The sequence below is a fragment of the Acomys russatus genome, chromosome 3 (assembly GCF_903995435.1).
Source record: "Acomys russatus chromosome 3, mAcoRus1.1, whole genome shotgun sequence".
NCBI classification, from domain to species: domain Eukaryota; kingdom Metazoa; phylum Chordata; class Mammalia; order Rodentia; family Muridae; genus Acomys; species Acomys russatus.
Genome location: NC_067139.1, coordinates 29,815,603 through 29,876,550, shown reverse-complemented (window position 1 = coordinate 29,876,550; position 60,948 = coordinate 29,815,603). Strand labels below are relative to the sequence as shown.

At 39.2% G+C, this 60,948-nt stretch overlaps 2 protein-coding genes across 3 annotated transcripts in view; one reads left to right on the top strand and one right to left on the bottom strand.

The window, feature by feature from the left end:
• The first annotated feature begins 564 nt into the window (after nucleotides 1–564).
• Nup153 (nucleoporin 153) lies at nucleotides 565–51,398 on the top strand. Its single transcript, XM_051170824.1, has 22 exons — nucleotides 565–1,057; nucleotides 11,834–12,059; nucleotides 14,142–14,390; nucleotides 15,590–15,729; nucleotides 15,807–15,935; nucleotides 18,532–18,648; nucleotides 18,751–18,795; nucleotides 18,884–18,937; nucleotides 21,739–21,888; nucleotides 25,269–25,312; nucleotides 25,689–25,815; nucleotides 28,670–28,807; nucleotides 29,298–29,396; nucleotides 30,916–30,994; nucleotides 34,017–34,139; nucleotides 36,010–36,615; nucleotides 40,892–41,083; nucleotides 42,174–43,037; nucleotides 45,442–45,798; nucleotides 46,445–46,717; nucleotides 49,822–49,990; nucleotides 50,278–51,398. The coding sequence occupies exons 1-22, from the start codon at nucleotides 947–949 to the stop codon at nucleotides 50,360–50,362; spliced, it is 4,377 nt and encodes a 1,458-aa protein (XP_051026781.1). The 5' UTR covers nucleotides 565–946; the 3' UTR covers nucleotides 50,363–51,398.
• A 3,946-nt stretch (nucleotides 51,399–55,344) lies between these two features.
• Fam8a1 (family with sequence similarity 8 member A1) overlaps nucleotides 55,345–60,948 on the bottom strand; it is an 8,226-nt gene continuing 2,622 nt past the window's right edge. The window contains exons 3-5 of one of the 2 annotated variants that reach the window (XM_051170807.1): nucleotides 59,131–59,254; nucleotides 58,012–58,151; nucleotides 55,345–56,482 (exon numbers count right to left, since the gene is read on the bottom strand). In XM_051170807.1, coding sequence (XP_051026764.1) covers nucleotides 56,338–56,482; nucleotides 58,012–58,151; nucleotides 59,131–59,254 — 409 coding nt within the window. In that variant the 3' untranslated portion in view covers nucleotides 55,345–56,337. The remainder of the gene's footprint in view (nucleotides 56,483–58,011; nucleotides 58,152–59,130; nucleotides 59,255–60,948) is intronic. The other variant, XM_051170812.1, reaches the window with a different exon arrangement.

Genomic DNA, 60,948 nt, shown 5'->3' with positions numbered 1-60,948 from the left:
TTTTAGGCCTAAGGATCACGGTCACTGTTAATTGAAACGCAGGTTTTCTTTCTTTCCTTTTCTATTTCGATACGTTATCATTCTTTGATGTTACTGTTTACTTCCATTCCGTTTATAATTGCTGAATGGAAGATTACTGTTTTCATGTCGAGTGCCATTCTGATTCTAAACAAGCAGCCAACTGCAGCCAAAGGACCCGGGCTTTGTGCCTCTGCAGGGTTCCGCGGGGTGTCCTTCCGCGACTGCCTTCCTTTCCGAGAATCCTCGTTCTTGCTCGAAAAACTATATTTCCCAGAGGCCTCTGCGGCCGAGAGCGCGGGCTCGACCAACCCTTCCTTCCTTTGCCCAGCCCCCACCCCCCACACATCGTCGCAGCGTGATGATGCAGACGCGTCGGGCGCCGAGGAGTGACGGCGGCCTGGCTCGCTACCGCGGCGGCGGCCTCAACAGCGGTAATAGGCGCAAGAGCGACGGCGGCGGCGGCGGCGACGACGACTGCAGGGACGACGACGGCGCCGGCGGCAGCGGCGGGGCGGGCGCAGCGCGCACAGGGGAGGGGTTGGCGGGCGGCGCCGGCGGCCTGGACTGCGGCAGCGACGGCCAGGGCGGCTGTAGACGAACCTCCAGCAGCGGGCGGTCGAGCTAGGCCTCAGCGGCGCCCGGAGCTGCTCGCGCCGGCCTCGGCGGGAGATCTCCATAGAGACGGTGACAAACACAGACGCGGGGGGTCCGCACGCGGCCGTCGGTCCTCAGGCAGCTCGCGGCCCTCAGCCGCCGCCACCGCCTTCCTCGCCGCCGGCGTGCGCGCACTCTCAGTTCCCGCTCGCTCCCTCGCGGTTCTCGCTGTGTCTGTGTGTCGCCTAGGGCCGGGCGGGGGAGGCCCTCAGGCCGCCGCCTCTGCCTCTCCCGCCCGGGAGCGGGAGTAGGAGGCCGCCCAGGCTCCGCCATGGCCTCAGGAGCCGGAGGCATGGGAGGGGGCGGCGGCGGCAAGATCCGGACGCGTCGTTGCCACCAGGGACCGGTGAAGCCTTACCAGCAGGGGCGACCCCAGCACCAGGTACGAGTCCCGTTCGCCGGGGCGGCTCGGCGGCTCCGGGCGGCCGCAGTGGGGGCGGGGGTGGGGGTAGTGCGCGGTCCCGGCGCCCCACGTGGAGGGGGACCGGAGGGCCTAAGGCAGGCCCGGGGTGGCGACGGGAAGTGGGCAGAGCCGAGCCGAGCCGGGCCTGGCGGCGCACACGTGGGGTGCGGGCGGCCTCTCTCAGCCCTCCCGCCCAGGGGCTTTCCCCCGGCGGGCGTAGGGCGGGAAAAGAAATTCCAGGCTTGGGATACTAGGGTTTCTTTTTTTGGCGGGTTTTGGCGTATCGATAGTATTACTCATGACCTCGCGAGGGAACAAGGGAAAGATGTGGCAACAGGCCCATCCGCCAGCAGGCTTTATTTATTTTTCTTGTCTGGTGTTTCCCGGGTTCAGGGTGCGTGGGGAGGGTAATCTGCCACCGCGGCTCAGAGGCACTTGGGGAGGGGGGCGCTGTTACCCGGATCGTAGAATAATTCAGTCTTAGCCCTAGTTAAGTCATTAGTGGTAGTCGCGTCCCCTCGTCTACCTGCTTGGTCTTTCCAGATGTAATCACAACTGGTTTAGCTTTTCTTTCCTTTACCTCTTAACCGAGTTAGGGCCACTGTGGCACTGAGGCATTTTGAAAGTCCCTCGCCGCTTCTTACGTCTGGTCTCTGCCGCGCAATCCTTCCTCTCTCTTCTCCTCCCCGCTCCGTGTTATGAAGGCCAGAACCAGCCATTCTCTTCAGTTGACCAGTTCTCTGGCTCTGATCTCATACACCAAATATTTTTAATACTGGGCGTTTTCTAGAAGTTTACGGTATTTCGGGCACACCAGGAGTGTTGGTAGCCTTCCAACAGTGAAGGCCACCGTATGCCGTCGTGGGTGTTTATGATTATAAAAAAGTTGACTCCTGTTGTAAATGAATGGTATGTTTGGTTTTGAGAAAAATTTCAGTTCTTAAACATTGCTTGTGAGAATTAAAATGTTAACCCACTATAAGAAAGCCACTTTAGAAGTATCTCGGTGGAGGGAAGTAGGAAGTGCATTTTAAGTTTATTGAAGAAGGGCTAATAAATACCTTGTAGCATACTGTTAAATGTAGACTTTTTGTTTTATCCTAGCTAGTGCTAAAATTGAATACTTAGGTTTTGTTTGTAATGTTAAATTGTATCAGTTTAAAAAGTAAAGATAGGGAAAGTTTTGAATAGTAGAAGCTGCGGTTTATGTTCTACGAAGGTATTTGCCCTTGCTTGGAAAGCTTGGCATTATTAACATTTTCCCTAGATATGTAGAGAATGCTGAGGAGCAGGGGTATTCGCAGGCAGATTCCAAGATTAAAACCGAGTCAGGCATAATGGCGAATGCCTTTAATTCCAGAGACTGGCTGATCACTGTGAGTTCGAGGCCAGCCTGGTTTACAAAGAGGACCCAGGACAGCCAGGACTACAAGAGAAACCCTGTCTCGGAAAAAAAAAAAAAGAAAAAAAAGAAAAAAAGATTAAACTCCCGGCACAGGCCTGGCCACCTTACTTCAGGGGACATTAAGACAAGGTTACTGCTTTCCTAAGAGTAACAAATCACCTTCGAATGCTTGTTAAAGGAAAAGGAAAAATTTTGAGCAGAGAAATGGATGGCTTGGATAGGAGCTAATATATCCTAAGGGACAGTTCTGATCGCAGTTTATTGTGAAATGTATTTAGATAAAAATTCTGTTTGGGAGAGAAGATGCTTAACTAAAACTCAAGTTGTTTTGGAGCTGATCCAGATTTCAAGGTGTATGGTTTTAGAGCTCAGTAGTTAAAACATCTCAAATGCTAGATTCTTGTGTCAACTATTTAATTTAAAATGGGAATATATCTTAACTTTGAATTGGAATTAGATAACCATTTCTTTCTTGGTTAGCAGATTTAATATTGGCAGAATCAACCAAAGAAAAGTATTCAGAGTTAAATAAAAGAATACATCTCAGTTTTTGTTTGTCTTAAAGTAACTAGTTTTACCTGGAACTTAGTGCACTTCATTGTCATCTACTAGCTAGCTAGCAGAGCTTGTCAGCTGGATGTTTTGCAGCAGCTGCTGAGTCATTCTGGATATAGCAAGGAGCTTCATGACATGGCATGTTTAATACTAATGTTTGATAAGTGCCCAGGGCTCGGGGCACAATGAAGCCTTTGGTTGTATAGCAGAAGATTAGAATAAGAGTAAGCAGGCTGGTACTATTTGTTGGATGCAGGGCAGCAAATGTCAGGCCAAAGAGCTAGTGCTGCCACCCAGTTCCTGTGATCTCTGTATTGCATTCAGTTGACTTCTAGTTTTCTGTTTTGACTTCCGGTTTGGCTCTTCTGGAAAATGTCTAAACTTCAGTATTCTACTTTTAACTTACCTTTTTAAAAAATGACACCTTGTTTGAAGTTGTAGAGCTAGATAAAGGGAGTAACTTAAATGTAGACTTCGCTGAATGTAGGGGCACACACCTGTAATCCCAGCTGTTAAGAGGCTAAGGCCAGGGGATTTGAAATTTGAAGCCTGCATGGACTTCATAGTGACTCCAAGCTAGTCCTGGATTTTAGAGTGAGGCTGTCTCAAAGGAAGTGTAGAAGCAAATGAGCTTGCCCTTTCTTTCTTTCTTTTCTTTTTTTTTTTTTTTTGGCTTTTTCAAGACAGGATTTCTCTCTGTAGCCTTGGCTGTCCTGGACTCACTTTGTAGACCAAGCTGGCCTCCAACTCACAGCAATCCACCTCCCGTCTCCCTCCCAAGTGCTGGGATTAAAGGCATGCACCACCATGACTGGCGAGCTTACCTTTTCACCTATTCCATTAATGAGCTACTTTTTAGCTTTTGTTGAGATAGGCTCTGGCTGGCCTTACCTGAGACCTTCCTGCCTGAGTCTCCAGGCACGTTAGGTAATGCGGTTAGTTCTTGTCTTCTCCCCTTTCCTAGTCCCACTGTGTGCAGCAACCTGGGGAAGTTGAGCTCTTGTTTTTCCTAATAATGGCCACCACAGAACACTTGAACTGACAAGTAAAACTCACTTCTGGGAGAGCCTATTGCCTCTCCTGGTGTCACAGACTGGCTTACTTTGAGGCCCCCATTTTTTGGGGGGGAGTGCTACAAGGTTTTTTGGAGCTTGGAGCTGAGGGAATCCACCTTCCATCCTTACAGAAACAGGATTGCTGATAGCCCGACCTTCCTGGTTTAAGTCAGTGACCACATTCAACTGCAAAAAGGTGGGGAAGGGGTGCAGTTCCCCCTTCATCAGTAGTTTAGATCAAGGGCTGGTAAACCCTTTTAATAAAGAAACAAAACTATTTTGAGCTTCTGGCTAGCAGAGTTTTTTTTTTTTTTTTTTTTTTTTTGTTTGTTTGTTTTAACCTTAATGGTTCTTTGGCAAATGTAAAAAGCATTTTTAGCTTATAAAAGCAGGCCAAAGGATAAGTTGGCCCATAGCCACCCAAATTTGTAGAACAGAACACCCCCCTCCTTTTTTTTTTGTTTTTTCAAGACAAGGTAGCCTTGTTGGTTCTGGGCTCGCTTTGTAGACCAGGCTAGTCTTGAACTCACAGAGATCTGCTTGGCTCAGCATCCCCAAGTGCTGGGATAACAAGGTGCACTACTGTGCCTGGATTTTTGTTTTTTGTTTTTTGTTTTTGACACAAAAGTATGTCCTGCCTAACATTTGATGGCTGAGTATTCTTAGCTCTGAAGAAGTAATGTTTCTCACTTTTTTGGCTTTTTTTTTCCCATTTAAAATTTTTATTTAGTTTTATTTCATGTGCATTGATGTGAGGGTATCAGATCCCCTGGAACTGGAATTACAGAAGTGAGCCTGCCATGTGGGTGATGGAGATTGAACCAGGGTCCTCTGGAAGAACTGCCAGTGTTCTTAACCCTTGAGTTATCTCTTCAGCCCCAGGTTTTTAATATGACAACAAAAAGGCTCCAATTACAGCTCCATTTCCTGGAAAGTCCTAATGATATAAGTGTCTAGCTTGAAGTATGAAGCTTTTGGTCCGATGCCACTAAAGACAGTCATCTTATTAGGTACAAGATATTGGGAACATTGCAATAATTCTATATTTTCAACTTTGTTTTCTGATACAGAGCCTCCTGTAATATATCTCTAGCTAGGCTGGAACTTGCTAAGTAGCTCAGACTGGCCTTGAACTGATTCTCCTGCCTGTGCTCAAAAAACAAAGTGCATTTACAATCTTTGTCAGAGACAATTTATTATCATAGAAAGGGCAGTAGATTGCCCTTCTCCTCTATAAATATTTTTATTTGATTGTGCTAATCTTTCTCATAGCATGGTTGAGAAATTCTTAGTCTCAGTATTAAAATATGTGATGAGATGGCTCTTAAGAGAGTTTAACTGCTATGGGCTTTTAATGGGTTATGCTTTTCCTTGTTTCATTTTAATGTTTTTTTATTTTTATTTTAGTTTTTGTTTGTTTTTTGAGACAGGGTTTCTCCCAGACTTACTTTGTAGGCCAGGCTGGGCTTGAACTCACAGATGCACGCGAGCACCATGCCTGGTTACTTTAGTTTTTTCAAAAGGCTTGCTTTTACTTTTATTTGTATATATCAGTTGGTGTGCGGGTGCTGGTACCTGTGGAGGCCATAGTTGTGATTTCCCTGACAGAGTGCTGGAAACTGAACTTGAGACCTGAATAAACAGCAAGTACTCCTACCCACGGAAACAGCTCTCCAGCCCCCTTATTTTTTTGAGTCAGGATCTTTCTGTAGCTTAGGCTGGCTTGAACTCACTATTCCAAGCTGGTCTTGATCTTTAGCTCTTTCTGCCTCAGCTTCCCAAGTGCTGGAATTAAAAGCATATTTATGCCAAGACAGCATTTTAAGTTTTGAAGGGGGTGAAAATAAGCTACTTGTGGGCATTTAAAATTTTTTTTTTCTCTCAAGATAGGGTTTCTCTGTGTAGCACTTGGCTGTCCTGGAACTCACTCTGTAGACCAGCTGACCTCTAACTCAGATCTGCCTGCCTCTGCCTCCCAAATGCTGGGATGTGTGCCACCGCTGCTGGGCGGGTATTTATTTATTTAGCCAGAGAGATACTTTTAATTTAAGTGACTGGAGAACTTGAACTGGGTAGATAGGATAAGCTTAACTGTTTATAAAATATGAAAAGTGTCTGATACTTGCAGATTAGGTTCAGATGAACAAAATTAGATTAAGTATAAATGTCTTTAGAATACTTAGTTTCTTCGCGCATGGAAATAACCCAGTATTGATGTTATGATGAAGCAGCTTTAAAAAGACTTTGAAAAAACTTTGAGGAAAAGAGTCTGGTGACTATACAGATACTAAGTAAGAGGATGAAGGATCCAAGGAAGAAGACTCAGGGGTCCAAAGGATGTATTAATGTAATGTAGGTATCCTAAGGAACAGGTAGACATCAAAACGGTGGAGTATTTTGGAAGAGTAAGGCTTGATGGGACCACATGGCTTTCTATGCCTGCTCTTGCTCTAAACAATGACAGGGAGACCTTATATTTATTTAGGAACACTACAGCTGGGCAGATACTCAGCTATTCTAACCCCCAACAGTCGTCCTGCCTTGTGGCCTGTTTTTATCTGTCATCTTAGTCTAGTTCTGGCACCTGCTTTCTCATCTATGTCCCAGTGGCAACTCCCTTTTTCTGTGGTTCCCACCTGAACACCCCGCCCCCATTTCCTCAGAATTCCTGCCATAACTCTTCAGCCAGGGTATTGTCCATTCAGTTCTTTATTTGACCAATTAGAAAGTGATGGAGAACAATGCTTACAAAATACTAAGACAGGATTTGTCATAATAATGACAATACCAAAGTCTGGACTGTAATCAGCATTCGAATAATACAAGGATAATCTTTACATGGTGCACAAAAACATCACTCCAAGAGCCTGGTAGACATAAAACTGTTGTCTGGATTAAGTTTGTTGTCATAGTCAGAGAGCCAGTGAAGTTACTTATGAAAGATTGTAGGATTGAGTGCTGCTTAAGGATAATGTGAAGGGAGTTGAATGACTTAAATAAATAGAATGGAGTAGAGAAAATACTGATCTGGAGGAGAGAGCTTTGTGTGTGAAGAAGGAGAAATGTGCAGGACTGAGGAGTTTGTCAAATTGGGAAAGTTGTCTTCTGGTGAAAAGGAAGTTTCTAATTATCAACGAAGGCTAAGTGAATTTGGAATAACCAGTTCTTCTGTCATGAATGAGGGTTAAATAGAATTTGAAACACTATGTTCACCAGTGCTGTGATTTGTATATGGCGCTGAACTCTTATTTTTATTATCGTTTGAAAAAAATAAAAATTAAAAAAAACTATAGTTCTTGAGGCAAGAAAATGTAGTGGATTTATAGTTCAAATTTGAGAATTTTCTCTTTTCATCTTCAGTTTAACTTTATTATTATTATTTTTTAAAAAAGATTTATTTTATGTCTATGAGTACACTGTCGTCATGCACACCAGAAGAGGGCACCAGATCTCATTGTAGATGGTTGGGAGCCACCATGTGGTTGCTGGGAATTGAACTCATAACCTCTGGAAGAGCAGCAAGTGCTCTTAACCGCTGAGCCATCTCTCCAGCCCCTAACTTCATTATTTTTAACTACTTAGTATAGACCCTGCTGTAGTGCTACAGATAAAATCACAATGCTATTTTTAATGTCCCATATGAATTTTGCTTGGGGGGGCTTTTGCTTTTCACTGTAGAGGGTGGTTCTGTTTACTCTGCTATAAGATGGGTTTTCATGTCTTTTTGAGGGGAAGAGATCAATGAAGCAGTAGAAGTTGTTAAAATCGGTAGATCTTGAAGTCTTAAATCCAGTAAATACTATGTTTTATTTGGTTTTGGTTTATCGGGACAGGGTTTCTCTGTGTAAATAACCCTGGCTGTTCTGGAGTCACCTTGTCGAACAGGCTGGCCTTGAACTCACAGAGATCCATGAGCCTCTGCCTCCTGAGTGCTGGGATTATAGACGTGCCACCCACCGTACTTGGCTTACTGTGCTTTATTTTTTGAAACTTACTTTATTTTATGTGTATGGGTGGTGATTTGTTTTAGTTTTAGAGGGGTGGTTGTCTAGTTTTGTCTTGTTTTTGAATTAAAATTTAAAGCATTCCCACATTGTAGCCTTCTTTCTTGAGAAACTTTCTCAGTGAGAACATGAGACGTTTTCTCTTTCCTAGCTCCCTTTTCTAAAAAATGATTTATTTATTTTTATTGTATACACACTGATGTTTTGCTGCTTGTGTGTGTGCATATTAGATCCCCTGAAACTGGAGTCACAGACAGCTAGGAGCTGTCACGTGGGTGCTGGGAACGGAACCTGCATCCTTTGGAAAAGCAGCCAGTGTTCTGGAGTACTAGCTGTGCCAACTCTCCAGGCCCCATCCCCACCCCTTTCTCCCATGGTCTTAAGTAGCTTAGGCTAACCTCTCATTCCTGATCTTCATTCTGCATGTGTGTCTGTGTGTGCTGCTCTTGAAGGACATCACTTGACATACATAGAAGCAAGTGATTGCTCTAGGTTGGAAGTTTCAGAGAAGTTCTGAAGGAAAACTTTCATTCTTGTTTAGTGTAGAAGTTGATTTTGTAAAGTAGGATTTAAGAATTTACACGAACCCTTTTGCATCGCCTTTGTTTGGTAATTTTTTAATTTTCATTTTTTGTTTTGTTTTGTAATTTTAAAGCTTTTTTAAATTTAAAATTCTAAAGCATCCCCACACAATCGCCTTTTCTTCCCTCCATGATAGGATTACAGGTGTGTACCACCATGTCCAGCTTGTAAAGCATTCTTCCATTAAGTTTGATCCATTTCTGTGAAGACCCGAAGAGCTCTTATTGGCATGGAATCTTCCGCCATAAGAACATTTTTTTCTCTCTTCTGGTTCCTTTTCCCCCTCTCTGACTCCTTGAGGGTCTCATGGAACCTAAGCTGGAGTCTAATTCTTGAAGGTTTTCTTTGGGCGGGGGTGGGGGGTTGAAGACAGACCAGAGATCCACCTGCCTCCAGTGCAGGGATTAAAGGCGTGTACCACCATGCCTGGCAACTTAATTCCTGATCATTATTCTCAATTTTTCATTAGTGGCTGACAACTGATGTTTAGGTTTTTGAAATATACATTTTGAGATGTGATTTTATTGGCATAGTATAGGGGGGCTTTTTCTTGAAATGTATCTTAATTTCCTGTGATATGTATCTGATTTCCTAATCTCTTCAACTAGAGTGGTTATCAAGCTTGATTATTTATCCATCATTTGGGAGGGCTTAAGCCAGCCCTGACCTAAGAGTTCACGCTTTAGTAGCATTGAGGCTGTTGCTCATCTTGTAGCTAAAGGCTGTAGTAAGAGCATGTTAGATAATGGTCACTTTCTCTTCATGACTTGCAGTCATTTAACCTAAGAGTTATGTTTGGTCACTGAAACTTTAGGGTGTTAGTTTTAATGGCTTCAGGTCAGTTTGTGTTGCACCTTTCTTTTTCATTCTTTGAGCTATTTATTGTGCGTCCCATTGGGCTGAGGGCTAGATAAGCTGGTTAATTTTACTTGAGAAAATGAAAATCGCAAGTACAGTTGTTGTATACAACTGACTACTGTATCTCTTTGACTTTCAGGTTTTTTGTTTGTTTGTTTGTTTTTGAGAAAGGGTTTCTAGGGATAGCCTTGGCTGTCCTGGATCTTACTTTGTAGGCCAGGCTGACCGCAAATTCAGAGATCCGCCTCTCTGCCTTCCCAGTGCTGGGGTTAAGTGTGTGAGTCCAGTTGGGTCAGTTTGTTTTCTGATCTTCAAGGTACTTAATGCTACTGTTTGTGATTTGGCTAAATATAATGCTGTTTCTAAGGTGTTCTATAATTGTTTTGATATTCCAAGTAGCTAAAGGAATTCCACAAAAGACTTACTTACATACATCTATCTATCTACCTACCTATCTATCTATCTATCTATCTATCTATCTATTTTCAAGGTAGGGTTTCTCTGTGTAACAGCACTGGCTGTCCTGGACTCAATTTGTTGATCCACCTGCCTCTGCCTCCCAGTGCTGGGATTAAAGGTATACGCCACCATGCTCCTCCAGAAAAATCTTTTATCTTTTCGCTTATCAGTATTTTTCAAGCCTAGTTGTCTGGATTTGCTTCCAAAGTAGAATTACATATTATGTCTTGCCTTAATTTCTTCCTTCCTTCCTGCTGTTTTTTTTTTTTTTTTTTTTTTTTTTCCTTCTCCAAGACAGGGTTTGTCCATGTGTTAGCTTTGGCTGTCCTGGACTCACTTTATAGACCAGGCTGGCCTTGAACTCACAGTGACCCGCTTGCCTCTGCCTCCCGAGTTCTAGGACTAAAGGCATGGCCACCATGCCCGGTAACTTAATTTCTCTTTGTATCTGTTGGGTCCCTTTTTCCTTTCTGTGATTCTCTGAAACCCAATTAATGCTGTTTTATGAGTGAAATTTATGCCTGAAATTGAGTACCTTGTCCCAGCTTGCTTGTGCTAGGTTTTTCCTTATTAGTAAAATTATCAGCACATGTTTCTGTGATACCTTGAGACATACTTTCATGTTATTTCTTTTGACTTTCATAGTCATTTCAGTAGGCAGTTGCAGGAAGGGATGTTCTTGGGGTAAATCAAAGGAAAGGGAGGTGGGTATTCAAGTTCTGCTATAGGTTCCAGATGCCATGGCTCATGCTATTACTCTGATCTGAATGCACGTCATACTTGTATCTTGGTCGTGCTACTTAATGGCATTGCATAGTCTTTCTTCATTTATACCTTGGTTTCCTTATGGAACTGGAGACTTGAGTCTTGCTCTTATTATCAAACACTGTGCCATCGTGCCTTATTCTCACTACATAAAGTGATTTTGAGTATTAAATTGAGCAGTATGTGGAAATTTCTTAGAAGAGTGCCTGGATTCCACTGTAGCTGCAGAATGTCAGCTTCAGTATTACACCACATTGTGTTTTCTTTTAGAATTTGCCATGATAAAGCTAATTTCTCAGAGTTTTAAAAGGAAAGATTTCATAATATAAACATTTTACCACCAAAAAGAGGTCTTAGGCTATTTCTTGAGTTTGACTATGTTGGACTAGTTCTTATTTCCTATTTGATGAGGGATTTCCCTTACATTCTCATTCCCTCCCTCCCTCCCTCCCCCTCCCTCCCTCCCTCCCCCTCCCTCCCTCCCTTGCGCGCGCTCTCTCTCTCTCTCTCTCTCTCTCTCTCTCTCTCTCTCTCGCTCTCTCTCTCGCTCTCTCGCTCTCTCTGGGGTGGAGGTTGAGACAGGGTTTCTCTGTGTAGTCTTGGCTGTCCTGGAACTAGCTCTGTAACTCACAGAGATGGGTCTGCCTCTGCTAGGATTAAAGGCATATGCCACCACCACTGGCTACTCTATTTGTTTAATTATTATTATTTTTTAACTTTTGTAATGCTGAAGAATCTAAACCTAGGGCCTCAAGCATGAGAGGCAAACATTCCACCAGGTGAACTATATCACTAGGTGATTTGCCTTTCTTAAAGAATGCGATACGTTAATTGTTGAAGTGGTTTATATTGTGGCTTTTAATGTTCAAAGATATAGAAGGATGAAAACATTTACTGTCTATTACTAGATTTTGGTTAGTTGGTGGTTCATTAAAAACAGTATTATGTCATAACATGAACTGAATCTTAGTAAGTTTTGTTGGAAATACTGTTGTTTTCTTGGCCTGACTTTCTGTAAGTACTTACAAAGATAAAGGTTATAAAATAGTCCTATGTATGTTTTCTCCAACAGGGCATTCTTAGCAGGGTTACAGAATCTGTTAAGAATATTGTGCCAGGGTGGCTACAAAGATACTTCAACAAGAGCGAAAATACCTGTAGCTGTTCAGCAGATGCAGATGAAGTTCCACATTGGCCAGAAAATAGAGAAGATGAGCGGGTGATTTATGCTGATGAGGAGAACACAAACATTGATGATGGCAGAATCACCCCTGAGCCGGCAGGCAGTAACACAGAAGGTAAATAGAGTGTGGGTATTTGGTTGCAAATTATAGACTTAAATAGGTTTATGTTACTTGGTTATGGTAGTATCTAATTGACTGGTGTATAAATCCTGTATGGAACATATGGAATTGGTTCATTGAGTATGTTTTATTAGTAGTCTTTTTAAAAATTACTATTTTGTGTGTATGTGCACATGGGATAGCATGCCACGGTGTTTGAGGTGGAGATGAAAGGATAATTGTTTGGGGGAGTCCTGTTTTTCTTTTTCTCCTTTGATATGAGTTCCCAGGCATTGAACTCAAGCCACTAGGCTTGTGTAGCAGTCCCCTTTACCTGCTGATTCACCTTGCCAACCTGTGTCAGTCTTCTTTGTTCATTAAAGAAGGTTGATAAGGCAGTGAAAGCTGCAATCATTGATAATCAGACTTTCAGCTTGGAGTTTTATAACCTCAGTGCTGGTTATGTGGCTTTTGGCAAGATGGTGTGTGTATACACACCTTTGAGACAAGGTTTCTCTGTTTAGCCCTGGCTGTCCTGGAATTCACTCTGTAGACCAGACTGGCCTTGAACACAGAGATCTGCCTGCCTTTGCCCCTCAAGTGTAGGGATTAAAGGCATGGGCAACCACTGCTGACTGAAAGTTTTTTTTTTTTTTTTTTTTTTTTTTTAATGCTACAAAAATGTTTATCTTTTTGTGCATGTTCCATTATTTTGGGCGAGGGTTGAGGTGTAGGCAATGAGGAAGGTTCATTGTTGATGAAATCTAGGTCCTGTGCAAGGGTGCTACTGTAGCCAGACTTTTTGGCTACTTTATTGGGTTTTTCTTACCTCCCTACACCATTCCTATTCCTTCCAACCCCTCAAAACTAGGTAGGAGAGAAAGTATAGAGTGGAAAGGGAGTGTTGATATTGTTAGACGACTTTCTGATGATTAGGGCCTTTGAGTTCCTTGAGGCAACTCTGATCTTTGTAGTCAGGATATGTCCAACCAGCAACAGCAATCCAGCAAACAGCAACCACACTGCCTCTTGCAGGTCTGACATTCATTATAAACCCTTTGAAGAGACCCCAGAATTCCAAACAAACTATCCTCAGCTGGCAAAACCATGCCCCTGCCAGAGCACGAGACAAATCAAAGTTGGCTACTGTGGACAGTCTGAAGCAGCCCCATATCTCACACCTGGGATCCCCCCTCCCCCCAAGACAGGGTCTCTCTGTGTATTTCTGGCTGTCCTGGACTGGCTTTGTAGTCTTGGCTGTCCTGGACTCACTTTGTAGACCAGGCTGGCCTTGAACTCACAGGGATCCACCTGCCTCTGCCTCCTGAGTGCTGGGATTAAAGGTGTGCACTACCACTGCCCGGCCTTTAAGAACCTATCTTAAGACATAATAAATACTATCCTTTTTTTTTTTTTTTTTTTTTTTTTTGAGACAGGATTTCTCTGTGTAGCCTTGGCTGTCCTGAACTAGTAGACCAGGCTGGCCTCGAACTCACAGATATCCGCTGCCTCTGCCTCCTGAGTGCTGGGATTAAAAGCAAGCGCCACCACCTCCGCCGATAAATACTATCCTTAAACAGTAAAGCTGAACCGGGCTTGGTGGCACATGCCTTTAATCCCAGCATTTGGGAGGCAGAGGCAAGTGGATCACTGTGAGTTTGAGGTTAGCCTGGTCGAGTCCAGGACAGCCAAGGCTACACAGAGAAACCCTGTCTCAAAACAAAACAACCAAAAACAAAAGCAAAAAAAAACCAAAAAACAAAAAACCCAAAAAACAAACAAAAAATATAAAAACATTAAAGCTGAATACTTCACTCTTGTATCCTAACTGCTGTAACCTAGCTGGAGTAAAGATTAAGCCAATCTATTGTGTTATCTCCACTTGAAAAAAATACAAAGTTGTGAATAGGTTTAGCTAGTTGGGGGAAAAAAAAATAGTTGTGTTTTGAGTGATAAAAAGTCTATCAGTAAGAAAGAATGTTACTTGTTTTGTAGTCCAAGCTGGCATTAAATGTACAAATGTGATAAAGACTGCTGCATTGTGCTAGTGAGTTGCCTTTTCTTGGTTTTATTTGTAATGTTAACTATTCTTTTAAGAACCTTCAACGACCAGTACTGCTTCAAATTACCCAGATGTCTTAACAAGGCCTTCTCTTCATCGGAGCCATCTGGATTTCTCTGTGCTGCAATCCCCTTCATTGCACTGTCAGCCATCCACATCTGCTGCATTCCCCATCGGCAGTTCTGGATTTTCTCTCGTAAAGGAAATTAAAGATTCTACCTCTCAGCATGATGATGATAACATCTCAACTACCAGTGGTTTTTCTTCAAGAGCTTCTGATAAAGGTATTCTTTTTGTTTGTTTTTGAGACAAGGTTTCTCAGTGTAGCCTTGGCTGTCCTAGACTCACTTTGTAGACCAGGCTGGCCTTGAACTCATAGAGATCTGCCTGCTTCTACCTCCCAGAGTGCTGAGATTACTGGTGTGGGCTCTTGTTACTAGATAGATAGTAAGTAGTTCTGGCAGTGGGAATGAATAAGTCCTCCCATCCCCCCTAGGGTTTCTCTGTGTAATAGCACTGGCTGTCCTGGAACTTGCTCTGTGGTCCAGGCTGGTCTTAAACTCATGGAGATTCACCTGCCTCTGCCTCCCAAGTGCTGAGATTAAAGGTGTGCACTACCACCACCCAGCTATAAAAAAACATTTTTTGGGGGGGGGGATTTATTTTTGAGAAAAGGTCTTACTCTTTAACCATGGCTGACCTAGAACTTGCTATGTATATGTAGACTAAGCTGTCCTTGAACTGATATATATCCACCTGCATCTGCCTGTCAAATGCTAAGATTAAAGGAGTACATACTTATCCTAGCTTAGGCATTTTGTTTGTTTTTTGTTTTAAGATTTATTTTTTATTTACGTCTATATGTTTGCCTACAAGAGCTTTTGTGTACCATGTGTGCAGGTGTCCAAAAAAGCTAGAGGAACGCATTGGATTTCCTGGTACTGGAATTCCAGATGGTTGTGGGTGGGTGCTGGGAACTAAATCCAGGTCCTCTGCAGGAGTAGTAAATGTTTTTAGTTCCTGAGCCATCTTCAGTGCTTCTTTAATATTGTTTTTTGCATGTTTGCTTGTCTTTATTTTTTTAGTGACAGGTTGTGTGTCTGTCTGTGTAGCCAACACTGTCTGGAATTCATTCTGTAGACCCAGCTGGCCTCAGACTCTGTTGAGACCCACCTGCCTCAGCCTTCCAAGTGCTAGGATTAAAGACGTGTGCCACCACCACCTGGCCTTTTAAGGTTTTTTTTTTTGTTGTTGTTGTTGTTATGGTTTTTCCAGACAGGGTTTCTCTGTAGTATTCACTGTCCTGGACTCATGTAGACCAGGCTGGCCTTGAACTCACACAGTTCTTGCCTCTGGCATTAAAAGTGTGTGCCACCATGCTCAGCTCTAATTTTAGTTTTAATTTTAATTTTTATTTATAAAATTTAGGGCTTAAGTTCTTAAAACTGGTACTATTACTACAAATTACAAATTTTTGTTTTAGATATAGCTGTTTCAAAGAACACTTCCCTGCCACCTCTGTGGTCCCCGGAAGCAGAACGTTCTCATTCGCTCTCCCAGCACACTGCCACCAGCTCCAAAAAACCAGCGTTCAACTTGTCTGCCTTTGGAACACTTTCCACCGTGAGTACTAATTATATTTGATATAATCACAAAATTTTAAGTATTTTTGCTTATAATTTGTCACTGTTTCTGTGCAGTCACTTGGGAATTCTTCAATCCTTAAAACAAGTCAACTTGGAGATTCTCCTTTCTATCCTGGCAAAACAACGTATGGTGGGGCAGCTGCTGCTGCAAGACAGAGTAAAGTACGAAATACACCTTACCAGGTCAGTTTGAATAGGAGGACTGCTCATAAATTCCCATTGCTAGATACTGACTACTTACTGAATCATACCGAATTTATAGAACTGTCAGACTTTTAAGAACAGTATGAAAACCTTTTAGTCACAGTGAACATGTTGAGTATTAGATTTGTGTGTTTTAAATAGTATAATTTTACTTTTAAAAAACGAGGTAAAAATTATGCATAGTAAATTTGCCTTAATTTTAGCATATTTGAATTGTGGTAAAACTATTAATCACTATTGCTATACAAATGTTGAAAAAACATTTTCATCACAACAAAACATTTCCACCATAAACAGCAATTCTCTGTGAGCCACTTAACCTGTTTATATTGAGGGCTTTTTAATAATGATGATAAATTTAGTCATAACAATGTGCAGCCTTTTGAATTGGACTGACCATATTTGCATCAGTCTTAGTTCCTTTTTTCTTTCTGGTATTAAGCTATAGTTTATTATTGAAAGGATACTGGGTTATTTTCAATTTGAACATCATTTTCATCTCTCAGACATATAATCAGGAGTTAGATTGCTCATCACACGGCTAAGTATATAATAAACAAGACAGGTGTTTCTGCAGTCAGTACCAGCTGGCTACATGTAATATTAATGCTAATACAGGTGTACTTGTTCGGTGTTTTTGTTTCATCCTTCAGATTGTCTGGTTTTATTTTAGCCATTCTGTCAAGAATACATAGAGTGATAATTTCAACTTGTGAGTTTTAACTGGCTTGTTCTTAATGACTAATGGTGTTGAATGCCTTTTTATGCATTTATGTTTTAGAAGTATTTTTTTTTTTATTTTTATAAATCTTGTTCAATATAAAATTGGGTTATATTCTTGATGAGTTTTGAGGGCTTTTTTTTTTCTTCTCCTTTTTCTTTTTTTTTTTTGTGCGAACTAGTTACTTTTTAAATGAGATGTGTTTTTTACAGGTGACAACTAGTTAGCATATTTTATATTTCTTCTATTTTATGTTTTTGGCATCTTATAAGACATCCTTTTTTAACCCAATGTCACAGTAGTTATATAAATTTTATTATTTTCTGTCATTTATTTTGTGTTAGTATGAGGTGTATGTCCACATTGACCTATTTTACATTTAAGCATTTATTTTAAGAACCATTTGTTGAAGACTATTGTTTCTCCACTGTGTTAATTGCATGGGGGCTATTTCATGACTTTTTTTTCCTGCATATCCCGTTGTCTGTCCTTATGCTGGTACTTCCCTCATGCTAGCTTTTGACTTACAGTAAGTCTTGAAATTGGTAATGCCATTCTCCTAATTTGCTTTGTTACAACTCTTTCTCAGGTCCTTTTGGTCCTTGAACTGAGGATTGTGAACATGTTAGGCACTTATTCTGTAGTTTTTTTTTTTAATATTTTTTTTATTCAGTACAAATTGAGAACATGTTGATTTTTGCAGTGCAGTGGCTATCTGGATTTTGATTGTTATTACATTTAGTCTACAGAACAAATTGAGGAAAATTTATATGACAAAATAAATCTTTCAATCTAATAATATGGTATATCTCTTTATTTATTTGGATGATTTTAAGAATTCTTTTATGGCTGCATTGTAGCTATGTGGACCTTGAACATGTTTTGTTAGATTTATTTCTTGTGGCTGGATATTGCTCAAGAATAGATGGAATTATTTGTGTAGATATGTAACTCAGTTGACATATCTCCCAGCCAAGAAACGTGGTTAGTTGTATCAAACATGTAAGAAAGAAATGAGTACCAATTTCACAGTTTCATGTTGTAGAAGAGGAGAGAACTTTCTATAAAATATTTATGAGAAGCTGGGCATGGCGGTGCACAACTGTAATCACAGCACTTGGGAAGCAGAGGCAGGCAGATTTCTGTTAGTTCAAGGCTAGCCTGGTCTATAAAGCCAGTCCAATACAGCCAAGGCTACATAGAGAAACCCTGTCCTGAAAACAAACAAAAAGCAAAACAAATATTTATGAGACCAGCAGAGATGTTGCAAGAAAGCCCCAGGCCAACATTTCTCATTAATAGTAGGCGTCTTTTCACCAGATATATATGTAAGTTAATCCAAATCCTTTCTTATGGTCAGTATTTGAAAATGAATGTAATCTGTCTTTTTCAGAACAGATAGAAAAACCACAAAAACATTTGACAAAACTTCTTCATACTTGATAAGAATTTTCATCTACTAGATAACCTCACCTGATATCACACATCTGTATAATCTGTATAAATTTTCAAGCAGCATCTGACTTTCTGTTGAAAGGCTGAATGATGTCTGTCTGAGATTAGGAAAAGAATATGGTTACCTCACAGTTGTTACTGTTTCGTTCTGGTCATGGTGTATATTCACAGCAATACAACTCCAAGACAGGTGCATTTTGTTTTTTCACTTCTGATTATTAAAAGTAATTCCAGAATTAGATTTTAATAATCACGTAGCCTATGTCCTCTCAGATAAGCCGCTGTAAATATATCTTATTTTATTTTTGGGTATGTTTTGTTTGTTTTACATACCTTTTGTTTGAAATGTGTATCCTGGACTATATGTTACAGCAAGTAACACAGACTTTTATTTTCTAGGCACCAGTTAGAAGACAGATGAAAGCTAAGCAGCTCAGTGCACAGTCTTATGGCGTGACCAGTTCAACAGCACGGCGGATATTGCAGTCATTAGAGAAGATGTCAAGTCCTCTTGCGGTAAAAGTTTGAAATCATAGTGAAATGTAGTAATACAGCAGAATTTGAATTTAGTGAAGTCTTAATTTTCATTAACATTTTTTGTTATTGTAATGTTAACAGGATGCGAAAAGAATTCCATCTGCGGTTTCTTCTACTCTGAATTCTGTACGTTAACTTTTAAATCTTACATGATATGATAGTTGTTTTTCTGTTTCCTACCTATTCTAACACCATTTCTTTTTTCTTTTTCTAGCCTCTTGATAGGAGTGGGATAGATAGCACAGCTTTTCAGGCCAAAAAAGAAAAGGTAAGCTATATAGAGCGTCTTTGTTACTAGTTAGTTAGCAGCGTTGTTGTATTTACAGTTAATGAGTACATAGATTGGCAGTCAACAGGGAATATGCTTGAAAAAGGAGCTATTTTTACCTCTGGCATTGCAGCTTTTCTGACAGCCTTGGGATGAGCAGCATAGGAAGCACATTCAGTATTTTGTGCTTGTTTTTCTGTCATGACCATTTTTATGGCTTACTTTTAACTATAGGTAAATAAAGCTAGGAGTGAAACAGTCTCAATTTTAGTCATTAGAAGTGCAGCATGCAGCAAACTCATTAAAATAGTAATTTTATCCAGCATATCAAATCTTGTGTATAATAGTTTTGTTTTTATTTATTTAATTTATTGGTTTTTTTTTCTTCCCCCCGCCCCCCTTTTCTTTTTCAAGGCAGAGTTTCTTTATATAGCCCTGACTTTCCTGGAACTAGTTCTGTAGAGCAGGCTAGCCCTGAACACAGAGCTGTCTCTGCCTCTGCCTCCCAAGTGCTGGGATTAAAGGCGTCATTGCCACCACTGCCTGGCCTGAGCTCCTTTTTTGATAACTATTTCATCAGCTGAAATACTAGTTGAGGATATGGGAGCTAATAAAATATACAATGTAAAAAGTCTTGATACCTTCTATTTTAATTTCTGTGGACTAACTAGGTTTTGAGATTATTGTAATGAGGCAGAGTAGTGCATGGTAATGGTGTTGAAGATATGTCCCCTGTGTTGTTTATGGTTATTTTTGTTCCAGGGAAAACAGATTCCTGCATCCTTACTTACAAAAGAATTTATTTTAACATGAAGCTTTCTAAAAGTAATTACTGAAATTATAATTATGTGAATTACTTGAAGAGATTAAATTAAATGTTGCTACATCATTAAATTCTTAGTAAATGTGCAGAGAAGAAAGCTAAAGTTTTTTTTTTCCTTCCAAGTTTGAGTTTCTAGGGTTACTAAGATATTTGTAGTTAGGTAAGAATACTCCACTATGAACCACTGTCATGGTGTTAATTTAAAATGTTAACTTTTGGGTCTGGAAAGATGGCTCAGCGAAAGAACCTGGGTCCAACTCCCAGCAACCACGTGGCAGCTCACAACTATCTGTAGCTCCAAGATCGATACCCTCACACACACATGCAGGCAAAGCACCAGTGCACGCTAAAAATAAATAAATAAATAAATAGATGTTAATTGTATAATTAAAGTACTTTAAATAGTTTAATATAGTTTAAAAATTTAGGATTTGCTGGAAATTAAAAAGCTAGAGTACAGTATTATTCATGTGTCACATGTAACCGATGTCCTCATTGAGTTAAGGAGAGAACTATAGGAGCTCTACAGAAAGCTTTGATGTGGAGACCAGCAATGTTGGCATCTGTAGCTGACTGAATGGACTGTTAATCGTATGACAGTTTATGGACATAGAGGATGTTCGTGACTTTATAATAATCTCATACCAGCAAGATTTTGACAAACTTTCAGTGTAGCAAAGGACTAGTAGCAAAACACCTGGGTACTTAGACCCTGAAACCAGTCCATGTCTCAGTCTAGAAGTCTTTATATACGGCCATCTCACCTTGATTCCACAGTATAAGGCCTTTGTTTTCATTTGTTTTTAAAAGAATGGTAAACCACTCTGGAGAATAATTGGTATATATATTTAGGAATTTGAAAAAAAAAGTTTTTCGAGACAGGGTTCTCTGTGTAGCCTTGCCTGTCCTGGACTCACTTTGTAGACCAGGCTAGCCTCCAACTCACAGAGACTTGCCTGCCTCTGCCTACCCTAGTGCTGGGATTACAGCGTGCATCACTGTACCTGGCTTTAAATTTTAATAAATGGTTTTATTTGCATCTATTTTTCTGCATGTATTTGTGTGTTCCATGTACATGCCTAGTACCCTTGGAGGCCAGAAGAGGGCCTCAGATCCCTGGGAACTGAAGGCATACCCAGCTGCCACGTACGTGCTGGGTACTGAACGTAGTCTTCTGCAGAGAAGCAAGTACTTTTAACCACTTGTCATTTCTCTAGCCCTTATTAAAAAAATCTTAGTTCTTTTTATTTTTATATTTTAAAAAAAGATTATTATATATACAGTATATTGCTTCTATGTACACCTGCACTCCAGCAGAGAGTACCAGATCTCATTATAAATGGTTGTGAGTTACCATGTGGTTCCTGGGAATTGAACTCATGGCCTTTGGAAGAACAGACAGTGCTCTTAACCTCTCAGCCATCTCTCTAGTGTTCCCCCTGCATCCCCCCCCTTTTTTTTTTCTGAGACAGGAGACAGGCTTCTCTGTGTAGCCTTATCTGTCCTGGACTCATACTGTTGACCAGGCTGACCTTGAATTCACAGAGATCCACCTGCCTCTGTCTCCCAAGGGCTGAGATTAGTGGCGTGTGCCACCACACCCAGCTACCATCTTAGTTCTCGATGAAAAAAAAAAAAAGAACAGTGGCTTGGGAAGATGGAGAAAAATAAGTTTTAACCATATTCAAATTCATGTTGTTTAAAGTTGTAATTGTTTAGTTGTCTTGAATATTGTATAATCTCATGTTGTATAGGAATACATGTTCTTGTGTGGTATGGAATCTGAGGTAACATGTCAGCTTATTTGTCTGCAGAATAGTTTAGAATTAGATTAAATATCTTTGGTTTGTCAGTTTTTTTATTTATTTGCATTTGCCTATTTCTCTAGGAAATGGTCTTTAGGTCACATTAGCTATATAACTTTCAGATATGCCACTGATAAATAAAAATGTGTTTCTGATTTCTGTTTTCTTACAAGGTGGACTCTCAGTATCCTCCCCCTGTTCAGAGACTTATGACCCCAAAGCCAGTTTCCATAGCAACAAATAGAACTGTCTATTTTAAACCATCTCTGATCCCATCTGGTGACTTAAGGAAGACTAATCAAAGGATAGATAAAAAGAACAGTGTGAGTTTGTTTGTTTATTCTGCTTCCTTAAAACAGTGTCTTGCTATGTAGCTATGGCTAGTCTGGAACTCAGTAGATAACTGGTCTGTCCTCATATTCATGTCAGTTATATTGTTTCTGCCTTTCAAGTGCTGGATTATAGGTATGCACTCACCACCAGATCTGTCTGAATGTATTTATTTTTACCAGTTTATTTTCTTCTTGAACCAGACTTTGAATATTGGCTGGAGTGAGTAAAGAAAAAGAAAAAAGTAAAACAGAGGACCTCTGCTGGTGTAGTCTAGTAATTGCATGATGTGTGATGCCTGTGAACTAGTGAAGAATTAGAGTTGGTATGCCTTTAAAATAGCCTTTACCTTGATCAAGCCCTAAATTTGTGTGAGTGGATTTTATATGTTCATTGCCTAGATAAATTTTGTTAGATTTACTTATCTATGAGTCTTATTTGTGTGGCTGAATTCTAAAAGGTTTCAAATGTTATATTGTTTTAGTGAAGTAATTTTTTTCTTTATTAACTCATCTTTTATTTATTTATTTATTTTTTTAAAGTTTTAGACTAGCCTCATGTTCCCTGGCACTGGGTAGATATTAACTCTCTGAACTATTCTTATCACTTCCCAGCCCCCATCCCAGGAGCCATATGCTTTAATCATTCTATCTGGCGCGCCCCCCCCCCTTTTTTTTTTTTTTTGCTAAATCAGGGCCGCTTTCCTCCATCCACGCTGATCTAGTCATGTGCTTCTCTCCACACTGACCCATCGTCTATTAACTCATATTAAAAAGAAAATATTTAATTTTTTTGAGACAAGGTTTCACTGTGTAGCCTTGACTGTCTTGGACTCGCTTTGTGGACTAGGCTCACCTGCCTTTGCCTCCTGAGTGCTGGGATTACAGGCATACGCTACCACGCCAGCTTTTTAAAAATATTTTTTTATCTGATTTTCTAAACTAGGATCCAAACAAAGTTCAGATACTGTTTTTCATATTTTGCCCTAGGCCACATAAAAGTTTATATTTTGAGATTTTTATATGCCGTAACATTAACTATTTGATGTTTATCTCTTAGTGGTTTTAACATCCACATGGTGTTGAGCCATTACTATGTTCAAGTTTAGAACATTTTCATCACCATTTTGCTGCTAAAGTTTTTTTGAACGATTTATTTATATATGTATAGTGTTTTTAACCTGCATGTACACTTGAATGCCAGAAGAGGGCACCAGATCTCATTATAGATCTCATTATAGATTATAGATGATTGTGAGCTGCCATGCGGTTGCTGGGAACTGAACTCAGCACCTTTGGAAGAACAGCCAATGCTCTTAACCTTTGAACCATCTCTTCAGGCCCTTTCATAAAGTTTTTAACACCTGACTTTGTTCTCAGGGCTCATATGTAATTGTACCAGATAAGAATATTTTATTGTTTTTAAAGGCAGAACATTATTTTATAAAATGGATTTATGAAACTTTGTTTATCCATTACTTAGTTGGGGGATATTTGGGTTATTTTCGCTGTCTAATGTGTAATGCTGCTCTAGACATTTATGTAGGCTTACTTTTATTGGTGTGAGTTTTCATTTTTCTTAGGTCTTTGTTTAAGAGTGAAATTAGTAGGCATGTTTATATTTGAAGAATCAAGGCCAGTTGTCATATAAAATGTCTCATATTCTGAATTTATCTTGTGTCATTTTAAAGTGAGTTTATGTATCATTTTACTGTTTGTGCTTATACTTGTTTTCAATCTCAAAATAGCTCAGTTTCTTGAAAATCTTTTCATTTGGTAGACTACTGTAGTGACTATTCGTGTAGCCTATCTTAGTTTATTAATCATTAATGTTTTGTCATATTAGGATTTGTTTTTTGAACCTTCAGGTTTTCAAGACTAAAATACTTGGTGGTTATTATTATTTGTACTTAATTAAGCCTAGGTGCTTAGGCTTGTGAGGCAAGTGCTCTACCATAGAACTGTGTCTTAGCTTGTAAGAAAAAGTATCAGTATTTTACTATATTTGCTTTCCCCACTTCTGTTTATTCTCCAAATTAGGGCTCCCTCTGTGTAATATATAATAATGTTCAAACCCAAGAACGGAATGTTGGTGCAACCCACATCTACAGATTTTATTTAAATGTCACAAAAAGCACAAAACAGAGATGTCCCAAGATTGTGACTTATAATTGTTGTCATATGTTGTTGTCTCTGTAAACAGAATATTTTTGAAAAGCATAAGTCAGTTGCTGTGTAAAATGTTCAGCAGTATGAGATAGTCCCAGGTAGTTCTAGGTTCTAGTTTTTTGTTTTTGTTAATTACTGTGGAGGAGGACTGAGCTCTTCTAAGTGCTTAGGTATAACCTATGATCTTTGTTGTTTTGTTTTGAAGACAGGGCTTTTCTGTATAGCCCTGTCTGTAAGCCCTAAGCTCACTCTGTAGACTAGGCTAGTACACAGAGATCTGTCTGCCTCTGCTGGCACTAAAGGTGCTGCGCACTGCCTAGCTGTCTCATCATTTTGAACATTCATTTTTTTATATTGCAAAGTAATTTAGATTCTTGTACATATCTGGGTCCTGTCCCATCCTGTTCACCTCCTCACTCCCCCGTAATTGGCCATTTCTACAGGATGCCTTAGTTGTTTTTAGTTGGAGTACTTCACATTTCAGATTTTTGTCTTTGTAAAATTGCCTATCATTTAGTGTCGCAAAAAGGGAAGTTATCCCTCAAAAGTCAATGTTTTGGTAAATATATGATTAGTGACATTTTTTATATATGCTTATATTACAGTGCACAATACAGTTGTAACTCTTTGTTAGTATTCAAAAGCAATGTTTAAATTACATATTCCAGGGTTCATTAAGAAAAGTCAAATTTCTAATTTTCAATATTAAAATTTATAGGTAAAATGCTGTTATTAAGAGAATTTTGAATCTGGGCATGGTGGCGCATGCCTTAAATCCCAGCAGAGGCAGGCAGATCTCTGTGTAGACTAGCCTAGTCAACAGAGTGAGCCTAGGGCAGAGGCAGGCGGGATCTCTGTGAGTTCGAGGTCAGCCTCATCAACACAGTGAGTCCAGGATTGCCAAGGCTGCACAGAGAAAAGAACTTGAGCTATGGATGTAACTTTCAGTGGTAGAATTACTTGCCTTGCATGTATGTATTAAGGCTGAATTAATCCCAGCCAAAAAAGAAGAAGAAAAAAAATCTAAGTTAGACATGCTCATTCCTGTAATCCCAGCACTTGGTGCGTGGAGACAACAGGATCTGGAATTCAAGTCCAGTTTCAGCTACATACTGAGTTTGAGGCACACCTTTATTACTACCTACTCCCACAAATGCTTGTTTTTTTTTTTTTTAAAGTGAAATCCTTATACTTTTTTCTTCCAGACTGTAAATGAAAGAATCTCAAGACAAAATAAAGAGCCAGAAAGGTAATGCCATTTCATATCCTGCAACTGGATTTCTTTATATTTAATTTGTAAGGTTCATATTTATAATAGCATTGAAGATGGTGAAAATTAAAAAGTATATTTAGGGAGGACAGTGAGATGGCTTGAAAACCTGTGTTTAATTCTTAGAACCCACATAATGGAAGGAGAGAGTTGACTTCAAGAACTGTCCCATTAACCTTCACAAAGCTGTCTATGTTATGATCATATATGCTCACATGTTGTGTGCAGACATACACATAATATTAAAAGCGTATTTGGCTTCCCATTGATTGTCTTTTAGATGCTCTTGTGTTTGAATATTCATTTAGCAATTTCTGGGACAAAATAATAATATCAATTTTTTTTTATTTGCTAGTGGCTTTTCATACCCCAATTTCAGCACTCCTGCAGCCAATGGTTTATCTTCTGGAGTAGGTAGTGGAGGTGGCAAGATGAGAAGAGAGAGGACACGCTTTGTTGCTTCTAAACCCCCAGAGGAGGAGGTAGGCTCATATTTTATAGAACTTTGAAATGGTAGTGGTGAAGCGAGACCTACAGGAATGGGGCTTGAGTGATAATTTTCACTTGGAGTGAATTGACAACCGTTAAAACCATCTTTTAGACTGTGTGGGTCCAAAACCTAACCTAGAAGCCTCAACTTTATGACTTGTATAAAATAACTGTAAAAAAAACTCAAAAAAATGTGTGGTATTCTTAATTGAATTTATTTGATTTTTCTGGTTACTGCTTTAGGTTTTTGCTTGGTTTTCAAATGTACATATGATTAACACTGTGCATTTGTGTTAGCCTTCCCCCTTTCTCTTGTTCATCCCCCTTCTCTCTGTGTGTGTATGGAACAATGGGTTTTAAATTTCTCTGCTATTTATTTATCCTTTGTGCAGATTTACTACAATTAATCCATTCTCTCATCAGGGTACATTTGGGCTGATTCCCAGTATGTGCTAAGGTGAATATTTATATATTTCTCCTTTGCCATGTGCAGTTTGGTCTGGAGGATATTTAGCTAGGAATGGGATTGTTGGACTTCAGGGGTTGACACATCTTTCAATGTGTTTAACTGCTGTTTATTTCTCTTCATAACCCTTCACCTGATCAGAGGTGGATCTTTATTTTTTTTCTTTCTTAGCACTTGGTTTTGTTTTGGCCTGTTGCCAGTGTAATAGCTATAAAATATGTTATTGAGGTTTTACTTTGTGTTTTCTTGTTTACTGGGAAGGAGGAGACTTTTGTATGTGTTTTGTGACCATTTAGGTTTTCTTTTGTTCATTATTTTCCTGTGAGATTGATTAGGATGAGTTCTTGGACTGGTGAGGTTGCTCAGTGGTTGGAAGTGCCTGCTGCTAAACCTGGTGACCTGAGTTCCACCCCTGGGACTGACTTACATACATCGTAGAAGAAAAAAAATCTGACTTTTGTGGGTTGTCGTTTAACTACCACATGTACTCTATGGCACTTGTGTTTGTGCACATGTGTGGGGACGTACATAATTAAAATTAATTTTAAAAACTAATCGTTAGGTATTGCTTGAATATAGACATATTTAAATTAAAGATTGCTTAAGTTGATTGTCTAGAGTTTGCTCATTATTTAACTTGTTTCTAGGTTGGAACCGCTCTTGTTTCAGTCTTTTAAAAAGTAATTTCAACCAAACTAAATCATTTAAGGCCCTTACCACCCTCTAAAATGTTCAACATACTTGCTCATTTAAGCTTTGGAACATAGGGCTTTAAAATTGTTTACATGTGTGGGTGTTTTGACTGCATGTTCAGTCCTTGCACATGTGCATGCAGTGCCCATGGAGGCCAGAAGAGGGCATCAGACTCCTTGGAACTGGAGCCATGGATAGATGTGAGCCAGCTTCTGGGTGTTGGGAATTGAACCTAGGCCCCCTGGAACAGCAGCCAGTGCTCTTAACAACTGGGCCATCTCTCAAACCCCCACGGATATAATGCTTTGACTTACTTGTTTCTAATTAAAGTTTCTCAGTATGGTTATTCGCCCAGTAGTATTCTAGGAATATATTTTAAAGCTTAAAATATATATTTCATTATTGGTAAAAAAATTTTTTTTCTGGTATATGTGACTGTGGGCACATGTGTGCTAGGATACATGTGTGGAGGTCATGGGACAACCTCAGACATTGATCTTGACTTTCACTGTTTGAGGCAGGATCTGTTTATTGTTCACAGTTGTGCATGCCAGGTTAGCTGGCTGGCAAAGCTGTGGAAATTTACCTCTCTGCCTTCTGTTTTATCATGGGAGCAGTGGGATTACAGGTGTTCACCTGCCTCTGACTTTATCAATTCAAGTCCTCACACTGGTCAAAAAAGTGCTTTTTCCCCACTGAATTACCTCCCCAGCTGAGTTTATGTTTGGTTTGAAGTTGTATTTAGCATCTGTTGGTATTTGTAGATTGTTGTGAGAGTGATAGTTTTTTCACCCTAATTTTTTTTTTCTTTGTTAGTTTTGTAGTTATGCCTCTTGAGCACAAGAATGAAAACTTTGGCAGTTTTGCTTCTGTCATATATCTTGCCCTGACGGGAGCTTCAATTATGCTAAGGGCTTTGTCTCATTTGCTGGTCTAGAGGCTATTTGCTTGTCACTGGAGTGTTGTAAAAGGGCAATGTGTCCCTGGCTGCTTGAATGAAAACTTGAGCTCTGAATGCCCTTTGATCGAAGGATATGTATAATTTGTAGCTTTTATGTCATACTGATTTGTTTCTTTTTTTAAAATTTTTTTTATTAATTTATTCTTGTTACATCTCAGTGGTTATCCCATCCCTTCTGATTTGTTTCTTAAAAAAGATTTTATATGTTTGTGTGTGAGGTGTGTTTCAGTGGTTGTACTCCCTGGACCATGTATGGCTTAGTTTCATAGTGTAACTATAAATTTGATACAGAGGAAGACATTTATCATCATTTTAAAAATATGATGATGATGATGGTGTGTGTGTATATATGCACATGCACGCACACATGTGCACCCATCATGGTGCATGTGTAGAATTTAGAGGACCAGTTTTAGGAGACAGTTCTCCTCTTCCACTTTGAATTCTAGGGATAGAACTCAGGTTGTCAAACTTCCATAGTAAGCGGTTTTACCTATTCAGCTCCCTTTTCATTTTTATAAGATTGAAATTTTGTGCTGAAATTAAGTGGCACAACTGGGAATTTAAGCCTGCAGGTTTTTAATTTCAAGAGCTCGTGTTAACTTTGCATGGGGCCTCCTTTCTTACTGTTTAAGTTGATCATATAACTGCATCAGCTCTCCTTGAAAATAGTAGATAAAAGCCTGACATGAAAGATGACATCATTACAAAATATGCTGTGTTTTAGGAAGTGGAAGCGCCGGTGTTACCGCAAATCTCTCTACCAATAAGCAATTCCGCACTGCCTACCTTCAGTTTTAGTTCTTCAGTGATCTCAGCTTCCTCTCCAACACCAGTCAGCCCCTCTCAGCCATTACCAAACAAGGTATAGAACCACTATATAAGTGAGGCGATTTCTGTTCTTACTCTTTTTAATTCAGGTTTTTTAAGTGTCTTTTTTAGTATAAAAATTAATTCAAAGTAAGAAGAGAAAAATGGGAAATATATTGGGGATTTGGTGCTAGGAATTGATTCTCTAGGCCCTTTTCATGTTGGGGAAGTAACCCCCGCTGAAATATAAGTGATGTTTTATTATTTAAAAAAATTTTAAATATATACAGCACAAGTATTCAAATCTCATATAACCTGCACTAGACCAAAGTAAGAAAGTTGTTCACCAAACAGTATTTCCAGTTCAGGAAAAAATAGTCTCTAGTCAGTGTTTTGTTTTAAGAAGTCAAAGTGGTTTTTAGATTTAAATGGATGGGAAAAGAGTGCTTTTGTTTCTTTGAAATAATCTTCTTAGAGTCTATTTTTTCATTGATTCTTCTAAATAGCTTCTTTTGTGTCATTTCTCAATATTCTGGAAAACACAGGTACAGATGAGTTCTCTGGGCAGCACGGGCAGTCCTGTGTTCACATTCTCATCTCCCATTGTAAAGTCTACGCAGGCAGATGTGCTACCTCCAGCATCTGTAAGTACCAAACAAGGACAGTTCATGGTTGATTTCATAGCCAGTGTAGTTTTCAAAAAAACCAAACCTAGGATTTCATTGGTAGTAAAACACTTCCTCCAAGTTAAAAAAAAAAAATTAGTGTATAAGAAACAAATGTTGATATGTTTGTGCGCATCTTTTTCTGCGTCATTTGGGCAGTTAAAAATGAAGATACTTTGATTTCATTAGTACTTGTCCAGTTATCTCCTAAGAAGGACCTTCACTTGTGCCTATTTATATTCTAGAAATTTAATATGTCCATCTGTCTGTCTGTCGGTCTGTCTGGTCTAGTCTATATTCAGGGTTCCCTCATAACTTTAGACTGTTCTATGTCTGTAGATTAGATGAAAAGACCGTGGCAGCTATATCTACAATATCTTTAATCACTTTTAATCTTGAATAGATTTGTTTGGGGAATTATTATACAATATGTATTTGTTTCCTTGTAATTTGGAAAATGTTTGGGTAAGAACAATACACATTTAATGTTCATGTTGTCTAAAACTTCCATTACATGTGTCTTCCTCCCCTCTACCCCCCAAGACAGAGTTTCTCTGTGTATCCTTGGCTGTCTGCCTGCCTCCCCAGTGCTGGGATTAAGGCATGCACCACCATACCTTGCTTATATGTGTCATCTTTATATGTAGATTTTAGTTTTGTTTTTTTTTGTTTTTTTGTTTTTTTTGTTTGTTTGTTTTGAGACAAGGTCTTTCTGGCTGGCCTGGAGTGTATTATGTAGGCTAGGCTAGCCTTGAACTCACAGAGACCCACCTACCTTTGCTTCTGGAGTGCTGGGGTTGGGCCACAGCTGGCTTTTTTTTTTTTTTTTTTTAAACCTCTGAAGTCTATTTCTTGTCCCCCAAACCTCAGGTTAATAAGATGGTGTTCAGAAGTTCAAAAGCTGGGTATTAGAGTCTTGTGAATATTTTATGTAATGCTTTGAAAGAAAAATGTATAAAGAATTAAACATGCTGCCAAACTTACATGCCATGCTGTTTTCCATTCATTTTGTAGTTTTTCAAGATAGAATCTGGCTAAGTTGCCTAGGCTGATTTCTTTTTTCTTTTTCTATTATCCGCCCCCCCCCCCCCATGGCCCCCCCCCCCCCCCCCCCAGGATTTCTCTGGGTAGCCTTGGCTGTCCTGGACTTTTTATAGACTAGGTTGGCCTCAACTCACAGCGATCCACCACCTACCTCTGTGTCCTGAGTGCTGGGATTAAAGGCGTGTGCCACCACCGCCTTGATTTTAGGCTGATTTCAAATTGGGTTCTAGTATTCCTTTCTTCCTAAGCCTCCCTGATGCTTGGAGTAGAGCTGTGCATCAAGGTACTAGGTACTTTGTTAAAGAATTCTAAATTTAGGAATTGCAAAACATGAGAAGCTATCCTATTTATAGTTGGTGATATTTAGTATACCTTTTGATTTAATGTAGAACTAAGTTCTGTTCCTTATTTCCCAATATTCTGACACCTGAAAAATACTTTTTTTTCATTATAGATTGGATTTACATTTAGTGTGCCTGTTGCAAAAACAGAACTTTCTGGCTCTAATAGCTCTTCAGTTTTAAGTAGTTCGGGTAAGTGAAAAACAGTGTTTCACAATCTTCATAAAACAAAAACTAAACCCTTGTATGTTAGAATAGCACTTCAAATTCTCCTTTTATAAAGTGCTTTCACTTGAAGGAAAATGAGCTCTGAAAAGTTAGCAAAAGCTACTCTTCCAGCAGTATGTGTGTGTGTGTGTTTAAATTAATTATAGTGAGATACATTTAACTCTTAACAGTTTGGTTTAGAGTGAGCTAGCCATAATAGTGTATCCATTCGCTTAGTCAGAATAAGGTCTTAAGTTTTTTTGTCATTTACATCTTATTACAACTGAAGATTGTCTACATTATAGTTGTGGGTCTGATCTTTATGGTTACTTTGCATTTTAGAAACATTTGTATTTAAGTATTATGATGCCTTCAGCAGATTAACTGATGCATACTTTCTGAACAGAAGAAACACTGAATCATTGAGTGAATAAAATTAGATCATTAAAACAGGCTTTTCGGATGGTGGTGGTTTTGGTGTTTGGGAAATCAAGTTGAGCTTCCCACCTCAAGAATTTTGAGCAAGGATATTTTACACAAGAAGAAAGGGCAAACAGGGTACAGGGACAGGAGCAGAAGCACATCAGGCTGAGGCTTGTACATACTTTGACATAAAGCTGGAGAAGTAGCATTAAGTTCCATTCTTCCATACTGAAAAATTGCCTTAACTGATGAAGCACGCCCTCCCCCCAGTATTGGTTCTTGTTCATGCTAGGTACTCTACCCCTTGCATCTCAGCCCTAGGTTTTATTTTGATACTTTGTTTCAGGGGAAGGGGGCTGTTTGTTTTATTTTGCAACATGGTCTACATACATCCCTAGCTGTTCAGGAACTGTGTAGACGAGGCTGACTTCCAACTCAAAGAGATCCTCCTGCCTCTGCCTCCTGAGTGCTGGGATTAAAGGTCAGCATCACACAGCCACTGACTTTTACATGAAGAGTGAGTGAAGTAGTGAGTATGGGGTGATAGTGGGTACTGAGGAAGAGGGCATGTAATGTTGTAAGTAGAGGTGGGTTGGGGCTTCTTATCCTGTCCTACAGTGGTTTTTCAAATACTACTAAACGAGCTAAAAACTAAATCCTTATTTGTTTGGTTTTGGTGTGTTTTAAATATATATTCATCCAAAAAGAAAAAGTAGTTAGGACATAGAAACTAAAGCAGTCTATGGATTTTCTAGTGACTTAATAAGACTCATAGACCATGGAAAGGGTCTAGAAAAAGTTCCTCCCTCCCCCTTTTCATTTGGATGAAACAGATCTGTATCATAGAAAGTAGCAAGCAATTTCAGTTGCAATTCTTATTACCATTACTTAGTTACATTGAATGTTATTATGGACTTGAGGAAAAACCTTGAACAATCACAAGACTAGTTTCAATGAAAGATATTATTAATCCTTTTGGGGGCTTGAGAGATGCTCAGTGGCTAAGGGCACTGTCTGCTCTTCCAGGGTCAATTCCTAGCAACAACACGGTGGCTCACAAGCATCTAGAATGAGATCTAATGCCCTCTTCTGGTGTGCAGGCATACACGCAGGCAGAGTACTGTATTCATAATAAATAAATAAATCTTAAAAAAAAAAAAAAAATCTTTCTGAATGTTCTAATAGTGGTAGCTGACTAGCATTTTATTTGTGTCTTGAAACCTGGATTTTTAGTCGAATAGGGATACATTAATGAGTGGATTCTATAGAGGTGTATGTTACTGCAACATCGCCATTTCTCATAACCTTGTATCATTGGAAGAAACTGATAGAAAATATAGAGATGAGTCAGGAAATGCTGGTGCATGCCATCACCCAGGAGCAGAGATGGTTGAGAGTTTGAAACCAGCCTGGGCTGCATAGCAAGTTCCCATTTCAAGCAGAGCAACCAAAGAACGTGTAGAGAGCATGGTTAATTACTTAGTGACAAGATAATTTTTTCATTAATTCCCATTTCTGTCACATTGAATACATTTTATGTTGTCCTTAAAATTTTGCTGAGGGTAGTGACCCATGGAAGCACTGGGGAGACTGAGGCAGGAGACGTAGAATTTCAAGGCCTGACATATCACTGTGTTAAAGGGAGCTTTGGCTACATGTATCTCATGCCCCTGCCTAAATTTTTCTAATTAAAAAGCAAAATTAGGTGATTGGAGAGTGGCCCAGTAGCTGAGAGCACTGGCTACTCTTTACAGAGTACCTCGGTCCCAGCAATTACATGGCTGTTTACAAACACCTGTAATTTTAGTGCCAGGGAAATCTGACTTCCCTTTTTTGGCCCCTTTGGGTACCAGACATGTGCATAGTACATATGTACATACATGCGTGCATGGGTCTGTCGCGCACGCAGGCAAAGGGTGTACATAGGAGAAAATCTTGAAAAAAACTAATAAGAATTACTTTGCCTTATGTTTACTAAAGTCAGTGAAGTTTTTATTATAAGGTCACTCAACCATTATTAGCTACTGCTAATCTCTAGATGTAAATCTTGTTTTGTAATACGCTTTACTAGTTACGAATAATTTTTATGGGTTGTATAGTGTTGTGTTTAATGTATGGAACAAGATCTTTATTATTGAGTATTGTATGATTTTCAGTACTGTAGCTGAAAGCTATTTTAATCATATGTAGTCTGCTTTCTAGATGTGAAACCAGTTCAAAATTACTCTGGTTTGTCTTTTAAATTGCTGTTTGATCAGATACATTATTTTAGGCATTGGACAAACTTTGTCCATTTGTCATATCCAGCTAGTGCTTCAGTTTGTCTTCCAGAGAACTCATTGACTGACAGTTGTCGTCTTTGTTATTTTCTCTGTGTGGGATTTTTGAAGGAATGTACAATGTGAGAAATAATGTTTTTACCTTTTGCAATGGATGATTAACTATATTTTGTTACCTTTTCATTTTTGAATTGCAGTGACTTCAGAGTTTTAGAAACTGATCAAAAAGTTGTTTCTGAAAGTTGATTTAACTAAAATCCACTAATTTTCTTGTTTTAATTTTTTCTATAATTTAAAACTTACAGCTCAAGATAACACTGTAGTGAATAGTTCAGGTTATAAGAAGCTAAGTGCCACTTGTGAGGACCCTTTTACACCTACAAAGATCTTGAGAGAAGGAAGTGTTCTAGACATTCTGAAAAGCCCTGGTAAGTGAACAGCTGAGCTTCCCTTTTGATAGTAAAAAAATCTCTATTGCAAACTCATGGTGTCAAAATGTTACAGTTTAAAAAAATAGAAGTAAATGCATATAATAGGAAGGGGACTCTTGACTGTGTAGTGTGATTACTCTTGAATATATAGTGTGAATGTATAGAGAACTATTTTAAAAACTGTCACTTAATTTGTCATTCAAAGACTCTATTAATAGGAAAACCTATCTCTAAGAGATGAATATAGAAAGAGAATTTTTGTTGCATCTTTCACCGATCAATTCACCATTTTTCTCGTTTGATATTTGTATGACTTAGGCTAAGTTTCCTGAAGTGTGTAACATATTTGAAAGATAATGCTGAGGACTTGAAAGCTGGTAGTTAGTGCAGTATTTGTTTATTTCCATTTATTTATTTTGTTTTTTTGGGACAGGGTTTCTCTGTGTAGCCATGGCTGTCCTGGACTCGCTTTGTAGACCAGGCTGGCCTCGAACTCATAGCAATCCGCCTGCCTCTGCCTCCCAAGTGCTGGGATTAAAGGCATGCGCCACTACACCGGTATCAGCTTGCCTTTTCTGAACGTAGAGTCTAACTGTGTAACCCGGGCTGGCCTGAAAGGTCGCTGTTGTTGCTATGTTAACTAGGCTGTCCTCAAGCAACTGATCCGCCTGCTTTGCCTCCTGAGTGGGATTAAAGATGTGCCTTACTATGTTCAGCTGGATAATATCTTGAGAACATGACAAATCCTGTACCAGTCTTCTAAGTTTCTTTCCTATGTTACTAAAGGGCTGGAGAACCAGATCCCTGATGGTGTTAATGCATGTAATGTGAAGTGTAGCTTGTTTCAAGTAAAGACATTTCCTGTGTGTGTTCACTCAGTATTTCAGTGAATCAGTTTAATGAATGATAGCCTACTTTCACCCCACAGTTCCATGTGAATATTTTTCTTGTCAAAATACACCTTCAGTTTTTGTTTTTGTTTTTTTAAAAGAAAATTGTATTGATGAGAGATTTCATGCGTTTGGCTTGAGTATGTCACTAAAATTCCTTCTTCATAAGGACAGTTTTGATCATTTTATGAGTTTTGATCACTTTAGGTTTAAAGCCCTGTCCAGAGGCTTTGCCATATCCTTTTTGGGATTTATTTATCATCAAACTATGGAGTTTAAAAGCTTAACTGTAATTAAAGGTAATCTTTGGCCTTGGCTTAGTGGTGCACACAGTAATTCCAGCATTGAAGAGATTGAGGCAGGAGGTGATGAACTCAAGGTTGACTTCATCTAGATAGTGAAACCTTGTGGCAAAATACCCTTATGATCCTGTTATATATTGGAGGGACATCTGTCAAGTAATTAATGCCTGTTTAACACTGGCTTTTAGCTGGTGTTACTGAAGGTAAAAGATACCACAGCAGTGAATTTTGACTAGGCAGCACTCAACGATTATAGATACTGAAGTCATTTGACATAGCAGTGGGAATACCGAGAAAAAAGGATGGGTGAGGAGGGAGACTGAATGTATTAATATTAAGTTCATTGCAGTAAGGAGGCAGAACAACATGTGGACAGCAGAGGTGCTAGAACGGTTTACACGAGAGCATCACAGTAGAAATTTTTAGAGGGAGAAAGTGATGTATTAGTGTAAAGATGACCTGTTTATATAGCTACAGAATTTTAAGTAGATTTAAATGTCATACATACCCATAACAAATACGCTTGTGTAGATAATTTTTAAAGACCTTAGTCATTCTTAGATTGTATTAACCTGATAATAGTGTAAAATTTCCCCAATAATGTTGTAGTTAATGCTTTGATTAGAGCCTCAGTGTTTTGCTTTAGAAGAACATTCTTCTCTTTCCCCACTGTAGGTTTCATGTCACCAAACGTTGATTCTCCTGCTGTTCAGCCCACTACTACAAGCCCAATAGTTTATACAAGACCAGCAATAAATACTTTTTCTTCTAGTGGAATTGAGTTTGGAGAAAGTTTAAAAGCTGGATCATCATGGCAGTGTGACACGTGTCTACTCCAGAACAAAGTTACAGACAATAAGTGTATAGCCTGTCAAGCAACAAAACTGTCCCCGAAAGAAACTGCTAAACAAACTGTAGTTGGGACACCAAGCAAAAGCGACAAACAAGCTTCTACATCAGGGACAGGCTTTGGAGAGAAATTTAAACCAGCAGTAGGAACTTGGGATTGTGATACCTGTTTAGTTCAAAACAAGCCTGAAGCAGTAAAATGTGTAGCCTGTGAAACACCCAAACCTGGCACTGGTGTGAAGCGAGTCCTTACGTTGACAATGACTTCAGAAAGTCCTGCGACTGCTTCCTCTTCTACCACTGTGAACACTGGCACATTGGGATTTGGAGATAAATTCAAAAGGCCGGTGGGATCTTGGGAGTGTCCAGTATGCTGTGTTTGTAATAAGGCAGAAGACAACAGATGTGTGTCCTGTACGTCTGAGAAACCAGGTATGTTTTTTGGCTGTATTGACTAGTTTTGCTTATTATTTTAATAGAACATTTAACTAAGAAAACTGCTAAAGCCAATCCTGGTGTTTTAAATGGTTCCAGATAAACATTTCTTCTTACATTTTAATTTTTAAAAAGCTACCTGTGGATTACAATGCCTTGATTGGACTTAGACTACCTGTTCACATCAAATGCAGTTAATTGGCATATTCTATTCCTGCCTTTCTGCAGTGTTTTTGTTTTGTTTTCTGTATACTGTTATTGGAGATATTTCTTTGTGGTAATTAGTGTAGTTAACAAATGATACTAAAAGCTCTCAGAATGGGACATTCTTACTCAGATCTTCATGTCTTCTTTTTGTCTATGTAGAAATGAGGAAGGTCAGTAGTCATTTAAAAGAGATTCTTTAAGAAGTAGGCAGTTATGCTTTATTCTAGTGTCTATTTCTGAATATTGTTGGTGTCTGTAGCTATGTGCTGTCTATCAGATTGTTAGTGATTGTAATTTAATTTTTGGGTGAAAAACCTTTTTGGTTTTTTGAGACAGGGTTTCTCTGTGTAGCCTTGACTATTCTAGACTCACTTTGTAGACTAGGCTGGTCTTGAACTCGCAGTGATCCACCTGCCTCTGCCTCCTAAGTTCTTGGATTAAAAACGTGCTTCACCTGGCTTGGTGAAAAACTCTTTAACTTGTTTAGGAAAATGGACTGTGGGTTGAGGTTTTTTTCTTCAAAGTTAGAGGGCTAAACGGCAGATTCATGTTTAAATTTGTTTTTGAAATGTGTTTGTAATACGAATAGCAAGTAACATGTTTATGTTGAGAGTGAAGACTCCCTTTGTGTCATATTGGCTCTGGGTGTGCAGATTGCTTCTGTAACGGGAGGTTGTATTACGAGCTGGATTTCTTTCCTGAGCTCTTAAATCATGTCCCCCTATTTCTAATTTGTTCTGGCATAAAAAAATGAGCTATCAGAATCTTTATTCCAAAATATTTGGCTCTTCCCACCTGATAAAGTCTTCTTACCTCAGAAAAAGCATGGAGGATACCAGAATTCTGAGTTGACAGATAAGTAATGAAATTTTGAAGCAGGAAATTATTCAGGAGTAAAAGAATCTTATGAATTGGAATGAAAACAACACCAACTCTGCTCTGGACACAATGCCCTGTCATTGGAGGGATGATTTGGTCAAATTTTTCTTTTTCCTTTTTCTTAGTAGTTTTTAGATAGGGTCTACTTATGTAAGTGTTGCTGGTCTGGGTATGTATGTACATTATCAAACTTGGACTGGAACCAGAAGTCACCTGTCTCTGCCTTCAGCCTTCATTTCAGTTTTGGAAAAAATAATTTTTTTTCTTATGCATATTTGCATTTGTCTCTGTAAGCACATGTATGCTATCCTGCAGAAGCCAGAAAAGGGGTATTGGGTTCCCTGGAACTGGAGTTAGAGGTGATTTCTGGGAACAAAGTTCCAATCCTCTGTGAGAGCAGCACATGCTCTTAACTGCTGAGACATGTTTCTGAGCCCAACTTTTGTTTTTCATGTTTATTTATAGATTTATTAATTTTATTTATCTGCAAGTGCTTTGCTTATTGTGTGTGTGTGTGTGTGTTGACACATGTGTGCTTTGGTATCCATGGAGGTCAAACAGGGCATCACACCCCCTAGAACTAGAATTAGGAGTGATTTTGATCAATGTAGTTCAAGACAGCAAAATTTGGAAGGACAGCTTAGAAGGTTTGTGTGAGTAATGTAATATAAGTGGCAGGATGGGCTTGAATAAGGAGATTTGGTTAGTGACAGATGAATTTCAAATTGTTGAAGCTGGTGTGTGTGTGTGTGCGCATGCGCGCACACACCCCTACAGTTAAGGGCTGGGATACAGATTTAGGGGGATTATAGGACCTAGTTTGATACTTGAAGTGATGGGAGTAGATATCAGTTGAGTGGATTGAGAAATAGAGGTCCAAACTGAACTCTGCTAGAGTCTGGACGGAATCAAATGTTGATCTTGGATTAACCAGATAGGAAAAACAATTTGGGCAGAATAACTTCTGAAGAAGGTGATGAGAATAAGACCACAAAATAAAACTACAAAATAGTTTCTTCTGGATGTGACAGAGATGTACTCAGGAACCTCCATTGATATGGCTGCTTGCATAAGACGTGCACAGAACCACACACACCAGTCAACATTTCTAGCATGAATGGGAAAAGGGCATACAAGGTTCCACCCCTGTTTACTAATGGCTACTGAGGAAGACTTCACGTGTGAGTCACCTGATGGGTTGCTTATATCTAAGTGGTTAGTGTGCAAGCATATACATTTGAGTAATACTAATGTTTAACGTACGTCTATATAACAATTATGGAAGAGGACATGATTTTTGAGAGGGGTGGGGGTCATGAGTGGAAGGAGAGATGGGTATGATGAAAACACATTGTACTCATGAAATTCTCAAAAAGAAAAGAAATGAGAAGACTTACGATTAACAGAAGGATCAGACAGATTGATAGGACTTAGAAAATATTTGCAGAGACTGGAGCCTATAGACAAGCTTTATTAAGAGTAGGGAAGTGTGGGTTGCAGGTAGAGATGAGGGAGGGAATGATCGGTTGCGCTGGTGCTTAAAACCATCAGCGAAGGTGAGAACGTGTCAAATGAGTAATGGACCAACAACGGACACCAGACTGCGATTTTGCTGGCAAAATAGAAGAGAACATACTTTAAAATGCCGAGATTGATCCCACAGCTATGGAAGGAGGGGAGCAGGTGTTTAGAGACATAGGGACCCAGGAATAAATGGCTCTATCTGCACTCTGCTTCATATGTCATACCTTGCTTACTTCTTTCCACAAATATGCCTAAAGATTGAGCCAGTACCTTGGGTTCTTGCTTCTTATTATTGTTTTTTTTTCCCTTAGAGGTACACTGAAGAGGTATCACTTGCTGGTTGTGCCGCCATCAGTTTATATTGTTTTCTTTTAGACCAGGAACATACATGTTTTACACCTTAGTAAATACCTGCCAAATAGAATCTAGTAGGAATGTGTAAAAGTAGGTATGGGGCTGAATTACAAAGTAGATTATGTTTGCAGAAAAATAAATTTCAAAGCCAGAGATCTATACTTTGAAATTGACAATGCATATGGGTATATGGATATGTATTACACCTTGTATTTTAGAATTCTGTAATAGTTGAAAAAATTAGGACATTGTTAAGGACCATTTAGTCATTCCTTGAGACAGATTCTTAGTATGCGGCCTTGGCTGGTCTGAAATTGTCATATAGGCCAGAAATCTGCCTTCCTCTATTTCCTAGAGTGCTCAGATTAAAGGCCATGTGCCTCCAAACACAACAACAATTTAGTCTTATAACCCCTAATTTTTCACATTTTCTTTTTAAATGTCGCTACTGGAAGTCAAACTTAGTTTCTTGTTCTTGCAAAGTATGTACTTGACTGAATGAGCCATCTCCCAGCCATAGTTCCTAATATGTGAGAATGATACCCCACCTTTTTTTCTCTTTCATGTGTATGTGTGTGGGGGGCGTGTGAATGTATATGGATATGTGTGTTTACAGAGGCTGGATGTTAAAGGGACTAGTTCTTCCTTATTTTGATATAGGGTCTCAGTAAAACTCAGAGCTTGCTAATGTGGTTACTTGGCTTGCTTGCTTGCTCTAAGGAGCATTGTCTCCCTTCACCTTCTTCCAAGGCTAGAATTGCAGGTCCACCAAGCATTTATGTGAGTTCTCAGGGAGCTGAAATGTGGTCCTCTTGTTTATTACGCAAGCCCTTGGACCACTAAGACATTATCCCAGCCCCAAATTAAAACAAAGAAGAAAAAAAATTAAAAAAAAAAAAAAATTGATCTTGAGAATAAACTCACTACTGACCAAGGTTAGAGGAGGATGTTTATTTGCAATGTTAAACGAAGTCTGTCCTATTTATAACAATGTAAGGCTCGGGTTTCTGGCTGTCCCTGTGGTGTCTGTGTGTTAATAGGAAGGGTAAATAAAATTTCAAAATGTTCAGTCAGTGGTGTTATTAAGATGATAATAAGCTGGGCATGGTAGCGCACACCTTTACTCCCAGAGGCAGAGAGGCAGCAAGTGGATCACTGTGAGTTTGAGTCCAGCCTGCTCTACAAAGTGATTCCAGGACAGTCAAGGATATACAGAGAAACCCTGTCTTTGGACCCCCTCTCCTCCCAAAAAAAAAGATAGTAATAAAATGTAAATTAAATTTTTCATCAGTTTCCTCATTGCTTTTAGGTTCAGTATCTGCCTCAAGCAGCAGCCCTGTCCCTGTCTCTCTGTCTTCTGGAGGCTGTCTAGGATTGGACAAGTTCAAAAAACCGGAGGGAAGCTGGGACTGTGAAGTATGCCTAGTACAAAATAAAGCAGACTCTACCAAGTGCATAGCATGCGAAAGTGCAAAGCCAGGCACCAAATCTGAGTTTAAAGGTAAGGCGATGGGGAAGAATCCCTCTAATGCCTAGTTAAAGTAAATGTTTGTAGGCAGGGTTTCCTCTGAATAATTATATAAAATAAGACAAAGTCCTTGGTTTTTTAACCGTCATTTCTGAATGGCCATGGAAAAATCAAATTACCTCTGCAACAAGATGCTACCTATGTATCTTCTAGATAAGGAATCTCTTTGTGTTACTGTTTCCAGGTTTCAGTGTGAACAAAGTAGTTTGTTTATTTTTGTTTTATTTTTTTGGTCTGCGCAGAGACAGGGTTTCTCTGTATAGCCTTGGCTGTCCTGGACTTCCTTTTATAGATTAGGCTGGCCTTGAATTCACAGAGATCACCTGCCTCTGCCTCCTAAGTGCACGGACATTTCATATCTTCTCAATGCTAAGTATTTTTAAATGCTTCTGTCAACACAGTGTCAATATTTAAAAATAAATTGTGATCAAGGGTAACAAAGAAAAGTATCTCCTGTCTCTACTTTCTCATTTTTCAACTTTTTGTCTCCACAAAGGTAAGAGCCATGGTTATGGTTAAGCGCGTTGTACACACCTTCCAAAGCTGCTTTATGTCTGTCTTAAGCAGACATGTTGCCACTCTAAATATTCTGATTCCCTCTTTTCTTGTCAGGAACGTTGCATATCACCTACCTTTTCTGTTCTCTGTTTTTATCCTGGGTTATTTTTGCATGTATTTGTCTTTTATTCTTTGTTTATAGCTGCCTGGATCTCAATAGTATTTTGTATGTTTGAATTTATCTTAAGAAGGATCCCTGCTTTAAAATTGCAGTCAGAGGACATGCAATTTAGAATTGGGGAGGGTAGTGATAGGCTGTATCCCAACAGTTTTGATGCTGATTTAGATCTCCTTCTACGTGATAGAGAAGTAAGTGCCTACTGCTTCCACTGTCCTCATTGACACACTTTGTGTTGCCCTTCTTGTCCGTCCAGTCTGATGGGTAGAAATGGCATAGAGGCCTCTTTAGAGTTGTCCTATGATGCTATGCTTTACAGGGGTTATATTTGATAAGATGGCAATCATATCAGTTTGATGTCTTTCTGTGTGTTTTCTATTTTTGAAGGCTTTGGTGGTACATCTACATCTTTAAATCCAGCACCCACAGCCTTCAAATTTGGTATTCCATCATCTTCTGGACTTTCTCAAACTTTTACAAGCACTGGAAATTTTAAATTTGGAGATCAGGGAGGATATAAATTAGGCGCTTCATCTGACTCTGGGTCTACAAACTCCATATTTTCTAAACCAACTGGAGACTTTAAATTTGGAGTGTCATGTGATTCTAAACCTGAAGAAATTAAAACTGACAGTAAGAATGATAATTTTCAGTTTGGACTTTCTTCTGGCTTAAGCAACCCAGCCTCTTCAGCTCCATTTCAGTTTGGGGTATCTACTCTTGGGCAGCAAGAAAAGAAAGAGGAGCTACCTAAAACTTCATCTGCAGGCTTTAGCTTTGGTTCAGGTGTTATTAATCCCCCTCCTGCTGCTAGTGACACCACTGTGACCTCAGAGAACAAGAGCGGCTTCAACTTTGGAACCGTAGACACTAAGAGTGTCTCAGTGACTCCTTTCACATACAAGACAACAGAAGCAAAGAAAGAAGATGCTTCTGCTACCAAGGGTGGGTTCACATTTGGTAAAGTGGAGTCTGCTTCTTTGCCATCTGCCTCAATGTTTGCTTTGGGAAGGACAGAGGAGAAACAGCAAGAACCTGTTACTTCTACTTCTCTAGTATTTGGAAAGAAAGCAGACAGTGAGGATCCAAAGTGTCAACCAGTGTTTTCCTTTGGAAATTCGGAGCAAACCAAAGATGAGAGTTCCTCTAAGCCGGCATTCAATTTCAGTGTGGCAAAACCATCTGTGAAGGAGTCGGATCAGCTAGCCAAGGGCACTTTTGCATTTGGAAATCAAACAAATACTACTACTGGTAAATATTAAGTGACCAAGTTATATTTGGTATATTGGTTAATGCCAGAAAATAATGGGAAATACTGGTTTCAAAGATCTTGAGGAAAGAGCTTAGGCTTTTTTGTTTTAATTGAACTAAAATATCTGTGATTCTGATGGGATGCCTACAGATCTAATTTTGAGAAATACAGCTGTAATAAAAAGGGCACAATGCAGCTGGGTGTGGTGGTATGTGCCTGTAATCCCAGCACTCAGGAAGGCAGAGGCAGGTGGATCTCCCGAGTACGAGGAGGTCTACAAAGTGAGTCCATGATAGCCAGGGCTGTAAAAGAGAAACCTTGTCTCAAAAAATAAAAAAGCACACAATGGGGCATATTTTATATTTATAAATGTCCTTATCATTTGGACATTTTATAACTAGAATTGATACATGTCAGGGGAAATATTTTTAGATAAATTTTTATTTCCAATAGTTATGGGTAATGAGCCATCAAACATTTAAGGAACATAGGTAATTAAGCTCTAAGAAAACAGGCAATTTTGAAAACTACAATAAGGCGAGGGAACAACACCAACTCCATTAAAAGGTTAAAGGAAGGTTGTAGAAAATAAAGCTGTTTGGTCATTGGAGTAGAGGGAAGAGCATTGTCTAGACAGTCTGACCATTGTAATGGGTTTCCCAGAGCCACACCCATCTGTAAGTGACTTTGAAATTGAGCTGTCTTAGAAAATGGGAATGGGATAGGGAAACATTAGAAATGACAGGAAGATCTCTCTCTCTATTACAAGACACTGAGACTGGAGAGATGGGCTCAGCAGGTGTACATACTGCTCTTAGAAGAGGACACAAGTTTGGGTCCCAACTTGTATTTCAGGTGGCTCGCAACTGCCTATAACTCTAGTTTCAGGGGTATTTGATGCCCACACACATTCAGTTAAAAGTTAAGATAAAAAGACACTGGTTTAAAAATGGAAATGGCTTTGAGTTGGACACTATTTCAGTGATAGAACACTCTCCAAAGGCTTGTGGAAAGCCCTGGGTTTGAGCCCCAGCACCTTGAACCATTATTGTAACTAGGCAAATTTAGTCAGACACAAAAGGAAAATGTAACTATTTTCAGAAATGCAAAGATTGTAAATTAGACATTTTTTTATTAATACTGTTAAATAATAATTTGGGAACACTCAATTAAAAATCAACCCCAAAATGGGTAATTCATATAACTATGAGCAGTTTTTTTCATATTTGATATTTACTTGTAAATTTGAAAACTTACAAAGAAAATCAAAAATAGAATTACCTATCATTTGAAATGGAAAAGAATGAGGTGCTGTACCAGATTTGATCATGAAATCTTAGCATCACCTATATATAGCAAGCAGTTGCCCATCTCATCTAGTGTGCAGCAGTGGAGCTGAGATGCTGGGAAAGTAGGAAAGAAAGTTGCAGCCAGATTTCAGATTCATGATTACCATAGAAATCAAAAGCTTTTTCTCCTCCAAGTCAGTAGTTGTCCAGCATAAATATGACCTGTGTTTTCTAAGCTTTCTAATTTACGGGAGCACGATGCTGAATAAGTGTAAGATGAACTCATTCCTGGGGGAAAGTTCTTTTGTTTCTTTCATTTCACTTCTTAGTTTTTGTGGATCCTGTCAAACTGGGCTGCTTCTGATGTTTGTAGGGGAAAGTGAATGCACAAGGAATTTGGGAAGAAAGGCAGGCATGCAAGCACTAATTAGCATTCTAGAGTTGGGCGTGGTGGCACATGCCTTAAATCCTGGCAGGAGGAAGAGGCAAAGGCAGATGGGTCCCTGTGAGTTCCAGGCCAGCTTGCTCTCTACAAAGTGAGCCCAGGACACGGAGGAACCCTGTCTCCAAAAGCAACCAACCAGCCAACCAACACAGTCTAATAATGACAGCGCCAGTGAAGGGGATATATGTGTATATTAGGAGATTAGGCTGTCACAATAATGACATTTTACTGGCTAGGAGGGGTTAGCAAATGCTAAAATCAAGTCACTTTGGTGAGGAAGTTGATTTATTCATTTGGATAAATTGAAGCCAGGATGCTGCTACATACAGTGTGACATAAATGGCAGTCAGACACATAGAAATGGACCTCTAACTTCTACTGTTTAGCTTCTGAATGCAGTATCAAGTTAGATTTGTATGTGAGGCAGTATTTTACATTACAGTTATGCACATAGTCAAGGGCTTTTTATTTGAATGCTGAAGGTCTTTGTGAAAAGAGAAAACCCATAAGCCATAAAAAAAATAGGTGATTTTGACATTTTTAAAGAACTGATGTTTATTTGGTGGGTCAGACTATAGAAAAATCTTTTTAGTTTCTATTATAGGAAAGATATTTTTCAGAGATTTGTTCTTAAGGATTTATGTTTGTTTCTCAATTATTGTTTTCCAGAACAAGGTGCAGCGAAGCCAGTTTTTAGCTTCTTGAACAGCAGTTCCTCTGGTTCAAGTGTACCAACCACTTCATCCAGTGGTGGTATATTTGGTAGTTCCACCTCTTCCTCCAACCCACCTGGGGCAGCTTTTGTGTTTGGACAGGCCAGCAATCCTGTCAGCAGCTCTGCCTTCAGTAACTCTGCTGAATCCAGTACATCTCAGTCTTTGCTATTTCCTCAAGATAGCAAGCCAGCCACTGCGCCCAGCACTGCCTCAGCTGCCCCTCCATTTGTATTTGGACCAGGAGCTAGTAGTAACAGTACTGCGTCCTCTGGGTTCACTTTCGGATCTACAACTACGTCCAGCTCTTCAGGTATTTTAGTGTTAGGAGGGAAAAAGTAGATTTAGTAGATGAATTGGATTTTGCTGTAAATGTGCCAGTTGCAGCACATCATAGCAAGTTGTAACCTTGCTCAAGTGCCTTGAGTTCCTCTAAGTCATGTAAGTTTTCTCTTGTGGAGAAATGTGCGCCTTATGTTCAGGTTGAATATATTTTAACTCTTAAGAACAGTGTTTTTTAATTTCAGAAGAATATATAATTTTTCCAGGTTGCCTTTTTGAAAGGTCAATGTTTTAAACAGCCAGATTGTGATGGTAGTTATATTGGATGTGAGCTTTCACACGGCGACCCATAGAAAATCTTAGGAGATACATCAATTTAGAAAAAAAATTGTTGAGCCTCAGCTACTAAGTGAGTTCCAGGGTAGCCTGTGGAATGGTGGAAGACCCTGGCTAAGTGCATTTCTCCTCGTAGTAAAAGAATGTTGGTTGCAAAGGTGGAGAGTTAATTGGTGTTTTTGTTAAGGCAGCATATGTTTTAGTAAGTAGTGACATAGTTCTAATTATGATCGAGGTAAGAGTCTAAAAAGTGGCTTGAAATTTGTGAGTTTACAGAAGCTTCTCATGGGTTATCTCACTAAACCTTGATGTTGTTGATTTAAGTATTTCTTGGCCTCCAGGATCCTCCTTTGTATTTGGCACTGGGCATTCAGCACCATCTGCCAGTCCAGCATTTGGTGCTAGCCAGACCCCAACATTTGGACAAAGTCAAGGTGCCAGCCAGCCTAACCCTCCCAGCTTTGGCTCCATATCATCATCAACAGCGTTATTTTCTGCTGGTTCTCAGCCTGCACCACCACCTACATTTGGGACAGTGTCAAGCAGCAGCCAACCTCCTGTGTTTGGACAGCAGCCTAGTCAGTCTGCATTTGGCTCTGGGACACCTAATTCCAGTAAGTTTGCATAATGACTTGATATCTATACTTAAGTCTGGCATCTTAAAATAGTATTTTCCTTTGAACTTTGAAACTGTGTGTGTATGTCCTATTTCTCAATGTTTTATAGAAGTACAGTGTTTTACATTTACCCATAAACATTGCGGAGTTTCAGTCATTGTATTTAACAGCAATAAAACATTGATTTAGGTATAGGCAGTGCTCAACCTCATTTCCCTCTAGGTTGCAGTAGAACTGATTATATATTTATTTTTATCTCCCACCCCTTGAGACAGGGATTCTCTGTAGTCTTGGCTGGCCTGGACTCACTTTGTAGACCAGGCTGGCCTAGAATTCTCAGAGATTGGCCTGTGTCTGCCTCCGAAGTATTGGTATTAAAGGTGTACATCAGTGCAGCCGGCTAGTGGAGCTGATTTCCCTTTCCTTATGCTGAATTGTCTCATAGCATCTGGATAATGCTGTTAGCCTTCTTCCCATATCGTGTCAAAAATTCTTGTGACCTTTCCTTCTCCTTCTTTCTTTCTTTCTTTCTTTCTTTCTTTCTTTCTTTTCTTTCTTTCTTTCTTTCTTCTTTCTTTCTTTCTTCTTGTTTCTTTCGTCTGTCTTTCTTCTTCTTCTTTCTTTCTTTCTTTCTTTCTGTCTGTCTGTCTGTCTGTCTGTCTTTCTTTCTTTCATTTTTCGAGACAGGGTTTCTGTTAGCCTTGGCTTGGCTTTGTAGACCAGGCTGACCTTGAACTCAAGAGATCTGCCTGCCTCTATTTCTCCCAAGTGCTGGGGTTAAAGGGGTGCGCCACCATGCCTGGCTGTGACTTTTTAAAATGCAACTGGTTGCACTGTATTTTAACGCTTTGTTCCCTCAAAACTGTATCATCTTTATGATAGAAATGATCTCATGGAAAGGTCAAAAAGAGTGGAAGCTTGCATTGGTATACAGACAGCTGGAGGCCACACATGATCAGAAGCCATTTTGATTACAGTCCTCTTTCTTTAATAGTGACTACTTTTCTGTCCGTTGGACTCTGACGTTTACTGGTACCTCTAGAAAATAAAGTTTTGCCTGATACTTACCTGTACTGGTGGGCTCTTATTATATGTAGTCTTGTTTCTTTGGTTCTTAAATTTTACATATAATGCTGTTACATAGGGTTTTGTTACTGTGGCAAAGTGAGTCACTGAATGGCAGCCCACCCATTTGCTCTTGGTGTTTGAGTTAGTTTTGGATGTTAGGAAATGTTTGCATGTGACTGGGGCTGTTGATCTTTGGGGGAGCACACTCTTTTCTCCTGATCATGTACTCTGGTTTGGAGTCTTCGAATGGAAAGGTATAGGTCATAATTTAGAAGATATTTATTACAAACTCCCTGCTGGAGTATACCAGTTCACAGGCTGCCACTGTTGGATGTGAATTCTCTTACTTGGATTTTGTGTATTTTCCATTTTTGTGAATTCTTTGGTAAGTACCTTGTCCCTTAATTTTGTTTGATCATTGGTTAGTAAGGTTCATCTTCTATTCTAGTGTTTGTACTTAGCTATGTGTGCTTCAAAACTCCTCCTGTTTTGTGGTAGTCCTGGCTGGCCTTGATGTAATCTGTTATGAAAAAAAGTGAACTTTAAATAAAAGACTGGGGTTGGCTCAAGGAGTGACGAACACAGATGTAGAGGTTCTCCTCTCTGCATCCCAAGTGCTCAAACTAGAAGTGTCTGCCGCCATGCCTGGGTGAGATACTAATTCTTCACATGTTTAATATGCCCAAGGCAAAGCCAGTTGTTGCTCCCGCAGACCAGCTCTGGGAACAGTGAAAAGGAGAGAAGAGAAAGTCGTGGGGGATCTGTAGTAGGGAGGATTGAGCAGGCAGTGAAAAGCTGGTTAAGGGAAACCAACTGTTGGTGAACAACTAGTTACAGTACCTCCCTGTTGAAGAGAGTCTGAGGAATGGAGGAAAAAGAAATACTGGAGACCCAGGCATATGCGGCACAAACTTTTTTTTTTTTTTTTTTTAAAGATTGAGTTATTGTGAGTGCCTTCTCTGCTGATCATTTTATAGATCACATTATAGATGTTGTGAGCCACCATGTCGTTGCTGGGAATTGAACTCAGGACCTCTGGAAGAGCAGGTGGCTCTCTTAACCTCTGAGCCATTTCGCAAGCCCCCAAACTGAAGGTTTTAAATGTAAAGCCCAGGAGAACTTTATGTTTCTGTACTTATTTAAAGTAAAGTTCAATTTTTTTTATTACAGATTACATTATGATTTTTTGTTCTCTCTTATAATCAGTAGGACATTTGAAAATCAATGAAGCAAGAGAATAGTATAACAAGGAAATAAAAACAGTTCTGTATAACATACAAAAAGAGCATACAGCAAAAATCAATCAGTATCCAAGCACTGGTCAGCATAACCTGATTATTATTTTTTAAACAATACTCAGGAAAGTTGTGATTACAAGGTTGTCATAGCCACATACTTTGAGCTAAATGTTCTCTTAAATAAAGAAAAAACTTGACTTATTCCCAGTCCCAGACCAACAGGTGTGTTATCTAAGCCTAGGCTAACTGCCAATGAGTGCTCTATTATAAAATATCGTAAAGCATGACGTTCCAAGCTCACCTTCTATTGCTCTCAAAGCAGATTCTAAAGAAACGTTTCTACAGGTGACAGTATCTAGCCTGGTACTGTTATGTCAGGGGTCCTAACTTTCTTCCATACAGTTTCTGCTTGGGTGCTTACAATCAGAGCAAAAAACCTCTATAATTATCTGGCCTTTGGCCAGATGCCTTTTTTCAACATTCTCTGTGGGAAAGTTTTCCCTGCGTAAATTTCATGAGGGTTCAGAAATAAGGAGAAAAAGGACAGTTTTAGGGAGAAAAGGGCAGACAAAATTACACCTGGACCATACCTAATATTGAAGGGCAGTGGTGATCTTTGGAACTTTGTTAAGCAAAGCCTCAACAGCTGTTCTGGATGTTGAGAGATAATACTGGACAGTTGGAGGTCTCTGGAACTTTGTAAAGCAAAGCCTCTACAACTTGTCCACATGTCTGTGACAGTCAGTCCTAAACATTTTGTGTCATTAACAGGATAAACCTGCTTAATTTGTATAGGTCCAGTTTTCCAATTTGGCAGCAGCACTACAAATTTCAACTTCGCAAACAATAATCCATCAGGAGTGTTCACGTTTGGTGCAAGTCCCAGCACGCCTGCAGCCTCAGCCCAGCCTTCGGGTTCAGGTGGCTTTCCATTCAGCCAGTCTTCAGTGTCATTTACAGTGGGGTAAGAGATGATTTTATTTCATGGAATTTACATGTAAAGGTGTGTGTGTGTCTGTTTCTAAAAGTATATCAGGATGTAGTAATACAATTTGGTTAATAGTGTTACCCAGTATCAGTTTATGGTATTGTAAGCTTGGAGGGGGTTTATATTATAATCTGAAACAAGAGAAGCAAGTTATAACAACATTTTCCTCACTCTCCTCATGTTGTTAATGGTCATTTTAAATGGTATGAGTCTTCTGTTTTTCCTGTACATCCTGTCACATTATAATGTTATATTTTTCACAGGTCAAATGGGAAAAATATGTTCTCTCCTTCCGGAACCTCAGTTTCTGGCCGCAAGATAAAGACTGCTGTTAGACGCAGGAAATAAAGGTCACAAAGGTGTTATACCCAACAGTTTTATCAACAGCTGGTGCCCTGCTTTCAGATTGTACTATGTGCTGGCTTATCTGAAATCAGATCTGCCTAAAGACTTCTTTACTTTTGGAATTGTCCTCTTTTTTTCTTTACAGAAGCCCCACACCCATATCCCATTCTCTTGAAAATAATAGCTAGATTGGTGACTGATTCTTCAGCAGAAACATTTTATGATCCAGCACATTATTCACTGATTGGCATAGTCTGGCTGTACCCAGGAATAGAGCCTGCACGGTGAATGGCTTTGTATAGAACCTGACTGCACCGCTATGTGCATTGATAAAGCGTTAATGGAGTGCATTGAAGTTGTAATTTTATCTGGGGAATTCTGTATAGATTTAGAATCCTGTATAGATTAGAGGACATTGAAATGAATGGTTTCTATGCGGAGTTTGTGGTGGTGTATGTGTGAAGTGAGTAAGTTGGATGTATTGTGCACAGAAAAATTCTGATAGAGAAAGCCTGATTAAAGAATGGTCCATATTAAGGACTTGTTAGATCTAGTTCATTCTCCACTTAATAAGTATATGCTATTTCTATATTTTCATTCTATTGACTGTCTTGCCTATTTCATTATTTTATTATGAAACTTCTGTAAATACAATTTTGTTTCTGTACTTTTTTGGCATAACATAAATCTGTGAACTTGAAATTTTAATTTTGTGTTAGACATATTTTTGTTGTTTAGTCTTGTCTCAGATTTTATTATGTAAATCCCATTATTCAAAGTTGCCTAAATCCATTTGGAAATCTTAAAAAAAAAATTGGGGATTCTTAAAGTTGAATTTATTGGCTTTTCTGATCCAGTTTTGTTTGGACCAAAAACCAGTATTGTACAAAGTATTAAGCATATATTTTTATATTTACTGAAATGGACTGTGGTGACTTTGGATAATAAGGAAAAGTTTAATATTAAAGCCATGTTTATTACAGTATAATTAACATGTTAAACCATGGGATAAATGCCATCAATAAAACTTTATGAAGCACGTTTTGTTAACAGTTTTCATAGTGAAGGCACACAGTATTAATGGGAAGGGTGGTTGATTAGAAATCCCAAAGAGTGTATATCAGGTAAGGCCCAAGAGTTACAAGAGCTTGGCAGTATACAGAAAAGCCCCACTTTTTGCCTTCTGCTGTCCTGAATTTGCATGTATAATGCCCCTTTAGAAGCTGAAAATAAATACAATCTCTTGTTTGTACTTTTAGCTTCCCTGCTAGATAACTAGACAGTGTTTATTGCTCACATTCTTAGAGGTAGATATATGGCTCAGGCATTCCAGCAGCTTATAAAACTGTAATGGTGGGCCTTTTACTGTTATTACTTGTATGATTAGACCTTTTGCTCATTTAAGGTTCAGGAAAGAACTCTTGGACCAGCCTTTTCATACTTTTGTCTTCAATCTAACTAGGATTAGCATTTATTGTTTGTGCTTAGTTTGCCACACTTCAGGCTGAGTGAATTCACATTGAGAATATTTAATGCTTTGTCCTCATGAAAAGGTGTTTTTCCACTAGGCTTATGACATACTGATTTGCAGGTTGTTTCTAATATTCTATTTAATAATATGTACCTGACACCTAGCCTGTTTGGAGTCTGGTAAATGCTGGAAACCTGTCATTACCTTGCCGACTAGTCCTTAGCCTTTATGTGGCTCCAAGTAATTGGCACTTAATAGGGCATACTCCTTTAAAATGTATAGGAAGTCATTTTGCTTTAGTATTTTTGTGTGCGCGCACGCACATGTTTAAAGCAGGTTACTAAAGTCATACTAGCACTAGTTTATATTAAAATGGGGGGGTTAGTTCTTTAGAGTCTGTAAGACTGTTTTGATATTGAAATTTAATTCTTGGGCTGCATATGACTTTCCAGTCATGATGGCAGCTCCATCTCTGGGCCTGTCCTATCTTAGACCCATCAGAGGTAACTTGGATTGGATTGGCTGGGCTTGAGAGTGCTTATTATTGGGATGTATAAATGTATGTTCTTGGACATATTCCCAGAGATTGACAAACTGGCTTTGGCTAGCACTCAAACTGTGTCATTAAAGATGCCTAAGGTCATTTAATGTTGCCATGTCTGGGGATGTCATTTTTAAGTATTAAGTGCTAGGTTGTTAGTAGTGTTTACAGTGTAGGCCTTAAGGAAGAGTACAATTCAGACAGAAGTTCTTTGTTAAAAATGGACCAATTTATACTTCAAATGATCTAAAAAAAATGATTTAATTTATATGAACGCTGTTTCCATACACACCAGACGAGGTAATCAGATTCCATTACAGATGACTCTGAACTGCCATGTGGGTGCTGGGAGTTGAACTCAGGACCTCTGGAAGAGGAGCCAGTGTTCTTAACTCTCTAGCCCTGTAAAATGAGTTTTGTTTTTTCAAGACAGGATTTCTCTGTGTAGCCCTGGCTGTCGTAGACCCACTTTGCTGGCCTCGAACCCAGAGCGACCCGCCTGCCTCTGCCTCCGAGTGCTGGAATTAAAGGCATATGTTATCATGCCTGGCTTGTAAAAGCGAGTTTAGTCTAAGAAGAACTTTTCATTGTTAGCATGTCCTTCCCAGGGCTTGTATAAAACTTAAAATTGGATTTAAATTGTTGAGGAAGAACAAATACTACATTTGATATAGCCCAAAGGCCAGGAAAGTGATTCAGCAGAAATTTTATAAGGGAGTATATTTGTCTAATGGAAACTGTAGTAACATTGAGAAATGAGGCTGTTGAAGATCTTAGCGCATAACCCTCATTTCTTTGTAATATGGGGTAGTGTCCCCCTTTTTGTTTTTTATTCCTATAAAGTCCACTGTAGCCATAAATACAGTTTGTAGCCTGGCTTAGAATACTAAATTGTCTAGAGCAGCACTCAAAGTTGCATTAACTGAAGCTTGCGCACAGTTTAATTCCTAAAGGTAGGGTCTCACACTGTAGTCCAGGCTGACATTAAATTCACAATATTCTTGTGTCAGCCTCCTGAGTCTACAGTTAACACTACCCACCCAGAACTGTCCTCGAGGAAAGGCAGTCCACTATGGAATGGTTTATAAAGGCTTTTCTCATTAAGACTGAGTTTAAATCTAGTCATCTGATTGTGTTGTACAGCTAACAGCTCTGAGTATTCAGTGAGTTCAACATGAAGCTGAGCTCATGCACAGTAAGTAACCTGTATTTCTTAAATACAAATGAGTTTTTCATAGGTGTTTGGATAGTGCAGGGCTTTTCATATGCCAGGCAAGTGTTACCTTACTGTACCACAGCTCCTCCAGCCCTATTAAAGAACATAGTTTAATCCACTGCTGTAGCTGTTTTCTTCATAAAACTTGTCAAAGAAATAGGCAGACACAGATAACACTGTTCATGTATTTATTGAGACAAAAATTACAAACTGGTGACATTACAAATATTAAAAATAGAATGTTGAGTTTTATTTATAGGTGGGTCATTTGCAGGGCAAGCCCTACTATAGTGAACTACAGGAGAATCTACACATACCAGCCAAAATGAGAAACATCACCCAGGCTTTGAGTAAGGACTTTGGTCTTTGCAGGATGGAAAGGAGCTGAAACGGTACTTGTCAGTTTAGGAATACTGTTACAATGACAAAGTTTAATGCCCCGTCTTCCTTCAGAAGCCCAAGTAACAAATGCAAAATTCAGTCCTTTGCCAGAAACAGTAAGATGTGTAAATTAAACACTCAAATCACTGATGTGAACAAGTTTAAAAGATCATTTGAAGACTAATTTTTGAGGCATGAGCAAAGTGGTCCTCAATTAGGAAACCACCTTTAGGATTAGAAGGTAAACCCAGTGCAAGAGAAGTTGGGTGGGTAATACTGTCAAGGAAGTGTCATGTGTTTATGATCACAGAAAATAATTGGTAAGCAAGGTTTATCATGGTGCTTTTACCACCTAGAGTGTAGAATATCCTATTTCCAAGACCTAGCCACTCCAGAACACTCAGTGATGAGTACTATACTGTCTTATTGCCTAGATCATGTGCCAGTTGTTTGGACTGAATGGTAATGCAGCAGCCAAGACTCCAGTTCTAAGGTTTCAGCTTAGAGAGTGCTCATTAAAAAAAAAAAAAAAAAAAAGTCTTCATTTCTGAGTTTAATTTTCTATAAGTGAATACACTCTTCTGTGAAAGAGGTTCCATTCTACAACCTATGAGGAAAAAAGGGAGCCAAATTCCCTCTTCTCCATTTATTTCAACTGAGATCTTTTCTTGTAGAGATAAAGCAATACTTTTTATTTTATACCCTGTTTGGCACGTCTTGAATTCATTGATGAATCTAAAGAATTTGTCTAGCAAGCTGCAGTATTTAAACTATAAGAAATTGGTCTAGTTTATTATACTGGATAAATAAAAAATATCCTTAGTGGGAACTACAACAATCTGAATAATCAAATACTCCAGAGCTGCATAGGTGAAGCACATTTCAACTTGAATTCCCCCATTAGTGGCAAAAAAAAAAAAAAGTAGTGTCCACACCAGTTTTCCAATTTGTAGTGTAAGAGTTTGAAGAGCCATAAAATCCTACCAGAGCCACAAGCAAGTGCTCTATGTACTGCTCCTGAAAGTAATGGGGTTTCTGTGAAGTTGGATTTAATTTAAATAAAATAATTTTGAAAAAACATGGTTTATGAACTCTTACAATAGCTATTAGAAGGTTCTTAAAGTGTCTGCAGACATTAAATGCATGTTTCAGTTTTAAATGTTAAGAAAAGTCTGCTTAAAGTTGATATAGTAATAACACATGGCTTGCTCTTACTGTTTAGAACCAGGAACAAAGATTGTTCTCTTGTGCAATACAATTTAGTGTTTCTTAGGAAAATCATACAAGAACAATAAAGTTTTAAACATTTTGGTACAGCTAGCTAACTGGGACACACAACAAAAGCACACAGACATATATGTAATAATGTTGCACAAAGTTTGCTTTAACATCTCTCCCCAAATTTCATCTCTTAATAGAGCCAAAATGAGCTTAAAGAACCTAGAATAATGTCCAGAGACGATACTCTGCTTTGCTTTAGAGAGAATAATTCATAATGATTCACAAAATACTAAGACTCTTTTTAACACCTTGATGCTTTGACAGTTATGAAACTGTATAGAATATAGAAGTGCCTTAGGAGTCTGCTGTACATAAATATAATCTACAGGTACATTCAGAACACTGGGAATGTTTGGTGAGCATTTCCCTCACGTATTTATAATTTGATTTTAGGGCACATGAGTTCTAAGCTGAATTTACACTGAAAATTCACACCCCCAGCGCCTCCCCACCCCACCCCACCAAAAGGCAATCACTAACTTACCTTTTTAAAATATCAATGATATGACTCAATACATTTTCATCATCATGAAGATCTTGCCTCCAAAACTCCACCATAACTGCAGTGAACTCTAGGATATCCCGGAAGCAACAGGGTGAGGGGGATTGCTAAGGCCTTCCTCACTAGCCCTTTTCTCCCAATTACCTGACATGGATTGTTGATGCTCTTTCTCAGTGGCCACAAAGAACAACTTTAGTTCTGTAGGTGTTTATAAAACACAATTGGGTATCTTTCAATCTCTCTAGGATAAGCTTTAATTTGGGCAGTTTAAAGCTGAAAATGCTTCCAGCAAATTTTGGTTATCTTAAATGTTAAAGTATGTATTGGTCTATATTGATTATGAAACTATTTACTTTGTTGTCTTACAAATATTTAACACTTGAATTTAATAGTTTAATAGTTTTTCCTTCTGGAAAAGTTCCTTGACATTTAAGTACAGTCAACACTTTCAGAACAGTCCCCTGCATCATACCAGAGTGACTGCTTTAATTTTTAAATCAATTAATGTAGCAGAGATACTGATGGCCTTGATACATAATTTAGTCTTGTCATTATTCCAAAGAGTGGAATTCTGGGCTCTGAGGCATCATCTGACCCCGTTTCTTTTTACCACAATGGTTCCTGCTACAATGTCATAGGCTGTTCGATTATGCTGAAAAAACAGCAGTGTGATGAAAGCAGGGAAAAAAGAAGCAATAGAAAAATTCTTGATCAAAGCTCGTATGGTGGACCTAAAAGGAAGCAAGCAGAAATAGCAAGTCAGGTTGTACCAGTCATTGCTGACTAGGTATTTTGTCCATGTCGGACATTTAGAGCACAGTTCAATCTTTTCCTGGCAAGTTTTTAACAAATCGTCTAACTACCTTCTTTACTCTTATAGAAAGCTACATAGAAGCCTAGAGGTTCGATGTGCATCCAATTGAACATCTAAGTACACCAATGATGAAATGGTTTGCAGTACTTTCAGAAGTACTATTTGTCAGAAAGAAAGAACATCTCTTTGCTTACCTTTCCCATAGTCACATATTACGTTGAGTTTCTAGAATCTTCTGAACTGGGTATGTTTACTGCAGTCCTACTTTTTATCTTATCAAAAACATAATCTGTTCTTTTATCTACTTTCTCCTGTATGGGCCCAGTAATTAAAAGAAGTCCTAAAAAGTTTTCAGCAATAGCTTATCCTAACAGTGTTAGGTTTCTGCCTGTCAGTGGCTAAACGTGCAGATTCTGAATCCAGACTGGTTGGTTTCACTTTCTTTTTCTAATTACTTGGTTGTGCTCTTAACTGTGAAAACGAGATCAAAATGCATGTTAAATTACCCACAGGTGCCCGGCATCTGAGAAATGCTCAATAAACACCAACCATTATTGACTCAGAGTTAAAAGTTATAAGGCAACCTGTGTATGTCAGCCAAATCTAGCCTGCCTGGAACCTGAATTGTTCCTGTAACATTTCACAGTAAGTTTTGTTTGATTCTGTTGATCACTCTTGCTCACCTCCCCAATGTCCATGACCGCCACTGCACCCTCAGTGAAGAACATAGGCATTACAGGGTCTACAGCTAAAAGCTGGCGTCAGTGCACCACCAGATCAAGATTGTGGTATTTCACAATTGACAAAGTGGCTTGATGCCAGGTAGTCCACAGAGCCAGAGAATAAAGGTAGGCACAGAGCACTGAGAAAACTCAAAATCTTCTCATCTTCCTAACATGGTTCATAAAGTCATCTTAAATGTATACTGAAGGTAACAAGAGAAACATAGGCTCATAAACTCCCATGTAAGCCAGTATGATTACAGTGTATGCTATGAAGAAAACATTTTAAAATACTGTATTGAACCTGTGAACTTTTTGGCATAATGAACACAATCCTATGCCACTTAGTGAGGGACTCATTCTGAGGAATGTGTGAATGATCCTGAGAATGCAAAAATAAGTGCACTTGCATAAACTTAAGATATGGTAAAGTCAGCACGCCATGCCGCAGAATCTTAATCGCTGTTGAATATGCCTTGGACAGTTAACATTATGCAGTAGATGACTATATTCTTTTTTATAATTTTATTTAGTACACATTGGTGTCAGATCCCCTCAAACTGGAATTACAGACAGTTGAGAGCTGTCATGTTGGTGCAGGGAACTGAACCGAAGTCCTCTGGAAGGGCACCCAGTGCTCTTAACTGCTGAGCCATGTCTCTGGCCCAATCTAACTATATTCTTTTTCAAGTATGTAGTAGATTAAGCCAAGCAAAGGACTTACGTTGTGATGCTAACATTTGAGGAAGGAATCACTAAAACCCGACTTGGAGCAATGAGTACCGATGTATCACATGTCACAACTCGAAGCCCTAACAGGAACTTTCCTGGGGTAGCTCCCCCAGCTCCCCAAATGCAAATTATCTAAGGAAAGAAGGATAATTTGAAAATAATTTACTATGCCAATTTAAAAGAGGTTAAAAAAAGTTTTTCTAACTAATCATGCTTTATAAAAATGTCATGTTGGAGGGCCAGGTGTGGTGGCACATTTTTATTTAGTCCCAGCACTTGGGAGGTAAAGGCAGGTGTATTTCTCTGTGAGTTTGAAGTCAGCCTGGTATGCACAGTGAGTTTCAAGCCAGACAGGGCTACCAAAGACAAAAACAAAAACAAAACCGGTTGCACTGGATGTGCCAGTTGCATAGAATACTAGAAGTTAACCATCTAAGCACATGCCTGACATCCCAGAATTTCAGAGGCTGGGGAAAGATGACTGGCAAATTTGGGACCAAGCTGGGTCTCAGCAAACGAAACATTAAATAAAGGCTGGGCCTGGTGGCACAGTCCTGTCATACCAACTACTGGGTAAGCTGAGATACAAGAAATCCAACTACATTCAAATCTGCCCTCAGAACTCCCCAAAACTCTCAAACAGCAAAGAGGCTTGGATTTAGCTCAATGCACTTCTGGGGCTCTGCATGTGATCCAAAACCCACCCCTCTCCAATTAACCACTTAGTGCATTTGTATAGTCTCAATGTGTTCAATACCAAAAGTTATCTACTGTATAGCTTTATGGCCCATTATATTTTAGGAAGTTGTTTCACAGGGGAAAATACTTTATAGCCAATCTGTAGGTATATTTTTGGACTAAAATCTGCTTATGAATGTAATTTTATTTCTAAAACTGAAATGCATAACAAGGCAAATTATAAAATGTCTCCTTTCCAAAGTTTACTATTTAGGGCTTTTTACTTAAAAGTGTTAATTTTTAAAATTGTGAAAAACCACAAATGTGAAGAGATGCTTTAAAATTTTATAAGTTGTCATTACTTTTTTTTTCCTAGTAGATAATCTAAAATCATACCATTAAGAGCAGTTATTTGCTGTAGTCAGCAGCTTACCTCATAGAAACAAACTAACAACCTATATATAAGTGCCACAATCATCATTTTCTGCAGGTCTTCCATTGATGTATCTTCATCGATTTCTTCTATTATATAGTGCATAGCAAACTTAGAGATGTCCCTGTGCAAGAAGAAGGGTTTGGGGTTATAAGGAATTAGTTACTAGGTAGTTGTGTCATTTTCCCCTAATTAGTGTAGGAAATAATTTTACATGAAATTCTAAAGCTAACTGTTAGGTTCTCACTAATGCACAAAACACCCACTATTTTACTCAGAGCAGTAAGTAAACAAAATCACAGCACTGTGGAGCAAATAAGATGTCAGCTCTGATGACATGATGGTGAATGGTTTTGTCAAGCTAAAGCAAGCTAGGGTCATCTGGGAGAAGGAAACAACTGAGAAAATGCTTTCATCAGATTGGCTGTTGGCAAGTCTTTGTGGTACTTGTAGGAAGGGCCTAGGACACTGGGCGGTGCCGCGCCTGGCATGGTGGTCCTGGGTGCTATAACAAAGCAGGCTGAGCAAGCCATGAAGAGCAAACCGGTAGGCAGCATTCCTCAATGGCCTCTACTTCAGTTCCTGCCTTCACTTCCCTCAGTAATGGAGTACAAGCTGTAAGATGAAATCCACCTTTCCTTCCAGAGTTGCTTTTGATCATGGTGTGTATCACTACAACAGAAGGCAGACTAGGACAGCAAAGTGGTGCTTTCTCTGAGATTCTAACCTAGCAAGGAAAGTAGAACAGTAAACTGGGATGCCAACTGGAGCACAATGGAAAACAGACCAGTTATAGACTCTTGTGTATTCTCAGAAATGACATTTCCTACAATACAAAGACTGAAGAGAAGCAAGCTACACAGAGAAGAGGGAAGGAGCTCCTGGAAGGAGCAAGTGATAGGGCTCCATCTCACAGTGAGAAAACTGATTAAGAATGTGGGCATCCCCAGAATCTGGTGAATAGTGACCCCTGCCTGAGCCCACTCGGCTGGCCACAGGTCTATAGGAAACCAAGTATTAGGGACAGTGGGGGGAAAAAGTGGGCATCTGCTAAACCAGATGATGAAATTCACTTTATCTTGTCAATAGAAATTACAGCAGTGTTAGGCTAGAGAGGCCAACTTCTGAACTCCAAGTGAATGAATGAATGTAAAATAAAATGAAAATAAAGGCTGTGTTGGAGAAGTAGGGCAGGAAGGAATCACCTACCTTGTAGACCAGGCTAGCCTAACTCACTCCAAGTGCTGGGATTACAGGCCTGCAGCACCGTGCCCGGTTCTACTATCTTTTCAATTCTGACGTTATCTTCTCATAAACCCAAACTAGTATCTGATGGTGACTAAGGTTAACAAGCAGAGTCAAGCTCTGCTTTCCAGTTGATAACAGCTGTTCTTCTAAAATAAATGCCACACTTGGCAATGGATTAGAATTTGCTCAACTGTAAGCAATCCCACTGAAATGCCACTAATTGAGTACTAGAGCCCACCTACCACAGGCTCTTGGTGATTTGTGTTGTGTGTGTGTGCCGCGCACGCCATCTATGTGCTGAAGAGGGGGCTGAATCCTTGGAGCTGGAATTACAGGCAATTATGAGCTGCCTGGCATGGGAACTGAATTTGGAACCTCTGGACAAGCAGTGAGTGCTTTTAACCACTGAGCATCCATCCAGGCCCTCTTTGTGCTTTCATGTGAGAGACTTCATAGGCCAATAAAAGGAAGTCAATAAATTACTGGCCCAAGAGAATAGTTAATAAAAACAATCCAGGTCTGGAGGTGGTGGCTTTTTTTTGTTTTGTTTTGTTTATTTGTTTTGTTTTT

What these genes read in the sequence shown, in the direction of transcription:
- Nup153 (XM_051170824.1), top strand. Translation starts at nt 947, where the DNA reads ATGGCCTCAGGAGCCGGAGGCATGGGAGGGGGCGGCGGCGGCAAGATC. An exon ending in TTCAGTTTTAAGTAGTTCGG is followed by an intron (nt 30,995 to 34,016) that starts GTAAGTGAAAAA and finishes TAAAACTTACAG; the next exon opens with CTCAAGATAACACTGTAGTG. An exon ending in AGACATTCTGAAAAGCCCTG is followed by an intron (nt 34,140 to 36,009) that starts GTAAGTGAACAG and finishes TCCCCACTGTAG; the next exon opens with GTTTCATGTCACCAAACGTT.